General features: G+C 29.3%; 1 long non-coding RNA gene across 1 annotated transcript; it reads left to right on the forward strand.

The window, feature by feature from the left end:
• Positions 1-27380: 27380 nt before the first annotated feature.
• LOC121118064 (uncharacterized) lies at positions 27381-58265 on the forward strand. Its single transcript, XR_005864323.2, has 2 exons — positions 27381-27662; positions 57661-58265. It is a non-coding gene; the product is annotated as an uncharacterized lncRNA (long non-coding RNA).
• The last annotated feature ends 13824 nt before the right edge of the window (positions 58266-72089 follow it).

Consider the following 72089-nt stretch of genomic DNA (forward strand, 5'->3'; position numbering starts at 1 on the left):
AAAAAATTGCAATTTCCCCCATTTATTTTTTTGCCCAGAACATTTTAAATTTTGAATGAATGTAGGAAACGTTCTTATTCGTATAGTTGATTTGGTCCACGCCAGTCTCTGTTTGATTTATACCTCAACCCCTTATTTAGTCTCCTTGAGCTTCAAAAAACATTTTTGGATTTGGGATATTGAATAAGCCCCCCCCATATATGCCCTGCCCCAAAATAGCTACACACTTCTAAGCATAACCAGACTCAAAAGAGGCACTCATGCAAAATGTCAGCCTCCTGGTCCCAACGGTATGTGCACCTATCAAGGACACACAAAAACTTTATATACATATATTAGTGTATATAACAGACTAGATTAGACTGGTTCATAAATATTTTTTTTAAATACTACTTTTGATAAAATAAGAAGAAATGCATTTTTTTACTGTCAAAAACTCGTTTTTAAATGTTTAGATATAATTTTATAAATTGAGGATAAAAAAGGAGCTGGATATACGCTGAAGTAGAGTGCTACATTATCTGTAATGATGTCATTTTTGTTATGAAAAAACAATCTACGGAAAACAGAAAATGAGAACCGGTTGTTACTTCTGCTCTTCATCCTTTTGTTCATTAGTTTATCTTTTTCAATAGGTCGTCGTGGGTGTGTTAACATCTTCCTTTGAAGTAAGCATTCTCACCTATTTTGGGAATAAATTGTTATAAAAATGCGGAATTATTTATATATATATGAATTTAAATATAATTATGATATTTTCCCTGCACTAACGCTATTTTAAATGTAGAAAATTCTGCTCCTTATTGCAAGTATTCATTTTATACCCCTAAAATCATAAAAGAGGCAATCATATTAACAAGGATTGTGATTCAGTAATACCATAAGTATCGCTCCCGCTTTCTCCATATCCTCGTTCTTTCATTTCAAAATGACATCCTAAATTATCTGTCCACAAGAAATTATCACTCTAGAAGAAGACTTAAAATAAACTTTTTAAATATTGTTTTTCACATCTAATTTTTTTTTAAATTAATATGATGACTATTTTTTGGTAAAATATAAATTTAGTCTTATAAATTATAATGTTTCGAAACTTCAAATGGTCTGCGCAAGATCTAAACAATAATCAATATCCCTTCCATTTTATATTTATTCCTTGTACCAAAAATATTTTTTTTTTACTATTCCCCCCCCCCTAACATTTTGTATTTTAAGAACCAGTCTACTATATTAATATACACATGCATGAATACATATAATATTTAAATTTGATCGATTGCAGTCGCATACATAATATTTTATGGCTCTTTACTTTATAGGTAACATATGCTTTTATCCATGAATAATTTTTTATTATTATAGTGATAGGAATAATTTTAATTTATTTAATGCTGGTACGACACTGTCTATAATTTCTTCGGAATTGTTCACAATATACACCTTATTGCCTTTGAATTGAGAAGTACTGGTTCTGATTACTTTTAACTCTATGAAAACAAAAAGAACCCTATGCATTTCTGTTTTTTTTTGCTTACAAGAAGCAACATTATATGTACATACTATCAATAGATTGATAAATGCACATAATTATTTTATTTTTCAGGCTATTAATCTTAAATTACTATATTTTTATAAAATTATATGTCTTCACTTTACAATAAAACATGGTGAATATATTGGACTTCCATAGAAAAGGTGAATTTTTTGTCATTTTTTTTTTTTTTGTAATTACTTGGTATTTTCTCTAATTCTAAAAAAAATAATAAACAAAGAAGTTATTAGAATGGGTATTTACTAGAACTCAAACCACCGTCTAAAATTATCATCTCTAAATATAGTCTATAATATGTTTTGAAATCTCTAGTGACCTTGATGTCTAAAAATTGATATGTGTTATGTATCTGAATTTGTGAAAGGTTATGGTCATTTTTGTAACTTTAACATTTTGTGTGACCTTGGCAATTCCCCTTTACCTATTCAAATTTAATGACCCTTTACTTTCAATATATAATCAATCTTCTTACTTACAAAGTTTCACCAAAATCGAGCTGTTACTTTTATCACAATACTGCTTACAAATAGACCAACAAATCGAGGCGAAAACATAACATCCGTTCAACTTCTTTGGCACAAATTCCACTTGGATTAGAATTGAGGATCGAAATTCGAGTAATTCTAGTCCAAATATCGTTTTTTTTATACAAGGAGTGGGATTAAATAGTATATTTCAGAGAATAATAGAGAAAATATAACCAGAAACTCTCGTGTAAAATATATGTCTGAGTAATTTTGTAAATTGAATATTGATTCTTTGGCCATTTTACGAAATGTTTTGAGTCCTAAAAATAGCATGATTATTAATATAAATATGTGCAAATTTACATATTTAAATAGGTTTTTCCCTCTCAAATATTTTCCAGTTATATTTGAATATTGACAGGATTTTTATAAATATTTTGTGACGCCCATATCCTACATTAAGTTACATAAAATATGACCTAATAGTTAATAAAAGCGTACTGAAAAAAATTACGTGGCAATCTTACAGCTAGCTGTCATGACGTTTTATTAAATTAAATTAGTTGGCATGCTGCCGTGAGATGAAAGGAATTAGTACAAATCCCATTATTTTTTCGTTTAATTGATTAAATTCAAGTATAATAATTCAGTCAGTTTGGCAGGCTGTATAAGGCATTTATTAAATAGTTTGGGAAATTTTAGAAAATATTTATTTATATAATACAAAATTATTTTTAAAAGTTGTTCGATCTATATAACTGGTTCCCAATGTGATCCTTGTTAGCAAAATATACGTTTTGGAGATCTACGATGGTTCTAGGAGAATTGGTCGAATGTAAATTTGGTAGAACGACAGTTTGCCGAACGGACATTTTGCTAAAGACCGTTTGAAATATTCGGCCAAAAAGGATATTTAATATATTGCTGTATATATAATATTATATTTTCTTTCGAATTAAAATGATAGTACGATAAAGGGAGATCGTTCATACGCTATATAGTGTATATGTGGATTCATTTTTAGAGATGTTTTTTTCATCATTAAATATGTATATTCATAAGGGTGTACTGTAATGACAAAAATTGGGAATTTGGTAACGCTTCATATTTTTTTATTTTGCAAATTATTCCCCTAAACAAGAAAATAACCATCAAACATTAAAAAAAAATAAGGCCTTTTAATTTGAAATTCTGCAGAATGTTGGATTTTTTTTTTTTAAATGTCATTGGAATTGGAGTTATAGGATTTTTATTTTTTTAAGTATTATAGATAAAACATATATATTTTGCAACAGTATTTTCACAATATTTCTCTAATTTGTCTCAAAGTATAAGTATTTCAGTTCCAAGCATGCTGCCAATTAATAAATATTCTCTTTAGCGTTACGTCTTTCTTCTTTTAAATGCTCTCTGCTGATCCGATCTTTGAGTGCCTCCCCGAATTCTTTCAGGGATCTTACTATAGCCAACTGCCTGACACATTTTGGATAATAACGAAATGGAAATTACTGATCTTGCCTGATATTATGCTGGTTCGTCAATCCATGAATATTTTCCAGGAGGAATAATCCATCATGTCGAATGATATTAATTGATAACAGAGTAGTTATTAGCGCTCATTCTATTCGAATTGCTTTCAAGTTTGTTTATTATTTAGTTTATTTAAAGTGCTACAACGGTAAAGATTCGAACTACATCTGAATCTTACACCCCTGTGTTGTGTTTGTATCATCATCATGAATGAAAAAACATTTGTCGCTAAAATACTACTACTAATTTATATACTTTTATGATAATTATAATAATGATTTTTCCGCGAAAAAATGTCTTCTGCTTATAGCCACTCACAATTTAATATATTTTAATAGGGGGGGGGGGCTACTTATTTAGGAAGGTCAAGAAATTATACAAAATGCAAATTTCGCGTTTATCATTCTATTAATAAATTAATATTAGGCTTATTTCTTTATTCTTATTTATACATAAATATTAATACGTTTAATAAAATTATATAAATGCCTATTTTATTTGGGATATGCTTTCCTACGTGGCAGCCTTTCAAGGTAAAATTAATATGATGAAACAGAAAATTGAAAGGCGTGAATTTTCCCAGTTTTCCAACTGTTCATCGACAGAGATTCAGAAGATGACGTTTTAGTCTACGTTTAAGAATTAAATGTCCTTCATGCTTATTTTAAAATCAGGTTTGGTGATGTTTGACTATGGATGTCCCGCATCAGCCCATACAATGAAATCGAAGATATATAGATAGATATGTCAATGTGTCATGTTACCTACAATATGAACTGATTGGAATACGCTGTATCGAAGAAGTTAAGGTGCAGTCTAGAAAGGGGTATCTGTAGTTTTGGCTTCAGAAATAAATCCCTGTCGCTTATGGGCTACTCACAGCCTTTCTTTTTCTATACCTCGTGAAAAAAAGGCTTTAGCTCGATTACCATTTATTATGTATTGAGTCTCCTTGATCCAATAAATTTCCTACACCCTTTATCATTGTAATGATACAGTTTTGTACCTATATGTGTGTCATAAATTATATAATTTATAATTTTTACAATAATTACCGTAAAAGGAGTGTCAATGTTAGAATAGTGTGATATCCGATCATGTCTAGAATATACTATATTTAGTGATGCAAATCGTGTGAATTTTTTAGCTCACCCGTTTTTTTGTTTTTTCTTTTCAATTGGTAATATATAGGACTCACTTTTTGAAATAAACTAAGATGTAGTGTACTATCCTTTCAATTGTGTTGATTAATTTTCATAAGTTGACTCTTGCATGATTAAAGCAGCTGATTTTACCTATTCAAAGCTTCTTAAAAGGTATTACATAGGATTGTGATTTTTATATGAATTTATATCAATCACTGTGTATGATAAGAATTAACTGTTATCTCAATAATTATTAAAAGTTGGAAGCTTACATACATTTTTGTCAAATTTTTCCTTTCCCTTTTGTCGGTCGAGGTTGAGAGGGAATAAAAATCTAGTCGTACAGAAGAGTAAATTTTATTTCCCTTATCTGCTGTCATTGTTATATAACTTCTGAGTAATTTCTTTCTTAAATTTGTGTGTCCTCATAACCTTAGCATCGGAGTAATTCGTTCTAATGTCCTTCTTTATTATCTTCTCTCCCTCGTCAAAGCTGATTACGTAATTAAAGTTAAACTGCTCTCCTCCGAAACATTTTTCAAATTGTCAGGGTTACCATATTGATTTTTGTTGTTGTTTTCTTTAACATGCCAAAAATACACACGATCTTCATCGCCAACTATATTGATATAACTCATTCTAACAGAAATTCTCTCTTATTCTCTCGGTCTTACTGGTTCCCTATGGGCTGTGTCTAGTCACCTCGTTAGACACAACACCAATTACATAAATCATTATAAGTCAATTAATAAAAAATAACATTACAAATAATTAAACGTAGAGACTTGACATTATACATTACTAATTGGAAGGCAAATGTTGACGAATAATTCTTATAGCATCAAACTCAGCATTTCCGTTAATGATTAGTTTTTATTCTCTTGATATCGTATGTAAATATGTATTATTAATCTTACTGTTTTTAGATTATTTTTTTTTTCAATCTTGGTACTTGTTTTTTTTGATTTTTTAATAAAAATACTATCTTTTTTTAAATTACAAAAGAACTCTATCTAGTAGTTCGATTTGACGTGGAGTTCAGTTTTAAAGGAATTTATTTATCTTTCTATATTTTTACTTTCATTTTTGGTAGATTTCCTACTTCCCACACATAAAACCAAGCATTTTATGAACTCATAAAAGACTCACCGGACACTCCGGCAGGATGTAAAAAAAAACAAAATGCCCGAGAAAAAGAGGACAGTGTATAACAACTAATTGTATTTATATTTTTGTATGATTTATTTTATACTTGGAACCGTTCACACATTTTCCTTTCAAGACGTCATTATCTTTATTGTATTTTGTAACTTTTTTAGTAGGTAGCTAGTCAATTCGTCCCAACTATGGAAATATTATTCAATAATTGTTGGAAATTATTCAAAAGTCAAAATAAGCTTATTTAAAACCATTCAACGTTCTGAAAACTCATTAGGAGAAAATATTATGGAAGCTCAAACATCGACAATTGACAACAAACAACGGAACAAATGCTTGTGATAGTCAGGTAACCTCGTATCAATTTTTTTAACTTAACGACGACTACGCGATTTTTTTGATTTTTTTAAAATTTAAGCTATCTACAGCAAAAAAAAATGCCTTATTTAAAAATATTTTGAGGTACTACAGATGACATCATTAAATCATTTTTCCAAAATTTTGTTCCATTTTTCTCAATATAGGATGCGGCAAAAGAATCTGTACACTTTCAATCTAGAACTTTATCAAGATGTATTTCAGCAACCAACTGGTATAGGTATTTCAATAAAAGGCCTTGCACCCATTGTAGATGTAGTCCTCAGAAATAGTATCCCAGTTTTGGTTGATGGTGTCCTTGAGGTTGTTGATATTTGGATGATTGACAGTGCAGTCCTTGGACTCAACATGCACCCAAAAAGTGAAGTTCAATAGGTTGGTATCTGATGAGTAGGTGTTGCCACATTAACTTATCCTCCAACCACTTCTGGACCTTTTTGGACGTATTTGCAGGCGCACCATCCTGCTGGAACATCATGTTCATGTCCGAGTTTATGGTGAAGATCCTCAACTGCTTTGGAATCTCTGTTGGTTTCTTCTCAGTGTCCAAAAGTGCACGGACCGAAATTCGTTGGTCACGTTCAAATGGCATTTTCTTGGCTTCTAAGATACTTAGGAAGAAATTATTTTTATTATTATTATTCTTTTTTAATTTAACCGGAACAATTTTACAGCATTCATAAAAACCTTGATTTATGTAGAAAAAACAAAGTGTAAAGATATTTTTGCCGCACCCAGTATATATACAGATGCAGGTACATCGTCACTCTTTATGTGACCCCAAAATTTAATGTCAATGTGACATTTCCCCCCCCCCTTAATTTTGTGATAAATTTATTATATTGTAATTTAATAGCCTCAATAATTTTGACAAGAAAGGAATTACATTATTGTATGCATATATTTTTTAATTTCAATAATGTAATATGTTCTCAAGGAATCATAATAATTTTAGCACATAATCTTGAGCTATTTTTAAATTTTAACAATTACAAATTTAATTCAATTATTATTAACCTATAGACCATCTATAACTTAGAACCCTGGGCTATGTTTGGCAATTTTTCTCATATATCCATGTATGTGATACTTTCTCTTTCCATCTCATTTTTGTTCATTCAACATTAAATACTTCCTAACTAACTGTATTTTAACAAGAGTTACAATCATTATTTTATGTGATAATGTTGATTGGAAACTGGAAAAATTTGACCTGATAAGAGATTTTTTAATGATTTCTGTCTTGAAAACTAGAGCATGTTTATTAAAAGGAGGGATTTGTACTATCTTGGTTGGATTTTATCCCTTGACTTCCAACAATAATATATCTCTGAATACTTAACTCTTAAATTAACCACAAATAAATGTGTATATTTTCACGAAAAAGAATGAAAGAATGTTCTTTAATCCTGAATTTTACAATAAATTACTCGACATGGAAAAAATTACACTGAGGTTATAAATTCAGGAAATGTGTCAAAGAGCTGTAGCTAATACATCACTAATAGGTGACTACTACTCATTTCACAAAAGTACTGAAACCTATGAAAATTGAGGTCTAATAACTTACCAATGTGCCAACTAACCCTTATCTCACCCTATTGTAATTCAATCCCATTCAATACAATTTGAGTACATACCTTATGGAAATATTTATTATTGGTAAAAAGGATTTATCTTTATGTATAAGTTGAATGGTTTCAGATTGATTATGCATTAATAATAACATATTGAGATTTTATGTGTGTAGAATGTACCTTAGTCTACCCTATTTTTGGGCTAATATATATTTTTTTGCAAAAGTTTGAAGCTTCTCTAGCTATTTTTGTGGTGGTATTGATCATTTTAATCTGAAAAAAATCCGACTTTTGGGACGAAATTGGCCATTTGTAGTCATTTTATTACTATCCCAAATATGATTCTTTCTGTCAAAATTTACTCCTTTTTGTTCGAAAAATGTCACTTCAACTAGGATTAAATTTAACTCTGTTCTTTATATTAATAAAACCAAGTTTATTTGTATCTTTGAATGTTTGAAAAAAAATCCTTTTTGATGTAAGAAATAATAATGTTGTATAAAAATTAAATTTTGATGGCGTTTTGCATGTAGCATTGAGCGGGTATACAGGGTGCATTAAATATAGTGTTCCTTGATGTATAAAATATTCATACTTTTTATTTACGAAATAATAATGCACTGTATATAGTGTTCACCGATGTAAATCATATAAAAAAGGGAGCATAATGTACAAGGAGCATTGAATAATGTGGGACTTTGATGTGTATCATAATTCATATACATTTACACTACATGTTAAGAGCTGCATAAAGTATAATGATGTTATTTTATTACTGTTCTATTGAGGAGCGAAAGTTTAAGTATTGAGGGACAACGTGTGAGTGTGATCATGAAAAACAAAGAATAACTCCGAGGATTTGTTTGGGAGTTATCTTCTATATTATTGAAACAAAGTTTGTCGGTTCGGTGACGCCTAAGAAATCTGAGTAATGTTGGGTACTACTGCTAATGTTTGATACTAAATGAAACTTGATTGTCCCCAGGAGAAAAGGTATATGTGCTGAAAGGTAAAGTATTAACTCAAAAATAAGACAGTCTAATGTACATATTATGTGCTCAACATATGTTTAAAGACATTATTAATGCTTTATTTGTTAAGTTTTTATCAAAACTTATAATATGTATTTAGATTTGATGCGAAGCAGTTGCTTTAATGTGCCTTCTTATAAAATTCATATATACAAATAATAGTGATGGGACGAATCTTTAAATAAAGCAACAAAAAATTAAATAGCTTTAATAAATAGGGATCGGAATTGCAATTAAACATTATTTTCCCGTAGCCGATCCCAATTCCAGATTTTAAAAAACATATTTTCAGATTCTGAATAATTGTTCCATCCCAAATAAATAATCTTATCTTTATTTTAAATGAAAGTATCGACTATATTGTCTGTTTAATAATATTTAGTACTTTTTTATTATTAAAAAAAGATGTACATAGTAATGAATAGATATTGTTCCCTTATAAGAATCAATTAAGGATTATAAAAAATATCTTTTTTTTCTTGGAATAGACTAATCCGTAACCTAGAAGTTATTGATTTAGGCACTATAGAGGTTGTCACTTTTTTTCATCAGGTAATTTAAAATTGTGAATAAAATGAGTGATTCTCAGTGGATTTAATATCAATCTTCAGAGGAGATATATTATTTTCTTTTGAAAAGTGGATGTGGTTTCTTTTAATAGTGTTTAAAAACATATTTTTACAGGGATGTAGACCATTTAAAAAAAAAATTATAGTGTTTTGGGTATAAGATCCTGCTAAAATATAATATACCTATTTAGAGTTCGGAATTTGTCTTATTTGGTTGTTTAAAATCCGAAATCCATCTCCAAAGGATAGTAAGTATAACTGGTTCATTTTCGCAAATATTACAAAAATTTAAAAAATTTGAAGTCCAAAATGTATCGTTTTGTGGCATTTATTTTAAAAATATTGAAAATTGACGCTTGATGAAGAAATGGGGGAAGAGAGAAAAATGAAAAAAATTAATTTTTTTTTCAGAAAATGATCGATATTTCAGTTAAACATCAATTTTTATTTGGCAAATTTATATGCAAACCAATCTCCAGACAAATTTCTACAAAATTTATTCTATTTAATAATCCCATATTCCATTGAAAGTTCATTTTTTTACACTTGAAATTAACGAAATTGCAATTTTCACCGATTTCTTTTTTTGCCCATAACTTTTTTAATTTTGAACAAATTTAGAGAACGTAGTTATTCGTATAATTGTTGTTTGAAACGCCCATTTCCATCGAGTTTATAAAGTCCTTCTTCTGTATATATATATATTCTTTAACCACAATTGTCATATTTTATTATGATCGAATAGTATCTTACCATATCTATGAACTACCTGACATAATTATAAAATAGAAATCATTAGAAACTTGCTGGTAAAGTTGAATGAGAGGGTCTCATTGTCTTATAAAACATATTAAATTTTGGAAAGGAGGGTAGAGGAAGATTTAGTGAAAATTAGATAAAGAGATTCTTATGGGGTTGATAAAATTATGTAAGGATTTTTACGTCAAGGGTAGAGTCTTGTAGTGAAGTCACGTCCACTTTTTCCGTTACCTCATGTATTCAATTTCAAATGTTTTTGAGTCCGAGACGAATCTATGAAAACATTCGAAACACTCGAGTACTACAGCGTTGCTATTGGTTAAGAGCCTTTGACGCAAAAATAGGGAGCAGAAGCCTTTCTATTTAGATAGTAAAAACTAAAAATGCATTCTTTATTCATTTCTTTTTCATAAGGTCAAGGTGATAATAATTTGCTCATAGTCCCAATAAACCAATGCAGACAAGAATAATTCTAAAAACTCTAATTCGAAATTATCTGATTATCGAATGATCCTATAAGAGATAAGTTCATTGTAGATATCGCCAGCAATTAAACATAGTTTCTTGAGTTAATCTATGTAGTTCGTACAAAAAAACTTACAAGGCTCCTGAAGGTGAATATTTGAACGACTACAAACTATTTGTGTGTAGTCTTTCAATATATAATATGATCATGATATAATTTCATGATAATGGAAAAGCAATAAAATATATTTTCAGCATATTACTAGATTGAGGTCACATACTTTTTTTTTGTACCCAAAAATCTTGGTATGACATATTGAATTCTTGACTTTGCTCAGTGTAGCCTCCAAGTCGGAGACAAAGACAATGGATAGTATAAAATCAATTATCGCAACCTTTTAATAATAAGTAAATGAGTTTTCAAAAGGAAGAACATATTATTGACGTAGGGGGAGAGGGATATCGACTCAATCGATCATAATTGCTCAAATAAGTTTCCACGAAAGATTAGAGAATCATTAGAGTTTGTACTGTTTATTTCTATTCATGTATGTTTATATTAATTTTCTGTTACAGGAATTATTGGATTTGATAACATAGAAGCTCCTCTTCATGATACCAATTACCTTCATCTTGTAATTAAACTGCAATGTTCATGGTAGATACAAGAAAAAGTTGTAGTGCTTTAGTTAATTAGATGTAATCTCCTGCAGCCTCATTCCTCAGTCCACGAATAACCTCCTCCATATAATGTGACCTTCCATTTACTTTCATGATCCTCCAAAGTACTAACTGTCCGAATATCTCGAGGAAGTATGACGTGCAGGCAAACTTAAACAATGTACCCATTGTTCTTGATTAAAAATCATTCATGTTCCACCTCTCTAGTTTCTGCACTGCGGACTTCTAAGAATGGATTAACAACCCAGTCTGGTACTATTAGCACTAAAATGTTCTGATATCGTTCAGAGATATATATTTGTAACTCTTTCAGGAGAGCACAATACACTTGAAGGTGATAATCTGAGATGTTATTTTCTTTATCCAATTCATAGCAACTTGGAAACTGTTAAAGTTCATGGCCGGATAAATTTTCCACTTAGATAGGAAGGCGGAGATAATTTATATAACTTAGAAATGATTGGTATAATTTCCTTGCAACTGCAAATTAATTTTGTTAAATTTTGTGAATATATCTGACAAATATGCAATGCCCACCTTGATGATTTTTAGATGATCACAGGACCCAGTTTTAGAGTCGAAAAAAACTATAAACTTCTGTTTGTAGGAATAAACGTTAAAACTGTTCATCATTACCAATGTCAAGCTGTCGAAACAGTCTTGAATTGAAGGAATGTTTTTTATTCCTTAGATAACAGTATGAATTGATTTGTGAAGTCGAGCACTAAGATTTTTAATCTACCAGATGCTGCCTGTGGATTGAACAAATCACTACAAGTACACTAGGTACGGCTTTTCAAGAAACTGATGAACGAAGATGACGACCTATAATGGATGGTGAACCATCTATTGCACCATAAGAATGTTAGAAAATGGGTTATTTTTTCTTGGAAAAAGTTAGCAATGATTTCAAATACTGACTCTCTTTCAGTATTTATTATAATATTTCTTACAAATATCATTTCTTGAACTAAATTTTCATCTTTATCTAAACAAACATAAGCAAGAACCATATAAGTATTTCTTAGTAAAATGGACTCATCTAACTACAAGCTAAATTATGTTGCAGCAAAAATGCTACACAATTTATCTTCTATGCTTTTCCTGATGACTTATGTACATCTGTGTGAATAATCTGTCTTATCGCTAAATTGTGTAAGCTTTACTAGATCTAGCAATCAATAAATATATGTTGTATGAAGCACGCAACCCGTTACTGGATTGTTGTTAAATGACTAAAACAATATTTCCAATAGTTTTTTGTGCCTTGAACATATCTCAAAGCAGCAAACAAATAGGTTTCATGACTTTCATGGACTTTTTGTTTTATATTAAAATTAAAATAAGGGATTATTGATCTAAAAAATATCTTTATACAGTTTTATAATTACTGGACGTCTTTTAAGTAGTTGCTTTATGTTTTAGAGTAGATAATTTGGAGTTTAGTTTATGGATATTACTTTCTTGTAATCACACATTTTTAACTAAAGTATAAGTCTTTATTCTACGTAGTCTGTTTGCATTAGAGAGTGATATTATATTGAGTATATGTATGATAAAATATTAAGATGCCAATAACAAAATACAATCATAGAATCTCAATATAACGAACTTCTATCCTATCAACCGTATAATATTCAATTATGTTACCTTGTAATCACATTTTTTTAATTTATTATATCAATTTGTTTGTTTTATGTAATACTATGTAATCATCGGTTTTTTGCTCTACCACCCCTCAATGACCCATTCGTATTACCGCATAAAAACACCGCTTCTAGGGGAGCGGTATCACCCACTTTGGGAAACGTTCCTCTAGATGCTCTAGGTAATTCATAAATATGATTCTTACTACGAGTTTATTGAAGCAACAGAATGTAAACAAAGTTTGTTTACAGTATCTCAAGGAAAGGTTGCAAAGGGAAATGAATATCCAGGTGTTTATAAATTCATAACTGGTCTAGAAATAAATACTGAAAGTTATGGTTTAAGTCATTATTGCACGCTTATGGAGCAATAATTTAAAAAGTATATAGGTGGATGTATCAATACATTAAAGAATGTTTTTAGCGTCTGCATATAAATGGTTAATTTATAGAAAACTGACTTGAACTTTTGAATTAACAAAATAAATTTATAGAGATAAGTGAGGGAGTGTCTTTTCTGCAAAACTTTTTATCCCACAGACTATTGTTTAATAAAATTATTGGTATGAAAAGATGAGCCTAAAGAAATTAATACTTTGTTGAATAATATCTTCAGATAGAAACTCGACAAGAATGATTCTTAACCTTTCTTAATGCACGAGCGATGGGAAAATTAATTTTATTTTTTCAATCCCCACAATTTGTGTGATAGACGATGGGAATGCAGGAAAAAATTTACACCAAAGAATAAAAAATATTGTAAAGCATTATATCCGTGTTTTATTGAGGATTAACAGAATAGTTTCGAGATTAATTTTGTAATAAATTATTTTATGCCATAACTTTTTAGCTTTTTTGTTTATATATCCCTTTTCCAAAAAAATGTGCATAGATCAAATTCAAAGTTGTATTTTCAATGCTTGGAAAAATGTATTTTAAATTCAATGTATATCATAGAAGTGTGGGAAAATATAAAGTTACTTGACTTTCTAGCTTATTGTGTGAGACTTGAAAGTCCTGTAACGAGGACATCATATTTTACTAAGAAATATAATATTAAAATTGTAAAACAAAATTAACTACTATGTACGAACTAGCTGATTTTTGTTAAAATTGTGAGTTGAAAATACCTAACCTGATCCGATCCTCCAATTAAAAGACCACCCGCTTATTAATGAATCTAAGGCAATCTTCATTGCATATTTTCTTCATAATTAAGTGGAATTAACTGTCGTTTAGCAAATTATTCCCAACTGTTCCCCTGGACCAGAAATAAAGGAACACATAGATCGGCCTTCCCAAAATTAAGACAGTATAGGTACTGTGCACCCCACGTTATTATCCATTATCAGTAGAGTTACAGAAAATATTACCTTCCCCTATGCTAACAAAATGAAAAATTATATTGGAACTCTGATAATTTGAAGAATGTTTGGGAGAATAGAAATATAGCTGGCATTACGTTTTATTGGAGGAATAGCTGCTAAAATATAGAGCGAGATTACTCAGATGTCAATTTTCAATTCTTCTCTGAGTCTAACAAGTACATACACATATATTTCCATACAAAATCTTAATTGTTGCTGTCTGACTTTCTGACCACACTCACTAGTTACTACTCATTCTATACTTAGAGATATCTAAGTATAAAAGAATAAGGATAACAGTTTTGGAAAATAAAAAATACTGTTCCGGTTGCCAACAAGACAAAATCTCGGACGCAATTTTAGGTCATATTTTCTTCTTCCTTTTTATTATTAGACTTACAAAATTCTTACATTTACTTGCACGTAACATTTTTGAAATTGGAAATCTGAGCAATATTTTGTATTTTCTAAAGATCAATTATAAATTGGTGACCAATTGAGTTTTATATATTACTAGCGGAAATAACCGGGTGAAAGACACATTTTGCTATAATAATATAGAAGATTACTCCCGAAGAAATCCTCAGTCTTACTCTTTGTTTTTCAAGTGCACACTCACACGAAACTACTCAACACTTATATCAATTTATATGTATTCTCTCCTGAAAAATGAAAGAATAAGTGTTTGAGAAAATATATATATATGATGGTATGACGGATGAGTAATTTAGTCTTTAACTCACTAACAAAACTAAAAAATCACTGCTCCTTGTGGGCTACATACAAAACGCGAGCGAGAGTTAATTATCTTTGAAATGACAGCGTTTACATTCTAACAAATCTTAACATATACTAAGGTTAATAGAAATACAAGATTAGACCATCACGTAATCGGGCTTGCAAGAATTTTCTGGGCAAGACACACATATTTTGACAAAACACGCAACCACTCATAGTCTATGACGTTACTATTACTAGATTTTTCTGTAAGTGAAGAAAACCAAATTTTGACAACACACTCAAGAACTCATAGAATATGACATCAATATTAAAAAGTGTGGTGGAAGTCAACCATCATTTGTACACGCGTTATGGTATAACCTTGTATTTCTATTAACCTTGACATACACTGTAAAGTAAATGCATATGAATTATAATATAGATCAGAAAAAAATATGAAAAATATACGCAGTTCTCTTTATATAATGCACACGTCTGCAATATTCCATTATAACGAGCATATTGTTATTTCTTAGATCAATATATATCCCCAGTTCTGTACGAATTATCAAAAATCGAAAAGTGTCAACAATGTGTCTTTAATAAGATTAGGTACCTATTTACTTCAAATTACCAATAGAATTACTTTAGTAAAACTTTAAGTATCTGTCATACAGTGGAATAGTTTGCCATAAGTCTTAATTTAGACATCTTTAATATATATCTATAAATATTCGATTCTGGATTGTCTAGATTAATTGATATTTACGTTACTCTAAATAATTTACAATAAAGATGTCATTTAGCAATGTTTTTGCTTAGGGACAAATTTTAAGTCTGATTCGGTCATATTCTTAAGATCTAGAACGGGACCGAACGGGACGTCAAAAATGTTGGTATATTTCTTATATTCCTTGTATGGGATTAAAAGGTAAGGGAGAGATGTGCTTAAAATTTCAAGTAACCAATAAGAGGCAAGAGAAGTTTAAAATTTACAACTGACAATAAAATACAAATGATTATTTGATGAAGATACCATTTTGTAATACATCATATACCTCTAATATTATTTACAGTAACGAGTACACTGTTCAACAGCACACATGTCTCATGACAAACGCAATATACTGTGCTTAGTAGAATTTAGTTCATTACTTTCAAATATGAAGGCTTTCAGAAAAAGGAAATAAAATTTTTGATACAAATGGATATTATTAAGATTAAAAGCTTTTTAAAAAACATGATTGTAACAATAGCAACAAATTAATTGAATACTATTTCAAAGCCTAATATTAAAAGACTCTAAAACCCATTTTTAAATGTTTATAACATTTTAAGAACTCGAATTATCTTTGCTTCAAGTTGAAAATAGGTGCTTCATATTAGAAGTTCATAGTTCCAAGATGAATGAATTCCGAAGGAGTAAAAATATATTATTTCATAGCTAAAAGTCAGAACTAACATATAAAAAAAACTCGTGAAAAACAAAATGTCAATTTAAAAAAAGGCATCACAATATTTATAGGATAAAGGTTTTTTTTAAATTGATCTTCTAAGGAAAGTTTTAAATATAATTTAAAAATATATATATAATTTTTGAGATAATTACTTTCCTGTTTTTTTTCAACGCGGTTTTTATTTAAGCCATTGTAAAATATCCCCACAAAAAGATTGTAAAAAGTCATTCGCCAAAAAATGAGTATTTTTCGGTATTTTAAACTCTTTTGTTATGCCAAAGAATATGTTTATCAGATGTATCATATACAAGAAAGAACGCATGAAAAATTAAAATATTCATATTCACCAAATAAAAAAGAGTAAATAAAATAATTTTTATTCAATTTCTTAAATTTTTGTCCTGTTGGCCGTTCGGCTGATGAAAAGGGAACGTTCTTTTATGTTTTACTCAAAATTTTCCACTTTTATTTTTACCTTCTATTTAATTCAAATGGTGTTTTTCTGATTGTTTATACGCTAAAAACATAGGGGGACATAACACGAAATTCTATTTTTGGGACCTATAAATTGTTTTTTGAAAAAATGTTTTTATACAGTAATTGGAGGATTTACATTAATTTTTCAGATTTTTTTTTTAAATATGATAAAATATAGGATGTATTTTTTTTCTCGAATGAGAGCAAAATACATTGCAAGTATTGTTGTAAGGTTTTTATTGAGGATTCAGGAGGCTTATCTAGTCTAATCCCACTAGTTGGTCATTAATGAATGTAAAATTGACCCCATGTAGTGTCATTGAGGTTTTTTTCTATTTATTTTTGGATATGTTGTTGCATAATATAATAAAGTATACAACTACAAAAAAAATAATATATTGGTATTATATTAAATTTTAATGAAAACATGAATATTTTTTGTAAGATATGTGCCATGTTCTAATTTGCACTATTATTAATATATTATTTATTATGCCATATATATTAATATCTGTCTTTCTTTTGTTCTTACTAATTTATGTTTTAGTATAAAATAAAATCGATCGATGATCAAAAAAATATAAATGAAGCGATGTTATCTGTAGGTGAACACATGCAAAGCTTTCTGGTAATAAAGCTCATTGGTATATTTACTTATGTAAAAACAATCAGGATCCCACCATATCAATGCAAGGGGGATCTTTTTTTAACTCTCTAGAAAAGTAGGGTGTCAGTAGGATTATATATATATATTTGTTAGGTGGAGGGGATCCTTGATTTTTGGATTTATTTGGGGAAAAAGTTGAAAAATCCATAGTTATTCCAAAAAAAATCAAAAATCCATAGCTGTTTACAAAAAAAATTTCTAAAATTAAATTTCAAATATAATTTTTGTTTACAAAAATTTCAATTTTTAATTTTTTCCGATAAAAATTACAAAATCCAGAGACAAAAAAAAATCAAATATTAATTTTGCAGACGCCCCTGAACATTGATTACCAAGTTTTTTATAACTCAGAAGTCCTATAGAACTTTCTAATATATTACAGTCGTTGTGTAAATCCAACACATACATTTATAATATTTTTAAAAGACCAATCTAAAGCAACAGAAGTTATTAAACTATCATTAAATGTAGAAAATAAAGGAACTTGATACAGCGCTCAACAGAAACTACTCACTAGTTTAAAAGCATAAACCGTATATGTCACTAAACACCCTCTTTAATTTGGGATGAAATGCGCGGGAATGAAATTTTGTAGGGAAGGAGTTACTAGGAATGAAAAGGCAGGAAATGGATTTACTGGCATCACAGTCATAATTATATCATTGTAATTAAGTCATATGATCTATGTTAGGTGTAGAAAAAATGAACATGATACAAACAAAGGTATCCAGTTACATGTTATAAAGATAACATTTGAAAAAAACAATGATAAGCTTTTTTATAAGATGAGGGAACTGTATAAATTATACAACAAAATAAGTCAATAAGCTCCATTGCATTGATATGTGTCTATATATCTATAAATAAATGATTTATGCATGAATAAATAGTTTAAATTATCATTATTAAATCATTATGAAAAGGAGTTAAATCTGTATATTATTAGGTAAATAATTTAATCAAGTCATAGGGAAGTCAGAGGACAGTTGCTAGATGGGAAGGTTTGCAACAAGTCCCTTTTACTCGTACATGGAAAAAATATAGTCAAAAAGTATACTTAACACTTGTATATAATAACGGAGATTATGAGAGGTGAAGGATCAATAATCCTTTAATTAAAATAAACTGATTTTGAGCGGTAAAAATAATTTTTTAGATGAGCAATATTCGGTAATACAAATAGAGTCAGTTTGCCATTATTTTTGTATCAACTTATACGAGGGTTTTTATATTTCTGCTTACGAAGAAACTACTTTATTTGTGTTTCCAAATGAAATATTTGTAAACATAATATTTATCGAACCCTTCGGCTATTTCTATGGAATTTGGGCTATTTACAGTAGCTTGAAATGCTTCTCTATGGCAAAAAAAAAAATAAACTAATTATCGAAGAATGGTTGAGCACATAATTTCTTTTTCATGTGGAGGAATAAAAAAAGTCATTAGGAGGCCAATCAAGACTGTATTTGGAAAATAACACATTAATTGGATGTTTTGGATGGCCAAAAATTCCTTTGTTTGAGCCATAGTGTAAGAACTCACATGTTTTTTGTTACATCAATCCGAATGGAAAAAAGTGATTCGAAAATTGAGAATGGATCTAGATGGATAATATTTTGAAAAACAATAAAGCCCATATTGATAGCAACAATTTGTTACAGTTGTCTTTATGGAGTTGATTTTTTGTTTTATTTATCGACATATTTCTATCTCAGGAGATTTTGTTCATAGGGTTTTTTTTTTGTTGGATTGTTCTTCCCCAAAAAAAGCCATTCAAATCATATAACTCGAGTACGCACCTCCTTTAATTAGTAGGATTGTCGAATTACATAGTAATTATGTATTTTATATTAATAATTGACAAATATAAGTAAATTGGATTTATTTCATTCCAATACTACAATATCTATCATTTAAAAGAATGTTGTTATACTTGTTGAATTTGTCAATTTCATGATGTACATAGTGAAAGAGACCTATATACCTTGTGATATTTATCAAGGTAGTTTAACATATCTAACATGATTGTAGAGGCAATTTATTTTTAAGAACTTTCCATTTTATAATTTTCATACATCAACAATTTTCACTTTCAAAATAAAGAAGTTATGTTGTTTCTTGTTTGGGGGAGAGGAAATGCCTATTTGTAAACTGGCTCATTAGGGCAAGCCTAACTTTTATTTTTATATCTTAATAAATATTAATTTATTGTGTGCTTTTTTTTGTTTTGTTTTTTGTTCATCGTACGTCATTTTCATGCCTCCAAAATTTATTTCACCTTTGTATTTTATCTCCAACAAATAAGATACATCTTAAATCACGTAACCTCTTCATTTTGAAAGGGATAATTGCTTAGGTTAGAAAATTTTAATATGCAAAGTTCTTAGAAATAAAATGTCTGTTGGTCCATGGAATGGGGGGTTTTCTAAAGTTATTTACTCTAACGGTTCTTTGTTCTTAACAGATAATCAACAAAATTTTAACAATTTTGATCCGGTTCCTCAATTATGTAGAAGATGGGGTTGTTTTGTACCTTATTTTCGGTAAAAATGGTATATACCTATGTAATACAAGGGACAAGCAAGAAGGAGTGGAGGCAGGCCAATCCCAATTGTAATAACAGGCTATTGGGTAGATGTCGGTTTAGCTGGTTCCTCTTGTTTCTAGTCTGCAAAGTGTCTTCTTTTTAATTAAACTTACTCAGACCCTCCAAGGACTCCAATTTATTAATAAAGAGATCATAGTTGTCTCATGCTGACATCTGAGTTCTGTCGTAAGCATTTGCATCTCTACCAAACGTGTGTTGAATGATTTACCTTGTGGAACAGTTATAACTAGATTCCAAAATCATAAAAAAACCCTTCTTTTACTTTCAAATAGGAAATGAGACATGTGTACATACGACATTATCAAACATAACAAGTACAAAAGTATTTTTATTTGAAATACTTGTCATTTTTTGAATAATCTTTCAACTTTTTTTCTTCTTTTTTTCCATCAAACGTCAATTTTCAATTTTTAAGCAGAAATACCACAAAGCTATATATTTTGAAATTAAAATTACAAGAAAACAGAATAGTTTTTTTCAATTTCTAAAATATTTTAGTATATAATTTTGGCTATATTTGCAAAAATGAATCAATTATGGAGGGTTATTTTTTCGGCGACTTTATTTTACATAAGTTTTTTTGGTTTTTTCAAGTACGAAATCAATCTTGGTAGGCTTTGTGTTCCTCTTTACATGTCAATAAATATTATTAACTACAAATTTATTACCATACAATTTTTTGCGATTTACTTTCCAAATTTCGATTTGGGATTTTTTTTTAAAAGAAAGGATGGGCTTCTCTTTTGGACAATTTTTTTTCATTTTATATGTTGTTAGGTTATTTAAAGTATATAACAATTGTTTTATTAAATTTATAATAATACATCTCATATAGCATACAGGCGCTATATTATAAAAAATAATTTTTTATAGCATATCCTCACACTCGTCCGCACTATAGGGGTCTAAACATTCAGAAAATTGCTTTTTACCATTATCAATGGGACTTCCCGCTCCCTCCTTAGGCTAAGCAACGCCGGTTAGTCTTTTGCTACTATTGATATATTGTATAAATTATAAATCTGAGTATGTTTTGTCTGCTAGGAATTATTCATGGCAGATTGAAACTTTAACCAAACCAACTACAGCTTCAAAGGAGTAGAGCCGACTCCTTCCTTGGGTGGGGAATCTTATCAGTCCATATATAACAATCGAAACCCTGAAGGGATCCATTCACGGAGAACTTCGAATTTAAATATTTCAAATATAGGAATTATTTATTTTGAAATCGTATACAATAGCATAATTTTGTTGTGTGTTAGCTTGTACAGTCTCATAAAATATAGGAATACTCAAGAAATAAAAAATGGAACAAAAATATTTATAGATGTATATTCTTTGAATTTCTTTTTTCGATAAAAATGCAAGAATGCAAGCCTAGCGATTGAAAATGTGAAAAGTTTAATGATTTCAATACTGTAACAGCCCATGTTGCGTAATTTTGGTTTTGTAGATTTCGTTCCGGTAATTTCAGTGTCAAAGATTAGCCACGCTCTGTAAGGCCAATTGTCAAAAACGTGGCTAAAATAATGGAAATTGTGGAGTCCAACCGTCATGTAAGAACTGTTTTGATTGCTAAAGAGATAAACATTAATAGAAAATAAAATAATGATTTTCTTTTTACAACACCTAATATTTTATATACAAAGGATTATAAATATTATTGTCTTCAATGCAGTTACATGTTTAATCAATGAAATAGAAAAATCAATTAATTAAAATTATATGGAATCGCCGTAGTTTATGGACAACAAGCTCAGGATAAGCTTTTCTCTTGAATTCAGTGTGTGTACGTTCGCACCCAGGTGATTCCTAGAGAGAGAAATATACACTATGTAAATGGATTTCACCAAATACTTATACTTAATTAGTGCAACTCATCGAACCAATTAAAGGAACATTAAAAAAATTAAAATTACCGTCAAGAAATGATGACCTTTTCTCATGTGTACACTAATAAAAAATGCCAGACTATAACTAGAGCACTAAAGTACTTTGTAAATCATTCATCTGAACATTAGTAGTGTTATTCGATTGTAGGGATGGAAATGTAAATTGGGCATTTTGTAGAGCACAAAGAGAAGATGAGAGCGAGACTGGACATGGAACTTTTGAAGGAATATATAATTAGGAATACTCTTCTTAAAACTAGCTGTATGCTATTTAATAATGGGGAGATAATAATTAGATATAGTATAGAAAGCTTATAGGGTGAGATGCCTATAAAATATCGATTCATTTTTGTAATCACTTGTAGGAAGGAGCTTGTATCTAAAGATGAACACTAGACGCCTTTCAGTACTAATCTACATGTAACCTAAATTTTATCAAATTCTGAGTTGTTGGGGTAAAACCTTCAGAATTCAGAATGACCCAAATATTAATGAATAAACAAAGAAGTTTATTTATATCTTCATATCAACCTTGAGTGTCTTTTAATTCATTAAATTTAATAATAAATATTACTACTAAATTATACATTTATGAAGAGAGCACTCTTTCATTTATAAAAGCCTACGATTTACATACATTTGCTTATAAAAAAATAGAAAACCGAGAAGTTATTCCTTCTCTTAAATACGCCTTAAAAATGTGATTTTTGACCTTTCAATTACTTTTCCCCATAATTAGATCATTTAACATGAAAGTTAAACTAAGTTAATTGACAATTAACTCTTTAACGATGACGTCTTACCGATGTGAATTTCTCTTAAATTGCATTTAATTTTTGTATACCTTATTTTCTTTAAGTTTTTAAAGTACTGCATATATTCTAGCTAGCCTTTTTTTTAAATTTCAAAGACTTCACTAACATCATATGATATTTTATTTACAGTGTACTTTCAATGATATAAAGACATATTAGAAAGATTATTTTTGATTAAATCATTACAAATTAATTGTAACATATTTTGAATAATCATATGTATTATTTTAAATAATTAAACAAAACAAAAATTATGTGGAATACTGATTTTTTTCTATTTCAAAAGTTAGCTGAAACTAAAAGAAAATGGTAAGACTACTTCCAGAAATTCTAATGAAAATTCTTGAAACCCATATTTGATACTAAATAGATTTGTACTAAGCGAGTTAATTACTACCAGCATTATAAATGGAAATTGGAAGATATATATATTTATATATATTTTTTTTTTTTTTAGGGGGGCTGGTTAGATATTTTACTAATTGTTTTAAGTGGTATTTTTATTCTCTATTTCTATTTAATTTTAAAAAATTCTTTATTTTTCCTGAATGAAAGAAAAATTCCTTCACATTTAATTTTCATCAATTATTATCAACTGGAAAAACAAATAATATATTTGATTAATGAAATATATGGAAAGTCTTCTTTTGCATTGTTGGTGAGGTATACTCATCAATTAACAGTACTTATGAGTAATTCATTTCCTCTTACCAAAATTTACTATTATAAAAAAACAATTAATATAGTTTTATTAATAATTGAGACCTTTTCTTACTTAAAACGTACCTCTTAACCGTTTTTTTTAAACTTGATAAAATAGAATGAATATTCAAAGTTTCTCAACATTAAATTAAATAAGGCATTAATAAACTAAATATATATATATATTATCCACAAGGTATGAGCATGGCCCACCACAAAGCCCAGAAGTCACTGAAATCAGAAGAAAAGGACACATCAAATATTTTTTCTTATTGCCTTAAACTAGGATTTTTTTGGAATTCTTGTATCATAAATTCTCATTTTCATAGTTTAGACAATAAATTAACTATTATATCTGCGAGGAATAAATATTTTACTCTATTTTTCCTACTTTTCACTTCCCTCATAGTTACAAATTAAGCACAAATCATCGTATAAATCTTGCATTTGATAGAATTTTTATTATATAGTTTTTTTACTGTTTTTCTTTTTCTTTTTTACATCCCATTGTATTCAATAAATATTATTTTTAAACTCAGTTAATGAAGATTTCATTGAATAAAAATATCAATTATGATGGAATTTGTGACATTAAGGAAAATTAATTATACACGGAAAACTAAGGAAAAAACAAACATAAAAATTTTGAACACAAATTAACGTCAAAATTGATTATTTATCCACTAGCAAAGTAATAAAAATGAATTAATTAATTTCTAATGATTATCAACTTGATGTATATCGACACTTTTATTCTTTGAATTTTGTTTTAGTTTTTTATTGAAATAAAAAATTAAATAATTACTTGGCTGTGGATAAGTATTTACAAAAAATATTAATGATAAATATCTTTTTTTATTTTTGGTCGGAAATGTTACTTTTTCTAAAGATTGATACCTCAAAGTTAGAGAAGGGTGTTGGTTTTGTTGCTGGGAGAAAATTCGTAGAATCAATCTATTATTATTCATATCTTAAAAGTTACATCTTATTAAGAGTGATGGAAACCATATTGAGTTACAATTTTTACTGACATTATATAATACCTACCATAGTTGTTTTTTTATTAAAACCTTTAATATTGCTAAAAGAATGTCTTATAACTCCTTGAACAAAATTTAATTTGGGATTACAAATATCTGAAATTGTGTTGGATTAAAAATTTAGTTAAGTAGAGCAGTGCTACAACACTCAAAATATCTTATGAGATTTAATGATAAAAATCATAAATCCGACTCAATAAAATATTAAGTCGATTCAGTTTTTTCGAATTTAAAAATTACTTACCATTTCAGTCGAGTTGAACTGATTAACCTTTTTACTACCATTACCAATTTTCAGAATCTCACTAAGGATATTCTCTCAAATATTTTTAGATTATTAATTTGATGACTTTTTTTTTTAACTTAAAAAAAGTTGTTATACTTGCTGGAAATTGATATTTTAGCCAAGAATGCTTGGGTAACTTTGCCCATTTGCACAAGAGTTACATACTGTTGGAAGACTATATTGCTGACGGTGAAATTTTTTCCCACCCAATGAGTATGGAGTCTTCAAGGGCTTGAAAGAGTCATTAATGTTCAGCTTATAGCTCCAAGGATCCAAATGAGGGGTCACAATCCTATTTGAAGTCACGGAGCCCAAAAACATGGTTGATGCATTATTTTTTTTTTTTTATGTGGTGGTACTAATCATTTTAGTATCATTTATCTCCTCAATTTATAAAATAGGCATCACGAATGTAATTAACCTGGTCTACAACAAATATTTAAGGTATTTTAAAAGTCCTTTATAATGTTAAAGATGGGCCTGTTTCATGATGTTCTTAAGGATAGGCCTCTGCAACATTACCAAGAACTCACCACGATGTTTTGCAACAGCTGATATTAACTGCAGCGTAAGAGACTCAAAGAGCCTTAGCATTATTTTGGATAGTCTTGGTTTTGGTTGGGTTTATCTTAATGTGTTGTTTTTTTTGTTTTTTTTTTTGCTTAATAGAACGATTATTAATATAGCAAGCCTTTCTTTCAAAGTTCCCATATCAACTTCTTTTTCACGCTCAGATGACTTTTATTTTTTATTTTTGAGAAAAAACATTTATATTTTTATACAACTGATATTTCATAGAAACAATAAATATACTATACTTTTGAAGTCAGTCACTCAACATCTATAGAACTTTGAAACAATTGAGTGTGTAAATTCCAAGTTTTCACCCGATATGAAATAGATGTTTTTTATATACAATATTAGTATTAATTTTTTTTGTTCATAGATTGTAGTGACCTCACTCCCCCCTCCTAGAACCTTCCTATTTTCCCACCACTGAAGGTGGAGGGAGGGTGCTTCCTGCTTATACTTAAGATCCACTATAGTAAAGAAATTTGAATTACTTGTATATGCTATAGTGTATGTAAAGAGACTTAATTTTTGTATCTCTTTGGAGTTGTATTCTGGACAAGTCTTATGTGCAATTTTTGTTCTCTGGTGGGTTTTTCCCTTAACAATAGACAAATCAACAGCTAACAACACAATAGTTTTTATGAGGGATAACTGTTTAAAAGGAAAGATGAATGGTATACAGGGTGTTGCATTGAAATCTGAAAATTTACTAATTCGATAATTAATGAAGATTGAGGGATTGAAATTAATTCCTGTTTCGATATATTCAAGCATAATAGTTACAAAATAAACCTGAGCTCTCTAACTTACGTGCCAGTCGAAAAAATGACACTTGAACGTGATCGACAAATTTACATGCGCGCACTTCAAGTAGTTAGGTGTCTCCAGGACCACCTTCTACCCCGTCAGCAACTCCAAAACGTTAAAGAGAATGAAGAACTCTCTCGAAAAGACCGAACTGGATCCTAAGGAGTTAAAGAAATAAGGCCAGGCCAATCACTTCAAGTACATGAGAGCCCAGGAAAGATATCTCGGGTTTCACACCAGACAGTCCAGATATCTATCAAAAAAGTCGGTGGAAAGAGCCTTGTGAGAGTGGAGAGGCAGTTTTGACACCAGCAATGAAATGAACCCTTTTCTTTCATAGCATGACTCTTTTTTGGTTTTTTGAATTCTTATTGACACTTTTATAGGTCTGACGCCAACCCCTTCCACTACACCTTTTGAGTGCATATCAAGAGGAAAGTCTGCAGCGTTTGTCATCCAAACACTGAGGCCTTTAAAGCCATGCTCAGCCAGCGCTTGGACGCTATGATAGAAGACTACATCTGCACCTGGTGCTAGGCCTTCTGCCGCAGCCTGTGCCATCCTTGCCCCTAAGGGTGACTACATTAGTGATTAAGAGAGCTGAAGCACACATCTTTTTATAGTATTAACTTTGTTGAAATTCTATTGTTAATTAATAAATTATATCTTGTTGAAAATTAAAATCCTAGGTGTTCAGATATTAATGGACCATTCGGTACTTCAAGAAAGAAAAAAGATACAATATGGTTTTGAATATTTTTAAGATTTTTTTTATTTTTACAAAGAGAGAATTTACTCAATGCCTATCAACTCGAGGCCTTTATATAATACACACGCGTTTCTTTACTCCTGATTTTCCCTTCATTTTTTAAGCGTATGGGTACACTATTATTGAGAGACGGGCGCTAATAAACCACAGACAGGAAAAAGGTGGGCTCTTCTAAACCAAAGAAGGAACGAGAATTACATTCATACTTTTATTTGAAAGCATTCTTTTAGATTGAATTGTTTAGTCTCCTCTCTAACATCCTTTCAAAAAGATTGATAACCTCACTCCTACAAGTTATATTGGCATTACTTTTTTTTTTTCTAACAAACTTACCTAATTACAAAGCATCTATCAAAAACATTGCTCTCACATAATAGTCTCAATCTCGCATTCAAGAAGGTATTTTTTTTAATGTTGAAATAGAATCTAGAACTTTATTGACCCAAAGAAAAAGAAGTTATCTATAAAAAAGTTTTTCATCAGATCATCGTCATCGTACAGGATAATTAACTCTCATTTAAAAGGTAATTTACTCATTTTATTGTTTTAGGAATAGTCATTTGTTTTTAGGACCCAGTATCTACATATCTATATATACCTATTTGTGTGAGAAACAAACATAAACGAACTAAAAAAAAATGATTTTACATATTTTTTGTTTTTTTACTTCGTAAAAAAATTAAAAAGGAATGTTGAAATGCAAAATTCAGCTATTTTAAATTGAATTGAAAAAGAAAACACTAAGCACGTAGTTAATATTAGTATATACTTTCTTTTGAATCCTTTTTTAATAATTTAATGTAGTGACTAGTGCAATTAGGCTTTAAATGTGATGTTAAATCAATTTCTTAATTTTCTATATTAGGACATTTTCATAACTAATCATGGGAGTCCAGAATACATAGACTGGTAATTGTATTACTTGAGTCGTAAGGATCTGTAGGGCACTCAAATTTGAGGAAAAAATTCAAACTTTTTTAAGTTTGTTCCACGCATATAGTTTAAAAAAAAACTTTTGTTGATGGAAAAGATATATTAAATAAACAAACATTTTTGTACAAAAACTGCATTGGAGATAAAGTTATACAAATTGAAGTGGTATTTTTTTATTTATTGGTTTGATCAAGTAAGGGAAGACTGGACAGAGTTGCAACAGGTCCTTTCCTCGGGCATTAAATAAGTTACTGTTACAATACTTAGATTTCAGTTATATAATGTATTGCTAAATGGAGAGAAATAGCTCAGTGGACAACAACACACTTGGGAGAATAATTTTCTTTCGAGCTCAATGTGCATAACTTCGATAATCGCCACTCCTAGAGAAGGAGATAATATACATATGTATAGTAACTTCAGTTTCCAATTATTAACTGCAGTACTAAAATGTCCACCTATATCTAATCAATGCAACTTCATCTGACCAATAAGAATAAAAAATGCAAATGATAGTATGAAAAAGTAATTTTATTTCATCCTCAAAAAAACTTCTTTTTTTTTTAATTGTTTTACTTTAATTTTCCCAGATTTTTTATCCTGACCGAAAAAGTTCTAGTAAAAAGAAAAACGCCCCTAAATATTGGTATCCTGAGATCTCTAGTTGGTATGTTCTGTTAAACTTTGACGTGCTCATGTCAAATTAACTCCTAGTAATTGAGCAAAAAGTGTTGCATTGCTCCTCAGTCTCCCAGAATATTTCTTATTTAATCTATTTGTTAAGTTTTATTGTTATCGTGAAACCAAAGTTATTAGCAATGTTTTCTCAAATGCATGCATTACTGTGCGTGACTAAATTGATTAATTAACCAATAACATTGGTTCCTTCTTTTTTCCTTATTGCAGCAACAATTATTTTTGAACAAGTGGTTATAATGCATATATGTTTTTATCACCAAATTTTAATGGTTTTTTTAAATATTTGAATTGCTATTAAATAAGTTGTATCTTATAGTATTATATGAAGGAGTAAAGTTAATTTGTAGAACAGTATAAACTATATTTATTCCTATCCTGAGATGTTTAGCCTCCACAACAACAAAAAATGAACTTTTAGAAATATAAAACTGTATATTAGTTGTTACATATGATACCACATAAGTATAAGTATTGGTGAACAAATTGAATATTTTCTTATCATAATAATCTAAAATAGAAGTTAGAGAAAAATTTACTTAACCCTCTGATTGTTGCGTGCGATATTATACATCCTGGATTTTATAACAATACTTCTTGTTCCTTTGAGTCTGCATTTTATCATTAATACTTTTCATAGTACCCCTGAAACATTCAATCAAATTATTTGCAATTTTTAATTTATCTTGTTCATGAAAAATAAAAATAAATATTCTAAAAAATATTTTTTGAAAAAGCACTCTTTACGCTATAAAATCAGAAATTTGTTCTATAAGAGTAATTTTAATGTTTTTCACAGTTAAAACAATCAAAAAGACTACAACTTAGTCAATTAAAAAAAAAAGTTGAAATTTTTCTTACTGGTGTAATTAATTCCAAAATTTGTTAATAACTCAGAAACTATATTTGGAAGTACAATAAAAAAAAGTAAATGTGGGAAGTATATGATGAATTAAGAATATTATATAGAAAATGAAGCAAACATATGATTAACATAAGAAATTACAAGAATAAGTCAGTCTGTGGGGATAATATTCATTCCAGAGAAGTAATATATGCTAAAAATATGTAACAAATAAAGACCTTTCTAGAAAATTTCACGTCATTACAATTTCATACTTCAATATATTAACATCAATGAATCATTTTCAAAAGGATGCATTTTCTATTGAATTTAAAGTACTCTTCAAATTGCTTTTGATCACAAGTACAGTCATACAATTTACGCTTCCATTTTCTTTTGTTTCAAAAATACACATTTTGTTGATAATAGATTGACTTTATTGTATTTGTTTGATTGATACCTACACAGAAAGTTATTGTACTTAAATAACATATTTTTATGTATAAGCCTCATGCTATCCTACTTTAAGTTCATTTTTACTTTATTTGCTACATTCTTTATGTAGATGTTGACAATATTTTAAATAAAAACTTTATTCTTATGTACTAAGAATAAAATAAAAATATTTAGTTAATGTCATTTGTAGGTTTAAAATGCGTGTTTAAGAAAATTATGACCTATATTTCATACTCAAAACAAAATTAAATGTTATGTTGGATTTTTTTGAGAAAAGTAATCAATGCCTGTATGAGAGCAACAAATTTTAATATGTGTACGTTCTTATATCTCATATAATTTGCTTTATAAAAAGCTTAATCAGGAGAATTGTGTTGAAAGTTCCAAAGGAGATATCCCGACTAATCGAAGAGGTGGATCCTCAAACAAAATTCCAAATTTATCGATTCTGTAGATATCATGGTGAAGAATGATCGTCCTATACATCTTATATAACCTTTATACATCTCAAATAACTATTTTTAAATTATAAATGTTTTAAATTCTCTTCATGAAAATGTTGGTCTTTGTAACGATGTGTAAGAGAGGCGTTAATAAAACTTTCATCACAACTTTAAAATGAGAGGATGATATATACAAATAAAGGTATCCAAACGATATTCCATTATATAAATAGTCCAAACATGGCTCAACTGACTTTTATTTGTTTCTTCAAATATTTGGGTCTCTACCAGAGGTCAAGAATCATTGGTAGGATGTCATCAAGAGTCTAAAACAAATGGCCTTCAATGTGAGTATACTTATAAAGTTATTGTAAAAGAAGGTGATTTTATCAGAGTTGCATAAATACCTACGGATATATATATAAATAAAAGAAGTTGAAAATGAACGTGATACTCCCGAAAATCTGATTTTTAAAGAAGTAAAGCAGCTAAGCTGTCATGAGGTTTTATTAAATCAGCTGCAAGCAGTTGTGAGAGAAAGGAAACAAACACAAATCCTACTCTTTCTTTAACAAGGACATATATGTAGACTAAAATTACTCCTATGCTGATCCTCAATTATATTCCAATTCCAACAAGGACTTTCTGATAACTCCCGAGCAATCAGTCATTTTTACTCGCCTTTCCGTTTTTTATGATCACTCGAACTAATGATTAATTGATATTTATATTTTCGCTTCTAATAATGATAATTAAAGTATTAGCAGTGGCTCAAACCTGGTTTAATATAATTATTATTTTAAACATATTATTTTCATAAGAACACGCAGAAGAGATTACTTTTTACTTCGATAATATCTCTTCTTAGTAAAATAAAATAATGATGACAACTTTAGAAAATAAAAAGTATACTATTCAAGTTTTCACTAAAAAAGTATCTCTTACTTTCTAGCTCATCTTTTATAAAATACTAGTGAGTATATCGAAAAATTACATTTTTATTTCATGGGGCTAAAAACTTGCGTACATATTTTGTACATTTGACCCAACCTAAAATGTTTTGTATGAGACGATCAATTTTGTAGACTGATATTTTCCATGCACACAGCAACAAATACTTTTTTGGAAATAACTTTTCCGTATGCAAAACAAATTTTGATGATACATTAAGAAAATAATTTGTTTATGTTGATGTGATAAACACTTAAAAATACATATGAATATTTTTTTTATTAATCTTGCAAATAAAATAGTTTGTTTGTTTTTTTCTTAAATAAGAAAACAAAATTTTTACTTAATATAATATAATCACTAAACATATGTGACTTGATTAGACAAAGCGACACTAAAAATGTTTTCCTTTATTTTTTCTCTCCCTCTACTTTTTATCCTTTAAGATTGAATTAACATTTTTATTTCATGTTTGTATATATATTGGAAGAATTTATTTAAGATTTCATTATAAATAATCGAAAGAATACACCAAAATCAAAAAAGATAGAATTTGCAATATTTTTTGCCTACTAAGACATGTTAGATAATTAGAATTCTTATATATTAATGGGATTTAAAAGTTTGAGTTAAAGGGCAATATCGGAGAAATATGCCTAAAATGAGAGTTATTTAAGGGAAGACACATTTTAAGTTTATTGGATTGGGTATCCTTTTGTATCTGCTTGAATAAATTATTTCCTATATTTTGCTAATGATGGCTTCTACTTTAAGAGTCCTAGGAAGGTCCTTGGCTAGTATCTCATTGTTTTTGAGGTCTTAATTGGTTGATTGTTTTGTTGTTTTTTTTCCTCCCTCATTCTTATTGAAGGATCGATCTTAACGCATTCGTAGAGAATAGGTAGAGACGTTTAGAGTTCTTCGCTAGATAATGTGCCATTTAGACTTTCATCTTAATGATTCGACATTTGGTATATATTGATAAAGTGGTCATTCTTTAACAGAGCCATATTTTCTTAGAGGAAGTAAAATGATTTTTGAAAATTGTTTTTGAATCGATGTTGGATCTCGGGAGACCTATTATAATAGTTAATTAATTGTCTTAACTTAGTAAATATTATTACTAAAAAACATATTTACTATACATACATAATACGAATGTTAGGGTCTAAATAATACTAGACGTTAGATTAATAGATCTAAGTCCTTTTACTTGTCAGTTCCATTTTTACATCCACATATACTTGTTTTTTAATCATTTCAATTCAATGTCACATGTTTGTTTATATGAGAAAATATTTCATATATTTTTGATAAGATTTTTTTCGTGTCCACTCATTTGACCAAGGTTATTTTCAGCGAGTTGTCATCTTAGCTACATATATTTGAGTAGTGATTTATTTAGGCGATTTTCTTTTCAGTGAGATTAATTTCAGCCAACCTTAATCTATAATATAAATTACAAGATAAATGACGTCATTACACCTGAGTGGTGGTAAAATTATAAGAAAGAAGTCTAGAAGGAGTAACTGAGGCTTTAATTAGATTTCGTCTCAACTTTATAAGTTTCTATGAAGGAAAAAATTAAAGAAGTCATTCAAGGTCATAGCATATAATTCGATCGATGGGTCTTCATGAAGGAGAATCTTGAGCAAAGGATGTACATTCTCCTATCATTCTTCTTGTCAACGTTATGAAGCAAAAGAAATGAGCCAACCCCCCTTAAACACAATATGATAATCAATATTCATAGCCAATAAGTTAAAATTGGTTTACACATTAGGATGAAAGAATTTATTCAATAAAATAATTAGAGAAAATATGTTTTTAGAATATAATTTATATGATATATAAATATTTGCATATATTCCACGTGAATTTGCGATATTTAACAAAAAAATGCGATGAGAATGTCTTCATATTTTTAAAAAAATCAATAGTTTGTATTTGTAGTTTTAAATATACCTAATGCATTCATAGTAGCACGATTTGCAATTATATTCCTCTAGTCATGTACAAAGTTTATTGGTAAGCAGTTAACTGAGGCACATAGAGGTGAGAGATTTATGACTATAATTTGTTCTCAAACTTTTATTTTTTAATAAACAAGACTGACCTTTGATAATTGAAAAAAAAGATTTTTTTTTTTCAAATCAAAAGAAACATTTTAAAATGATCCTATAAATTAAATCCATGCTGACAAATAAATCCTACTCATAGCTCTACGTGGAGAAAATTCATTAGTAGCGTCTTCTATTGTATATTCAGTTTGTTCATAATGGTGGTACACAGAAATATTGATATTTTCTCAGGTGGTCATACTATGTAAAAAATTGAGAACCACTGTAATTGTGTAATTGAGATATAAAATAATTTTTTTTTTCTTTGTAAAACCACATTTTACAAATTAATTTACGCATAAGCAGAGTTTTCAGATTTTTCTACTTCTGAAGTTGTTTTCAAAAAACATCATTTTTGCGTTAATTGTGTCAGTTCAAGCCAAAAAAGAAGAGTATTTTGCCTTTTACTCAGAAAATATTTCCGTGTGGCCGGGGCTCTAAGACCTTGTATCTAGGTAAACTACTCATACCAATTGTCTTATATTACTCCAGTATGTTTTCTTTTTACATCCTGTTCCAGACGTTTGATGTGGGGAATTTTTCAAGAAATATCCCATTTTTTAAGCAGTAAATCAATTTTGAAAACAACTTTTAAAAAAAAGTCAATTTAATAATATACAAAGAGCAAAAATCAGTTCTTTTGTAAATTATACATTTAAAACTAATACACAAAAATTTATGAATGAACGAACATTGACACAAATTGAACTACATATCCTCTTTTTTCGTCATAATAAATGTCATATTGACCTTTATGAATAAAAGTAACTCTTCAAAGTGATACATTTGAGTGAAAGCAATAAAGTATCTGTTTTAATTAAGATAGATTTGATTTTATCCAAATAGTTAATGCAATTAGATTATAAAAGATGGCCCAGAATTAAAATTCCATAAAAAAATGGATTTCACAGTGAAAATTACGGTTTATATTAGAATATGTATTTAAATGATTAATACTGTCCCCCTATTGACAAATATCTCTTTCAATGTGATTGCCCTTGTTCTAAACAACTTGGCCAGTGCGCATAAGGTCGTTCAAAATATTTTGCCTACATAGTTTTGACAGCTGCGATCAGGGAGTCCATGCTGAGATCGGTAACTGTATTGGATTACAAGGTCAAGAGTGAAGAGGGAGGCCAAAAATGTCGTCCCAAAAGTGCTCAAAATTGTGCTTGCACCATTTCTGCACAGTGTAAAGTGTTGCCATTGTTTTGTCACAATATTATGAATTAAGAAACAAAATCTCTCTACTTAATTAAGTTAAAGTCTTTGGTACTCTGATTTCGACCACCCCTGTATATCTATTTATTTAAAACAAGAAATAGCCTTTGGGAGATGAAATTCAATTTTAGAAAAAAAAAAAAATGTATGTCTTCGAAATTTATCTACAAAATTTTAGTACTTTCTCATCCCAAATACCCCCGTAGTCACGACTCTGTCAGTTGCAATTCCCCCCAATCTCCTTTATCTACATGTGATTACCAAATTACTACCAAATGGTTACATATGACTTTTACGCTTTTGTTGTTTCTTATATAAACATACAAAATGTTCCAATAAAAAAACTACATCTCTTGAAGAACGAAATATTAAATAATATAGTCAACAAATCAAAACTCATACTTAAGTCTTTAAAAAATATGAAATACATATTCTGTGGTGTCAGATATATTTTTTGACAACTGTTTGAGCATTTGTATTTTGGTTGAAATTACTGGATATATACTTTACTTAACAATAAAATATTTGTTTGAGCTTGTAATTTTGTGTTAAAAAATTCATTGGAGCTTCAAATAACTTAAATTTTTTTTTGATAAATTTAATCTGTGTTCAAAAAATTAGGGTAGGTTTGTTATACTGGCGCCCCGATATAAAAAGAAAAACAAGTTCAAAAATGTACTAAATTTTACCTTGTCCCAATTTTATTTGTATTCTATCTTTCAGTCTTTCATCCTCCAAAAAGGGAAAGAAAATAGTTTCAGCCATATTAATCCAAGTTTAGATGTTCCACAGTTCATTTGAACTTTTAATTTCTGAATTTACTAGGAAAAAAAATTACTTAAAAATAGTAAACATAAGTCAAAATAGAACAACTTGAAAAAACGCCTTCAAAGAAAAAAAATTGAAAAAATTTACAATTTCTAGGCGACGATGAACAACCTCTAAACATTGATCAAGATGTCTGAAACATCATAATTCCCCGATTTTTTATCAAAAGGAGCATTTTTGGTCTATGTCCCTCCCCCTCACCACATTTTAAAATATATATTTAAGAACCACTTTAATCAACGTCAACATAAATATCAAGGCAAGGAGGAAATCCTAATTTATTTTTTTACTTCATTAATACAGACCTATTTAATGCAATTATAGGCTGGGTATTCAAATTTCTGGAATGAATTTCGATACTCAAAAATAGTAACTGTATTTAAAAAACTTTATTTTATTTAAGCAACGGAATTTGACCCTGATATGGTCTGTCAAATAAAATATATCAATTTCTCATTATTTTATTCTGGTTATCGATTTTGGCTTATTTAAGTGCATTTTTTGCAAACCTAAGGGGTTAATAAGAATAATTTGTTGATAGAAATTGAGGGTAACTATTCTTCGAAGAATAAAAATGTAATTCACGCTCAATTTTGAGAAAAATGATTTCAACTTTCTTTTATACTTCGATGAATGACATGTACATTATGCACTTAAACTGCACTACCACTAATGAACGTAAATATATATTTTATTTGGACATTACCTATGTCTATATATGTAATTTAATTTTTAAAAATTGCTATTGGCAAGGGGAATCAAATAAAGAGCAATGATTACGAACAAAGTTTTTGAAAAACAATTTGGGAATAAAAGTTTCTTTGATGATTGAGTTGTTCCAACATCATTCATAATAATATAAGAATTGATTCATTTATAAATAATAAGTACCTTCTAGTTTTGAGTTGTTGACCGGTACAACAATATTTAATCGAGACAGCACAAGTACCAACGTTCTCATTTACCTTTTTGAGGAGAGTTTATTTTGAAATTATATATATAATCTTTGATCAAACTATAATTTTAATTATAGTTGTATAAATTTACATACATGTTGTGTGTACTTTTCGTACCCCGTTATCCCACAGACAAAAAAACCGCTATTTCTTTAGTCATCTGTCGATTTTTACCTCATAACCTTAGGTACTTTTTTCTTGCTCTTATTGAAGACAGAATGTTTGTGACATCACATCGTGTTCCCAAATTCCACACTACGTCATCATATTAGAAATCAATAATCTTGGATGTATGTAATAGGGTTTTTCTTCCGGGATTTCAGTGGGTTTTATAGTTATAGGAATTATTAATTTTCCCTGGAAATCTCACAATTAATTATTTCATAATATAAGGTTCAAATAATGATTATCATTTGATATACATACCAAGTTGACTTATAGCGTGCGGGTTGGGTTGTGTATTTCAAAATTATTCAGCCCTAGCTCCACCGAAGATTTGCAATATCATCACTTATTATTAATGTTTTTAATTTAGATTCGGATTGGGTTATGGAATTTAAAAAACATAGACTCACAGGCTTAAAAAAACCTGCGCACTACTTGTGATAATGATATAAATGAAAAAATTGATAATATATGGACAAGACTAGCTTAACATTCATTGCCGCTCAAGTATATTTTCCCAAGATATGAGCTCCCTAGTATGAAAGCATAGATAACCAAGTTTTACAAGAATATAAACATTGCCCCGATGTGTATATTTGTCCATTTTGTTTATTAATAACATTATCAACAACTAGGTCAGTCTTCAACTAAAGAAACTCAAAGGAAAGAGACAAAAAACAGTTGGAATGAAAATTAAACAGAAAGTTGTGAACCTAAATTATGTTCAGTCATTCACACAGCCTCTATCAACAAATAGAATAACAATAAATGGGATGGGTCTTTTTTAGACCGCAAGGAGAATAAAACTGTCATATTTTTCTACAAAAAACCATGTCCAACAAAGGCGATATACAAAAGATGTGGATAGCACAGTAGAAAGTTTAAAACCCTTCGGAATTCAAAAATATATTTTTTTCTTTTTTGACATGCTTGTTGCCTCTTTTCTTAGAGTTTGTTTATATTCAATCATAACTGTTCACAATTCCAAGTCAAGTCTCGAATCTACAAGCTCTCAACTCTGATTCTGACAGCATCAAAGGGATTTAAATGAGAGCTGTTTTGAAAAAATAAATTGTACTCTTTCTTAAAGAGTACTTTTAGAAATATTTAAAACATTAATTTATAGGAGTTCTTATTCATTTCTTTTGATGAGTGGTCATCTTTCTCTTCGGTGTCAGAAAAAAAAATGTTACTGAGTGAATTAAATGATGTTATTACGGTTTTTTTTACGTCGGTGTGAGAAATTTTTCTGAACAATTCTAAACTTCGGAGGACTTGACGAAAGTGTTTTTTTTTCGGTTTTTTTGTTTGTTTGTTTTTTTCATTAAAATTGGTCCTCTAACAACCTATTTAAAAATTTCTTCATAAAAAGGGAAATTGCATATGATTGTTTAGATTTTAGAAAAGAAGGGTAGTGGAAAAAATGGCAAGATTCTTTTAAACTGATATAATATCTATCACCAATATAATATATAATAAGAGAAAGGAAAAATAAACAAAAACGACAGTGGTTCCAATGGAAGGAGCGCTAATCACTTAATTCTCCGTGACTAATTACAATATCATTAGACATGATGGACTATTCAAATTGGACAAGAGTCTTGGATTGACGGACAAACATTTGCAAAATACTAGGCAAGAGCAGCGATTTCCACTTCTTTATGACCCAAGATGTGTCAGAAGAAGATGTGGTTGGCTGTGGAGCGACAAACCACTAAGAGGATTTGGCCAGGTAGTCAAAGGTCGAGTCGTTGGAGAGTACGAGGAAAACTGTAAAGCTCAGTACAGTTGGACCAATCTGAAATTGTAATAGAACGATGGTCTTCGTCTCTTCATAACCCTTCTTTCTTGTCCAAAGAGAACAAAACGCAAGTTCCATCCTTCACATTGGTTGTTAGTTCTCGGGCAGCCAGTGATAGTGGCACGATGGACGTTCCAGAGTGCGGGAGGAAATTAATCGCTTTGCTCGTTACCCCGCTCCGAATGATGTCAGAGGTGTATTGCGGCACATTCCTCCCCCATTCTGGAACGTACATCGTCCCCCTACCACTGACTGCCCGAAGACAAACAACCAGTGTAACCAACTCGAGATATTTTCTTCTTTTTTTTTTTGGGTGAAAAGTGATGAAAAACGACACTCTTTTCTTTAGATCTTTTTAAGTTATTCATCGTTCTATGAATATCATAGAAAATTATTTCATATTTAATTTTTTTTAAATGCCCTATTCAAAAAATATGCATCTTTAAAGATTTTTGTTTGAGTTTTTATTTCTTCAGTGATCTTATATTTTATGGGGTTTTACATGCAAACACATAACAAAATTATCTTATGGTATACGATTTCAATGACCCCGTAATAAATAATCCTATATTTGAAATATTTAAATTCCATGCTCTTCTGAAACATCCCTTCATAGTTTCAAGAGTTGGCTCTAAATATACAGACCTAAATTAACCAAATTAGATGATTACATGAGTGCCGAATAATTTTTTTTAGAGTTTGAATGACATAATTAGAATTTTGAGACCATAAAACATAGTGTCCTGGAGAATTGACCAGAAAACTTCCTGAATCGATCCGGAACTTGCCTCTTCATCTATATTATCCAAAAATACAAACGCTTTTTGTTTGAATAAAAATTTTACCGGCCTCGTTCTGATTCAAATCACAAGCTAATTGAAATTGTTTTCCAATTTTATAGACCTAAAAAGCACTTTCAGTCCCCCAAACAGGTTTTGGGAAACAAAGTTTTATCAACAAACTTCAAACACGTTTTATTAATCAATTTACCCCTTCATTTAATTCAAAAAAACTTGCTCATCTTCTGATTCATACAGTTAAATCTACTACCTTAGAGTTTCTTCGTAAAGAAAGAAAAAGATAAATGTCGTTTCAAAAAGATATTGAAGAAATACTAGGAAAAGCTCCTTATTTGTACGTACTATTACTTCCGATATCAAATATACTTATTCTCAGAAATTGCTGAATTGGAATTTAAAGCAAAAATAGACACTAAAAAATTCGCCTGTAAAAGATTAAAAAACCTTCTCCCTAAACAACGTTTTTCTACATCTATCATCAAGAAAATTATCAATAAAGGCAATATTATTACAGACTCTTGGGAGATATTGAATCTTTCTCAGTTGTGCTTCTAAAAAAACTGTTGGTGGTGAACGAGTTAATTTTCCTCGGCCAAAATTAGGAAAAAACTAAATTTTTACTATTTTTAATTATCTATTTTCTATTTATTCTTCGATTCACAAATGGAAGAAATTTAATCTCTAAAACAAAATTGACTTCTTAAATTACCAAATTGTTCCTGCTACTCTTTATAAGACAACGTCTAATCTATGGTTAGCCTAAAAGGTCATCGAAGAAGAAAATTGATGGCTAAATAAGCTTTTGCACCGAAGCTACATATATTCCTTAAAAAGACCCTAAAGTCAGTTAGGAGGTGGGTTGTCTTTGCTCTCTAGACTTATTTAGAAAATTTATCGAAAGATTCTAATTGACCTTTCAAGAAACTCGGAGTCTGAGTGGCGTGCATTTATTGCGTCCCATCCTGCCTACTATTGGTTAATGCTAGATAATGATATTATTAATGACAAAATTGATGAATTATCTCATTCTTGGGCAGCTGTCCAGAGTATCATTTGGAAAGGGGTGCCAGTCTTTTTATCCTCTTCTCTTATGAACATAGTGCGTCAGAATAGTAATAAGAAGTTTTTCCCTAAAAATCTCATATACCCCAAAAAGTTGGAATGGAAAGTGTTATCCAAGAATATAATGACGTTTCATGATCTGGAACATAATTATTTCTTCTATAACGGAAAGTTTTTCTCGTCAATGGAAAGAGTTGCAATCATCCATTTCACTCCAATTCCGTGGAACTTAAGAAGGAATTTTGTGATGGATATTTAAATTGTTTGAATCTACCTATAACATGGAAGAAGAGGATCAAGAGTTTCATATCTAAAATCAGGGATGGAAAGCAATTTTCGGCTCAATTTCAGATATCCTCGATTTGTTTATTTTTGGATACTCCCTCTAAGGACTAAAGTTAAATTTTCAACAGAGTTATGCATGCGTTTGCAAGTTGCCCGGCACTCCAAATTTTGAGAGATTTTATCACATTAAGCATAGCTGGAATTACAGAAAAATTTGTAACGCCTATAATTTTATTTGGCCTCTCCTTAAAAATCCAAAGTGCTCCTACAAAAGCAATAGCTATGAAGATGGCCTTATCAAGCTTTAAAAGCATGATTGCAGAAAGTTGAGAGTAGTGGAACCTATCAGAGTCGAAGAAATTAGAGCTATTCTGATGGCAGTAGTCCGATATTCCGCCTTTATCACTAGGATTCGAAGGGTGCATCAGTCTTCATGGAACTATTCTGGGGACATATTACTCTACTAGAGCTCATTGTCTGATAAAAACTTAAAATTCTTGCTCCATTTTATACGCAATTATAAGAAATTTAAAAACTATTCCGGATCTTCAGAATAACTATTGTTAATCCTTTTATTCAAGTATTATGTAACCATAGTTCATTCTTTATTACGAAATTTTTAGCTATTTTGTGGCTTGGTTTTGTTTATTTATCTATTGTCCAATTTTATTAAAGGAACGTTTTGTATAAAAAAGAATTGATTACTAACGTCATTTATAGCAATTTTTCAATATGTTTGACTTTGATTCAGGGAATAAATTTCATAATAGAATGTTTATTTATATATATATTTTTATATGTAACTTCTCTGAATGAATAAAGTCTTTAAAAATACGTCATTAAACTAAATTTCGACGCAGTCTATGAAAAAATGCCCCATATAAGGACATTTAAGGAAATAAAATGATTTTTTTAAAAATGTACTTATGTATTAGCCAAATTATAAATTAAGATAGACACTTTATTATTTTTGGGGGAAAAATGAAGTCCATAACATATCTTTTTATAAAAATGTCACGCCATTTCAGAGTGGAAAAAATTTAGACATCAATCGGATAATTGGAAAAAATATTCAACCAAATGAAAAATCTTACCCCAAGCCCTGATCATCAATATTAAACTTAATCATTAGCAATAAAAAGATAAAAGGGGTTAATTAATGGATGTTAGTGAGTGCCTTAATTATTAAAACTTTGAGTTTGACTAAAAGTATTTAATGAATCTTCTATGCCGGACTTGATTATAATCAACTACAAGTAATCTATTTGATTTTTTTTTTCTTGAAGTAGAAATGTATCAAGTTTAAATGAAGATATTTTTAAAATATTTTGCACAAAAAAAGGATATATAATTCAATCAAAATATAAATAGATAAATAATAAAGTTTTTATAAATTTTTCTATCAACTTCATACTTATTCTTTCCTCCATAAAATTAAATTCGAATTGGTATTGTAGCTGAACTAAATCTTTTGTGATTTGTAAATTAAATTCGTATTCTTTACAATTAAAATAATATCCTTTCTTCGTAAAATAAATTGAAACCCCAAGGTATTATTTTTTAACAAAAAAAACATGAATTAAACTGCATTTTCTCAAGATTGAATGCTTGCATATATAATAAAAGCACATATTTGAAATTAACACAAAAAATTGCATATTATAAATATTTTTTAATTTGGGTTACTGATTGTTTTCTTACTCAAAAGTTGTATCCAACCAATAAATAGAGTTAAAATAGTCCCAAAAATGAAAACTTTTAAAGACCAAATTTGATACTAAAAAACAATTACAAATTCGTGATTAACAAGTCAATTACTATTGTAATTAAATATGGAATTCAAAATCTTTTTTAAGGGTTAATTTGTTATATTATAAATGAATATTTAAGCTTCCTCCTCTATCCAAATAAAATCCTGCAAAAGCTATTCCTACTTGCTATCTCAAGTTCTCAAAAAAAAAAAAAAAAAAATACTGCTAATTATTATAATTGATTTGTAATTCCTAATTGGATAATTATTTTTATAGAAAAGGGCATATAATACTCATAGTGAAGGTCATCAAATTACAGTCTCTTCTGAATCATTATCATAACCCATCATTAGCAATCACTAAATTAACTAATAGTTTCGTTTCGAAGTCCCCTCTCTTATTATATTACATAATATATAGATTAGTAATGTATCGAATACTTACGTTTGCATTTGCAAGCACGGACTATCATGGATATAGAAATACCATAAAACCCCATTAAGGTGTCAACGCTTACTAAGAACATTGGTTTGTGGTCAATATTTACAAAGTCTGGAATTAGCTATTTATTGAAAGAATCTAATGATGATCTTTCTCTTAGACGGATTCAACAACGACCGACTTTTGCAAGGCCGGATTTAGACCACTGCAGTCGCAGTTGTCCCAAACTTCCCTTTAGTGTGATTGAAAAATTAGAAATTCAAGAAACAAAAGAGGGTAAAAAGTTTTAAAAATGTCTTTCTAAGAAATTGAAAAATTAATAGGAATTTTCTTAGTTTTTGACTATTCGTCATTAAACGAAATTAACCGGGAACTTATAACGTCGTAACATTTATAATGCCTTAAACTTGGCTTAGCTCAACTGAAAAATCTGAGTATGATCATTATTTATTGATTTAAAATCCTTAAAAAATTTAAAAAGCATTGTTTTGTGTCGCAAGTTACGATTGTTGCATTAGCAGACATTTCAATTTTGTTTGGAATTTCCCCTTAAAAGCCTTCAGTATGACCAAACAAATCTATCTAGAACCACAAAACCGTCATTTTGATACTCCATAAAAGTGTAGGATTCTAGTATTAATCGAACTCAAAATAACTGACTTCACCGTTGTAAAAAAAATAAATCAAACTCGCCCAACTATATATATATATATTTTTTTTTTTTTTTTTTTTTTTAATATTTGACTTTAATAACTTAAATAATCAAAACTATTTGAATCTATTAGCGTTCCAAACACGGATTAGGAGAACAGAAACAAAAAACATCAATAGCTGACAACAAAATACATTGTATATTTTTGTTTTATTGAGGTAACACTGTGATCAGTAAAAACAAACGTCTTAACAAATTTGATAGTGAAGTGTAAAAATGGGAAAAAGTATCCAACGAAAATATATTTGGGAAACTTAATAACTGCTCAAACATGAAGTGCAATAATAATTGCATTATTATTTCACTTTATTTAACCAAATTGTAAGCCATCAAAATAACAGTTTTAGTGATACAACAATGTTTCTATGTAAACAAATGATTTAGTGTTGTTTTGTTATTTGTTGCGAATTGTATTGATTAAAGGATGCATTTTTGATTGGTATAATAATTATTGACTTCCAAAGCAGTTATTGGAATATTAAATTCTATAAATGCAAATGTTTATTGCTATTGACTTCCAAAGCAGTTATTGGAATATTAAATTCTATAAATGCAAATGTTTATTGCTATTGACTTACATACATACATGTGAATGTTAAATTATAAATATTATTTGCTCTTCACAAAGGTATTAATGATTATAATAGTTATTTTGTAGATGTACCAAGAGGAGTGGACTAATGCAAATAAAACATCATTTCGGTAAAATACATACTATTAGAGATTTAATCGTGTGTATATCGTAGCTGGTCCCTTTTTTTTTCTTTTTTCTTTTTTGGAATGAATAATCCTAAGAATGAATCTTTTGTCATAATTATTTAACTCTTGAGTGGTAAACTTCATTCAATTATATTCAAAACCTGATTGAACATTCTTGTGCCCGTAAAAGACGGACAGTAGTCTTGAGGATTTGTTGCAGAGTTTTAATAGTAAGTCTTTGTTGGAGTCAGAGTAAGATTGGGATTGCCATCAGAGTAATTCTTGCCAATGCCTTTGCTTATATCCTTCTTCTCCTCCCTCCTTGTCACAGCTGATTGTAGCTGATCTGATGAAATGTCATGAGAACGAAGCTGCTCTCCGCTAAAATATTCTTCAAATTCTCAGTGTTACCATGTTGTTTTCGGTTTCTTTCTTTAACATTCCTAAAATACATATGATTTTCATTAAAACATATTATTTCCAATGATACAATATATGATTGATATTTTGTAGAGAAAAACTACAGTTTAAGAAATTGAAAAAACGGTTTGTATTTTTATTATTTTTAGAAATTATACTCCTTCTTTGTTAGAAAACATATCCCTCAAAAACAGTAATACATTTTCTCCGAAAACTCTAAACCATACGGTGAAACTATGATCTCATGATCAAATTTTATGTGGATTCAGTTGACTACGTATTTACTTTTTTGTTTGCAATAACGACGAGAATATTTCCCCCATTGAAACCTCGAATTTTAATATGAAAAAAAAGGAGAAAAAATTAACAAAACTTTTTGTGAAATGTTGGTCCTAAACTATTTACGAATATGCGATGACGTATTGATACCCTTATAAATTCATAAATACATATAATTGTCTACTTTAAATAAAAAAGAATCAACTGGGGACTGCAGTAGAGGAGAAAATACCAAATAATTTTTTTATCCAAAAAAGCGAATTGTGTCACGGCACGCTGTTAGACAAAAATTATCTGAGTAATAAGTCTTATTCCCACCTTCTATAAAATATATATCCCTATTTACAGGATCCTTTAGGAACAATGGGCTTAAAAACTATCAATTATCTGAGATATATATTAATGATGGTCTAACAGTAATTGGGAAGAATTGGCTAACTACTCAAACTAATTTTGGCCCTATTTTCTTTTCCTTTTTGGAGGATAAAATACTGAGAGATATGAAACAGATCACATTGTGTAGATTATTGTAAACTAGTTCATGGTATCAATGCTTTTTTCAAAGTTTTATAAATGAATTTATTTTTTATACAATTACTTATTATCAGTGTATCGAATTCAGTTTTGATCGATAGTACTCTAAAGTGACAATTGAACCTTTAAGAAGTTGTCACACGGTTGTTTTTTTCTTTTGTTGTTTTTTACAACGGCCTACCATTTATGAGATCCACGCGTAAGATCTGCAATACAAATGGGCTTTGAGTTAGTAGGTGCATTATAGGCTAACCAAGGGCAAAATAGACTTTACTACAAGACAAGAACACCGATCTGGAAAGGCAGGCTCTTTTCAGTCCATATTTGTGTTTATAGATGTTTTCATTAACATCACAGACTGCATAATAAACCGAAAGTAACGCTTATACTTTATAAAATTTTGTTTGAAAATAGCTAATCTCTGATGGTAAACTTCCAGAATAATGATGTGACGTCGAAACACATTATCTTGGAAGCTGAATCATCCTCTCCAGAAGAGCACACAGGTAGTGAGAATCATTTCCAGACAAAGTAATATTTCATTTTTTATTCAAGAAGTATATCAATATCTCATTCGGTATTTTGTACTTAAGTAATTTATCTTTAAAAAATCAAAAAAGACGTTTCTTATTGGTTTTCTTGAGAAATATTTTCTTTTTCAAATTATTATTAAAATACAACATAAAAGTGTTCTTTCATTAGGTTGAACAAACATAGAGAAATTGTATAGGCCGTGAATTTAATATACATACATTTGTAAAAGAAAGTAAACACGTGAATTTTATGACCTTCTACAGAGTTTTACAACCCAAAGTCATTTAATTCCGACTTATGTATGTCTATATCCTCACATAAATATATAATTTAGATATTATGCAATGGAGATTGAATATTCATTCTTCTTTCGAATAATAATTTTTTCAAAAAGTTGAGTCCATTTATTTTTTGTTTGACGTGACCCAAAATATTTGTTCTCAATGCATTTCCTTTATTAAAAACCAAAGTGATCGCCCACTTTGTTGCCTTTATTGTATCATACAACCTTTTATACGAAAAAAAAACTGAAAAAAGGCTTAAAATCTGTTGGTAGTTAGACAATTTCCCCAAATATAGAATCACACTCTGTAACAAAATTCCGGTCTTGCATTGTCCACCGGCTAAACCCCATATTTATTATTGAAATTTAAGCCATAGAAACACGATAATGGTGTTAAAATTTTCAATTTGTGTAAGTTCGGCTTTTAAAGCCTTTTTTTTAAATCACGATTTTATAGTATAATTTAGATTCAAATGAAATAACTATATAGATGAAAGTTTAAGGTAATATGAATAGATCAAAAACATTACAGAACTTGAAAGATAAAATATTTATTAAGTTATCTTGAATACAATTCCTAAAAATTGGTGTAATAATGCAAAAGTCAAATAAAATGAAAAATTGTACTTTTCTCGGGCTTAACAAAGAACCCACTAGTTTTCAAAATTGGCTTTATTCATTAATATAATCTCATCATGAGTAAGAAAATCATTCCATCGCCGCTCTAACATTTCAAAGTCATTTTTTTAAAACGCTTTATCTTTTGCCTTCAAAATAGTCTCAATTGCAGCGATAACATCCTTATTGGTGCAAAATTTCTTACGGACAAGCATTTTTTTATGTCTGCAAACAGCCAGTAGTACTCACTATGAGCCAAATATGGAGAGTAAGGTCAAGCAATTCAAAGATTGTAGTTTTGCAACTGCTTTGATTGAATTGTGACACAGTACGCTATCCTGGTGAAACAACACTTTTTTTTTTCTTCTCGGTACCTTTTCTTGTGATTTTGTCCTTCAAACGCTCTAAAAATGCTCAATGCACTGTTGATGATATTTCTCTTCCCAAGGTAATCTATGAATATTATGCATTGTGCATTCCAAAATACAGAGCCCATAACCTTTCGAGGTGATTGTTGTGCTTTCAGGCGCTTTGAACAAGGTTCACCACTTGCTGTCCACTCAGATGATGATCGTTTTGATTCCAGAGTGAAGTGATAGATCCTTATTTCTTCATAGCCACATACCAACGCAAGAATACCGGTTTGTTAAGATTAAACTTGGTCAAATATTGCTCAGAATCATCAGTACGTTTTTGTTTATGATCAATAGTGAGTACACACTTTGGACAGAGCTTTTCCATGAACAAATATTAAGACAATATAAATGCTAAACGCTATTTGATTTTTCTGTTGTTACCACCTCATTTGGACTTCCACTGCGTTCTGATTCATTGGAGTCTCTACGACCTCGTTTGTTGTTTCTGGTGGAGTGGAGATCCCATAACGCTTTTCAAGCAAGTCATTTCCCATTAAAAAATGAAAACACAAAACCGTTCTTCATCAATTGTTTTGTAAATAACCATTTAGTAGGCTCACACCTAGCACAATAATTCACAAACTAAATGACAAATTGTCATGAAATTTTAATAGCTGTCTTTTGAAGGTGTGGTCTAACTGAAAATAAGATTAATTAAAAAATATCGCCATCTATGTGTTAAGCCCGGGACTTTTCAGCCTATGTACTAGACATATGAAAAAAACCTGTAAAAAATAATTACAGATTCGAATACTTTTTTACTCACCCACAAGTAATTATCCGCAGGGTATTCGTTTTTACGTATAAAATACAGCTATTTTTTACATTTCTAGGTCCGGGTATTACCTAGACCTATCCTTAATAGATTAATATTATGGATTTTATTAATTTTTTTCAACAGTAATATATAATTAAATAATGGAAAAAGATTTGTTCAATGAAATTTTTACATATACATATTTATGGATTGATAATCCTAAGTATGTTTTAGGATGCGAGTTTTGGCAACCTAAACAAGGTTTTATTTTTTTTTATCAGCCTATTATTATCATACCTTCATTATTGAGGAGATGGTTTACTTTAAAATGACTGCAGCAAAAAGGTTGCAGACAAAATGATTGTGGGAATTTGATTCCATGGTAATATCATCGTGTACATTTTGATTGAGAGACTAAATGATTGTGTGTAATATGATTGTGAAGCAAAATCATCGTGAGCAAGATAATTGTGAATAATATCATGGCCAGTCAATATATCGTGTGTAATTTGATTCCAATTTTTATTAAATTCCGTCAATAAAACACTTGAATGATGAATTGAACGGCTGTGCTTCAAAGCAGTTTATATTCAACTGCCGCTGCTTCCATGAGCAGGAAGGACCCCATCGATTAACCTATAAGACACCTTTGACCACTTTGGGAGCACAATCATGCCGGGAATGCAGCTCGATTGCTCGTCAATGGAATTGTTAATTTGGCTATAGATAAGTCTACAAATTGACAAGCATATACCCACTCTATGGCCACTGATGTATTTGTGGGAGTACCTTTAGTCGTTGCTGGAAAGCTCCCCTATTTTTAATTCTGAAAAGATGCATTCGTAATGCTCAACGAATCGAAATCAAGCCCCTCCAAGTCCATAGAAATTCCAGAACTATATACTTTAACGCATTCAGGTGAACAATTTCTTCTCAACGAAGATACAGATGGTCCTGCAAGAAACATTCTTTTTTTCGACACTTAAAAATCTCCAACTTTTGGATCAGTCTTCGACTTGGTATGCCGATAAATTTGTGCATTATTTATCCACCAACTTTATACCATCCATGATTTCGTGAATGGCGACGTGATAGCTTTACTTCAATGGCTGCAAAATATGAAATAAGTTACATAAGACTTTTAAATAAACTGAAGGAGTGGGAGCCAAAATCTTAAAAGAATGACTGATTTTGAATATGCAGCCATCAATTCCTTCGCTAACGTTTTCCCAATTCTTATCAAAAGTAATGTTTTTGTTTTTTTCATTTTTCACAATTCAAATCGATAAAGTCAAGAAGAATCGTTGCCAGTTTTAGGCTATCTTGAAGATACCTGGATTGGAAAACCGACAGGTAACATTACAAGAAGGCCCCTACACTTCCGGCATGCCGTTTGGAATTACTATGATGCAGCTAGGGAGGGGCGTTCCAAAACGAACAACTCTTGCGAAGGAGGGCAGTGCTCCTTTAACGAGCTCGTAGGAACCTCTCACTCCACTATTCGGAAGTTTTTAGACATCCTCAAAAAAGAAAAGGGAAAAAATAATCACTGAATGTGCAGTATGTAGTGGGAGGAGAAATTCCTACAAGAAAGAAAAAAATATAAAGATACCACTCTCAGGATCCAAAGAATTGTTAATGATTTCAAAGGTCAAGATTTAAGTTTTTAGAAATACCCCAATCGTTTTGTCTCACAAATGACAGAATGAATTAAGAGAGTGCCAATATTGAGAAATATCTCTTTTATATTATAATAATATATGCCAAGTTCAAGGTCCCATGAATATGTACCCTTTAAAAAGCGAAAGATAAGTCATTCACACCTACTAAATATTCAAATAATTACTAATTTAAATTTTAACATGTATGTATTAAGTACTATGAGTATATAGTTAAACTGATCTATAGAATAAAAACATTTCTTTATTATTTCTTTTTTATCTTAAAAAATAATTTAATTAATCTGTTTGATTGTTTTATAATTTTTACTACTGCATTGAGAATAAACTCCTTTTGGATGCCTCAATCAACAAGCTATTTTTGGACTGTCTTCAATTTCAGTATTATATTTAACCCTTAGGCATTCTATCAAAATTTGTATTTCAAAAAAAGTTGCTCTGATAAAAAAAAACAATAGCTCCCATAGACCATATACTGTACAATATTTATTGTATTATTGAACTATCTTTCTTTCTCGGTTTTGCCATGAATCTTTGCTTAAAAATCCAATAAAAAATATTTATTAAGGCCTAGTTTATCAATAGAAGCAATTGATCTTTCAGTCAAGGGGTTTAATGCCATCAGATTAACATTTTATTATAAAATTTGATTCTACAAAATTTTCAAAGTTCAGAAAAATTATATTTGATGATGTGGTGTGCAGTATTCCAAGGACTTGCCTACCAAGAATCAGATACATCTATACAACTGCTTTAAAGCTTAAGTTTATGTACGAGTAGATTGTATAGTAAGAGATAAAAATCTACAAAGTAAAAATGAATGAATATAAATAGTAAAATTCATAGTTTTAGTTGGTTATTGCATTGCAAAAATTAGTAACATAACACTACTTGTTAAAAAATCTCATGTGGATTCATTCCAAGAAGATTCCTTTCATATGAAGAATATAATCATTTTTTCAAATAATCTTCTTGAATAAATTTGTTGTCATTTTCTAAGCAATTTACTTAGTTTACCTTTTATTTAATCAACACAGCCTTATTGGATCATACGTTATAATTCCACATGTATTCGTATGTATAAGTTTGCTTCAAGCTAGATTTATCCACCTTGATAAATTGTCTTTTTTGATCATAAAAGTACGATATATGTACGTATTTAAATATACGACGACCTTAAACCAAAGATAAAGCACTTACTTATTCATAGAAACAACTAAAGAAAAATAATATATGCAGTTGAAAATCTTAATTTACTTTCCTCTTGTACATAAATATGTGCATATATTTGCAATTATATCGCAAACAATGGCGCTATTAAATTTATCTCCTATCTAGAATAACCTCATTATTATATAGTGGTCGAATTACCAAAATATAGAAGGACATTTTCAAATGGATGAATGAAACTCCAAAAATATTGAAGCCTTCAATCCTAACTCAGTTATTTCCCTGGGGTATTTAACCATTCAAACATTACAAAGGATATTTTACCAATATAAAACTTTTTTCCCTTAGTAGTTGTTACACTTATATATATAAGCATCAAGGAACAAATTGATCCATTATATTTTAAAGCGGAGATTTCAAAATCTAAAGTATTAGTTGGAGAAAAGAAAATTACATTCTGTCGAATTTTGAAAATATATTACCTAATTTACAAATTAAAGAAATATGATCAAACAAGACATATTTTATTTTACATACCTTCAATTTATCATTTTCATCGATAATTACCTCTGTAATTTGTAAATAACTCTGGAATTAATTATGTACCACCTCAGACAAATTAGATACAAGAAGTATGCATGGCTCAGTTCCATTTGGCGCTTGCATGCACCGATGGTTTTTTTATGATGCAGTTGTCTGATAATGAATACTATCTCTAACTAGAATGCCTGTCATTTTGCCAAGGGTTCCGTGGTGAGTTTGATACCAAACAATCATAAGCTAAAACTTGAGCCTTTTAGTTTATTCAAGTACGAGTAAGGACTAGATTTAAAACTCAAGTGCATATTAAACAAATTATTTTAAGGTCCTCCAAACTTTATGTTAAAATTGTTTTTATCACATTTTTATTAGAATCACAAGTGTATTTTCCGATTTACTGACTTTAAGCCCTAAATTATTTGATTAAATATTTAATGAAACAATTTTTGCTCCTCTATATTTAGTCTTTGGAAATGGAAATGACTTATAAATTGTTATTTAAATATAGGGTAATACAATCAAAAAGTGTATTTTTAGAAATAATTTCGGCTATTTCGGAAGTTTTATTCCATGTGTTGTTTTTTTGTTTTTTTTTAACCTGAAGAATGCCAATAATTGTTTGTTTGATGTTCTTATTTATCTTTGTAAAATTAAAACTTAATTGAAAAGTCAAATATGGCTTCATTCCTCCGTTTTTATCTTATTTCATTATGAGGGTTTTTATGTGACTAACGTTTCTTTCAATGGAAACCCTTAGGCTTAGTATATTTATTAATTTTTTTGTTTAAGTGGGATTTAAAAAAAATCAAAATTCAATGAACGACATCAATTGTTGAAAATGAAGAAATTCTTTGTATTATAAGCGTTTCTTGTTCATAGGAAGTAAAATGTTACAAAGTCATTTTAATTCTTGCAATATAATTCCATTTTTTGGAATCAGATCGTAGCATTTTCTTTTTTTCTACAAAAAAACATTTAACAGTGTTCACAAAATCTCTTTATTTATTTAAAAATAAAATGAAAATCATCATATAAAAACTTCTTTATATAAATTATTCATTGCTCCAACATATTTTGACGTGGAGGAGTTGTGTAAGAATTAACTTTAACTATGTCAGGCTAGCAAAGTAATTGATTTCCAAAATACTTATAAAAATGTACTTAATTGATTTTTTTAATACCTACATATAGACTACTATTTTGTACTCTCTTAAGTATTAGCCTTATCTGCAGAGGTGGGATTCTAGTTGACAATAGAAGAGTGTTTAATTTTTGAAGGTACATAAAAAGTAATGACAAGTGCATAACGGAGAGTTGTAAAGGTAAAGGTTTGCCTATATGTATGTATGAATGTCTGAATATTTGAAAAGGAGTCACAGGGTGTATGGTACACCATGGTATATATCATGAACATATTTGGATCTAAAAACATACAAAAATAGTAGTATTAATGAAATATTGCATGTGTCCACATATAGCATCGGACGTGTATATAGTGCTCCCTGATGTACATCTTATAAATATCTCTGATGAAAGAAATAATAATGTAATCGTATTAATGAAATCAGTCTTGTGAACGGAACGCTGAATAGAACGGATTTTTTTTAACGCTAAAAATCAGATTTTAGGGGTCTGTTCCAAAATAAATTACAAGAAATTCAAGAAATCAAAGGTTACATATTTTTTTTATTTTTTGCATATAATTTAAAGGGCTGATAAAGCAAAGACGAGCACTTGGGAGACCTATTTTGTAGAAGTGGCACAGGGGAGGGGGGGAGCTCAGTGGGCACTTTTTGAAGGCTCTAATTGAACATGAAAGTTTCTAGTACTCTACCTTAACTCGAATATATGTTTTGACCAGTTCAATAATTCTAAATCATAGGACCAAGGCTCATCATTTTTCCGTGAATGTAAGCAAATGGTCCACTAAAAATAATCAATGCTACTCTAGTGTGTTACGAGGGCCGCAGTGTAGTCATACTAAAACACATTGTTTCCGTCTGAACTTCACCCGGGGCAAGACCACCTCCTTGAGGACGTCCTGGTACTCCATGTCCCCGATTCTCAGCCCTTTCGGGAACTTATATGGAGCCATCCTCTTCCTGTCTGATACCACGATTCCCGAATCATCACGGAATCTCGGAACTTAGTCTGGTAGACCTAACGGAACCTCATCGACAGTGTATGTGAGGTAGTGGTCGTTCCTGGAGTTTTTCGACTAGTCCACCACGGTACAGTTTTTCTTGTCTTGTTGCTGTACTGGGCGCGAATAAAATCAGCTATACTTTGCTTTTTGGCCTCTATCTTGACAATGAATTAACCTATTTTAGACAGTTTTAGCACATTTTCACCGTATAATTATGTTAAAATATATTGAAACCTAGTTCTCATATTAGGCTTCCAACACACTACTAAAGTGGAAGTCGTGATTTACTGTCGAACAGTGTATATGGTACTACCTTATGATTGGGACGTGGAACGGAACGGAACTAATGGCTTAACAAAGAAAAAAAATGAACGGAACACCCAAATAGCAGAACGCTTACAAGCCTCAATGAAGTAGACATGTACATTAGACCTATTCAAATTTGACTTGATTTGACAAACCTTTGCAAACTGATATTTCTCCCTTTTTCCAAGGTATATACCAATATTATGGAATTTGGTCCGTGGCTCTCTAACTCCCCCCCGCATGAGCCAAGAAGATTTGTTGTGTATTTGATCGTATATTGACTCAAAAATAAAGGATATCATGCTTTCGTTTCACTATAACTTCGCAATGGTTCATGATATAGTTTTGAAAGATGTACCAAATGAAAGATAATGAAATTTGCAATAACTTCAATTTAAACAAAAATAGATTTTTTCTCTAATTTAACTATTCTTAATATTTTGATAAAACATTTTCGGTGGTATTCTACCACTTGCAATAAGCAGCTTCTCTCCTCCGAGTCAGTAGTTATATCGGACTGGCAATGTCACTCATGAGTTTGAATCATCTACAAGCTACCACATTATTGACTATTCCTTTTGTCATTGTCTCAGTAATTCAAAAATACGAAATAATCAAGAATACAAATTTCGATATGTTGTTAGCTTTTTATAATTTTAATAAACTAATATTTATTACATAGTATTGAATCCTGCCCCCATTTTACATGCATTTTCTTTGTCTTTGGCTACATCGTTTTGGTCATTGAAATTTATAAAGAACCAAATTTTTTGTATTATATTCAAATTATTGCAAATTTAATTATTTTTCATTAGGTACCACTTTCAACACTATATCATCAACCATTGCGAAGCTAAAGTGAAAAGAAGATATGATATCCGGTATTTAGAAGCTAATATACACTCAAATCAGCAATACATCTTTAAGGTTCATACAGTAGGCATAGCCACAGACTAAATTTTATAATACTAGTACATTTAGTTATGTATAGACCTTAGAGAATGCTGAAAATATAAGTTTGCATAACAAAAAAGGTTAAATTTGAATCGTCTAATGTACAAAGTTACCTAACTCTTTCTGTTTGTCTTGTTATTTGTCTATTATGCATTCATGAGCATTGTCAGTATATGTTAAGATTTGAATTAGATATAAACACCGGTGTATTAAAATGAAGTATGCAAATTTTGGTTATTAAGCTCTCTAAACACAAAAAGTACTCAAAAGTCGCCAAACATATTAAATTTTATTTTGCAAAATCTTATTATTATTCTTTCATTCTTGGGGATAGAACAAATATGAATTAGTATAAGTATTGAGTATTGAGTAGCTACGTGTGAGTGTGGGTAGTTATCTTTTATATTATTAAACCAAAGTTGTTGTTTTTAAGGTGATGCCTAATTATTACGGGGCAGGGTACTATCGCAAGTAATTTATAATTAGATTATTTTTTTCAATAGGAAGGATGATTAATATATTTTTGGCTACGAATTATAAGGGCTATATATTATTTTTTTAAATTAATCTAAAAAAGGAGTTAGCTATTGGAAAATTTAAAAAATATCCCCGATCTCAGCTCAAATCCTAGTTCTGACCCTCCTTTTAGGATTTGTAGGTCAGAGTAGAATTGGAGATTGATATTGGAGTAATTCTTGACTATGTCCATGGAAGGGACGGAGTGGAATTGGTGTATATTTACATTTTCCTACTCTGTTTGAGGCTAAATCTAACAAAACAAAGTTTATCTCCTCCCAAACATTCTTCAATTGTCAGTGTTAACATGTCATCTTTCGTTGTTTTCAATGGTTTTTTTTTAAACATACCAGTAATGTTTAGAATTTATAACTCCAGTTATCACCCATACCTTCCTCTCATAGATCTAAAAATTTACTATGCAATTACCTATCATTTATGCTAAATCTGCAATGTAGGTTATTTAAACTCAAATCTCAATAAGCTGAGATTAAGATTCTAAAAATATTATTATTGGTCATTAAATAAATTTTTGAACCCTCAGAAAAGAACCTAAACACCCAGCCAGATAATATAAGTAAAAAACCTTCTATTTAAATGATAAATTTCTATAAAATGATTGGATTGACATTACATATAAGATTTTCTTTCAAATCACAAATAATTTCAAATGAACCAAGTTAAATCAAGATATCCCTAGAGATTCTGCGAAAAATTGATTAAGTTCTTTGTCTAAAAGTAAAAAATAAAAAATATTATCTTAGAAAGGTGAAAAATTAAAGTTTTAAAAACTTTCTTTAAAAAATTTCTTTTTATCTTTTTGAATTGAATTGTCTATTATTATTTTTTTAAATATTTTTCCATTTGCATCAACATAATAAATAAACCATTTGAACTCAAATTATATATTTTTGGAACTAAAAATATTAACGGTTGTACTTTAAAAAATGTAAAACAGATGTAAATTTGTTGATTGTTTGCAGTCTTTTTTTTTTTCCCCACAATTAGGTATGTATATACCTGTATATTCTTTAATAATAGCCTTTATCATTGGAAACTCTCAACTAGGATATTAGAAAAGTAGTTGACATCTACTACAAGGTTATTGAAATCAAAAAGAGAATATATTCCCGTAGATTTTAATGATAGGAGAAGGGGAAAATATGGTTTTAGAACCATACTCTCCCATCTTGAGGGTTGCACAAAAATCAATTGAATATTTTGTTTATTAAAAATAACCATAAATTAACGATTTTATCAATAGGTTGGTTCTTAAATTAATCTTGACATACAAATTCAAACTATATAAAGTAACATCAGTCGTTTTTGTTTGGCATGAATTAATTTTTGAAAACTTGTTCTAGAGAAGGTCTCAAAATTCAAGCTAATTTTGTTTATACTCTACAAAATCTAAAAAATGATTAAGTCATAATCCCAAAAGAGTGGCAAAATATCTAAATAGAGTTGGTTGTTATAGTATTTACATCCGAAAAGATTTTATTCTGGGGAGCAAGGGCGTTGAAACTATTTTCCGGTCCACATTAATTGGTAAATTTCAATTTTGTTTTTTTTAAAAATACATTTTGAATCCTAGTGGGTTTTTTAGTTTGTGTCAACACAAAAGTATTCTAAAATGATATTTCTCAAAATTGAATGTGGATTAGATTTTTATTCTTCGGTGAATTATCGTCCATTTCTATTTACACATTATTTTTATTAACCCTTTTGGAGGTGCCCTAAATTGCATTTAAAGTATCAAAATTGATCATCACAATAAAATAATGATAAATTGATATATTTTAGGGTTCTATACTCTTCCCATAAACTTGAATAGAAAGTCCATATTTGACTCAAATATGTCTATGAAATATTAGCTTGTAGTTGGGTATATATGAAGTAAGAAATAAATTGTATTATTTCATTTTCTTGATTTTTTTTTGGGATTATTTTTATATTGACGCACCAAAAATAAAATGTAGGGCCTATATAGTTATTTCAAATGACTGTTTTTATAAAATACACTTTTTTTATTATTATTAAATAGGAAGGGGTACTTGAACATAAGTTGTAACGCCCCTACTTGTGGGGGGGTTTGTCTTAGAACCTGATAATTACATTATATTAATGGTTGTATTTTATAAGTATAGTATAAATTTTATAAAACGGAATGTAAATTTGTCTTCTTTTTTTTGTGGTTGTTTTTCAGGACCTCATTCTTCAGCATTAAATAGTCTACTGACACTTCAAATCAATATTTGTTTATTTTTTGAAGCCTCTTCGTTTTTTATAAGCAAAATGCGAAAGTTTGAGCTCATTCCAAGTTCCTTCATATGTTTCTTCGTGTTATTTCTTCTTTTGGAGTCCTCAACCTCATCCTCAGGACTGGATAAAAGGGCAACATTACTACGAAGAGATATTCTTGGGAATTGGTACACTTTGATGAGAAACAACATCATTGAAGAAAATAATGAGAATGAGAAGGACATGGTTAATGAGGATGAAGAGCCTTATGAGGTCGTCTCGAACGGAAGGATGATAGGCCAGAGATCTAATCAGGAAAGAAGGGACGAAGGAGAAGAAGAGATAGTGGAGGGCAACATGTTCCAAAAGAAACAAGATTCAATTTCGAGTTCTTTTCGAATTCCAAACAAAGTAAGTTATAATTTAACACTAATTTTGTTCACCTTTCATAATATGCCATGAATTACTTAATAAATAGGTCGTTAAATATTTATATACTTAATTATATTGTGGACTTTATTTCACAAAAATATACATCAAATATACATAACATCACGAAAAAATATAAAATTAAGAGGAAATGGGGAAATAAATAAACATTTTAGTTTAAAATTATTTCCCTCAATTATAGCCGCCCCCCCCCCAACCTATTTGTGTTCCTAGATTGCTATATATTTACGTATAATATGTATACGTCTAGATAATTAAAACTAATTCTGATTAATGTTGAGTTTGATGTACATTAATGAAGTGAACTCATAATGTGTAATTAAAAATGATTAAGATAAGTTCAATGTCATATTGTTGAATATGATGATGACAGAACACATTGATAAAGTCCCCTTCTAAACTCTGTCCCCATCTCTTTGATAGGGACAATAAACTTTCCTTAATAAATTTGTAAATAGTGAATGAATTAAATGTACATAACGTGTCCTTATAAGAAATTTTGATACAATGGACTCACTTTTTAAAAAGTTATTCACAAAATTTTACTATCCTTCACTTTTTGCGGAGGAGTATTTGTATTGAGACTCGACCTTCGACCCACTTTTTTTCAAGTACGGTCTTAAGTGATATTTAATAGGGTGATATGTACCAATATTTCGGTCCATACCGCGATTTGATACCGTAAACCAAAATTTAAGCATTTTTAAAAAGTGAACCGATTCTTTCGCTACCAATTTTCTCCTATATCCTGATTTATGAGTTACACAAATAGTATTTATATAACACCTTTCACTTCATATGAGGTCATTGTACCGATGCTCAAAATTTTAAAACACAAAGGACCTCATCAATATTTATTTTTAGAATTGAAATTTCTATAAAAGATCAAATAAGTTTAGTCCACTAAAAATCATAACTGTCACAGATCGATAAAAGATTTTTAGACCGAAACTCTACAGTAAGGCTTATGTGATTGCATTTACAGCTGTGCCTCGTTTAGTCCGAGTTTCACTTTAATTGTGCAGTTTTTATTTAATGAACTTTTTTAGTAATTAAATTCAACATTTACAAACATACGAAGATACAAAACTGTCTTCAACGGTATGGTAATTCCGTTGAACCAATTAGTCAGAATAAATTACTCTAGTGAAAGAATGGACATGAATATCATACGAAGTTTCATCCTATCTCTCTCCTCTGTGATTGGCTTAAAGGTTTCACCCAATTTTATACATATTTAATACAGAAAAAAATCAATTCCTGCGCAAAGGTTGTATCAATTCTTACTATATGAATTAAAATTGGTCCCGTTGTACGCCTAATTTAGTTCTTCCTTGTTATTGATTCTTGAAAAACGTTCCAAATTTTAAGGCTTTTATTGTAGAAAGAAATGTAAATACATTCTCCGATCATTGTGGTTGTGAATTTAAATCTTTTTTTATCGGTATTTTTTTTTTTTGTATTAAAATAGCATCATCAATCTTCTATGTTATATTAAAATGTTGCTGAAATGAACCTCGTTCAAAAAAAAGTATGCTCAAATGAATATCGCTAAGATTACGGGAGCAAAAATGAATGCACTCTATATTTAATGTAATGTGTTAGAATATGTATGTATTTTTTATTTATGATTGAATTAATCTAAAACATTTACTCCATTTATTTTATTAGTAATTAAAACATATTATATATATACTTAATAACTCAACCCCTTCATATTCCATGGAGAGTAGTATAGGATCAAATGGGTCTATATTTGCACTTCTGAGACTTGCCTAATAAAATTTGACAAATTTTTCAAATGTATCATCTTTCTTTAATAATATTAGTGCTATCAATTCCATGTAGGCAGCATTCATTTAAATATAAATGAAATCCTGAAAATTTAGATTAAAGAAAAAAATAGTCAAATAGACCAGACCGTATATCATACTTTTTCGTAAATAACTAAAATAGTTATAGTTTAATTACATCTAAAGATTCTTATCGTATTTTGATACTAATGTTAATTATGTTTAAGGTTATACTTTTATGCAGAAGTTCACTAGAAAAAAAGGAATTACTGTCATTTGTATTATATGATAAAAATGACAGTAATTTCCTAGTCCGAAGAAATAGGTAAGTCTGGGGTGGGAGAGAGTGTATATAGTTGGGGATATCACGGGAGCCCAAAATTGAGCTATCACGTATTCTGACCCCTCAAAATTTGTGAATGGTAAATAAAAATCCGTTTTACAAAAAAAAACTTGGAGAATAAAATTTAGCCCCCCCCCCCTCTTTTTGTCCGGAAAGGTTTCTGTATGAAGTAAAATAAAATTATCAAATAAACTTTTTTTTCTTATTTATGAAAAGCTTTATATGCTTAAAAAAATGATATTGCACGATATGTGGTTTTTGCTAAAGTTAAATCCTTTACTTCTACAGAGAAATAAACGTTGCACGCCCCTGGATCTAGTGCGATAATAGACGAAAAAGATAACAATTACTTATGAAAAGGAGAACATTCTGGCAATTTCTTATTTTTTTATTCTATATAAGTTAGTACATAATAATGTGGATAATTATCCTTATCTTTGCTGAATGCTATTTTGAAACATATTATATATAAATATATCAAACTGGGTACTGACACTTAGTTTTAAATTTCCTTAGTTTATCTTTTGATTTTAAAGTTGAAAAAATGTATCTGTGTGTTTGGTTATATCCGTAAACCTTAGATGAAATCTCTGAAACTAGTTTCACTGCCATTTCTACAGATTGGGAATGGCATGGATATTTCTCTAATTTTCAAGGCTCATTCTTTGCTTTCATAAGTTATTTTTCTGACCAATATTGTAAGATTATTGGAACTGAAATTACGTTCGCAGACCAATCAATCATATTCATGAAATGATTTGATTCATAGTTTATTTTATTAAGTAATGTAATTTAAGAAATGCCCAAGGCTATCTTTACGACATGGTTTTGGCAATTCGGTCTGGGAAAATTCCTCCTGCTTCTCACTTACCTCTTAAATCACCAAGAATCTTCCACGAGGCTAGACGGCTTACCAAAGCTAATCACATTCTATTATATATGGAATAAAAACCTAACAAAAACCTCTTAAAATTCGGAGCATTTATCTTAAATGTTCTAATGTGGTTTGCAAATTAAATGTCAACCGAATTGCTAGGATTGTTCAAACCACTTTCAGCTTACAATTTCACTATCAAAAGGGTATTGATCAAGGATCTGGCCCCTATTCAACAAAAAATTGGCAATTCATAATTCCTAATAAAATAAACTATGAATCAAATCATTTCATGAATATGATTGATTGGTCTAAGATAGTAATTTCAGTTCCTCTAATCTTACAATATTGGTCGGATAAGGACATACATTTTGCATCCATATCTTCTTCCTTTTTGTACCCCTTATTATCCTTAAATAAGGATTTCAAAATTATTATATATTTATGTCCTAATTTTTAAATTTTCTACAAAATTCTATGAATTGAAGTTTAATAATAATAAGAGAAAGAAATCATTTATGCGTGCGTAAGGAATTCAGTGACCCCAACTTTAGTGTTGCAAGTTTTTTCCGTGTAAAAGATCAGGGGACTTGGTTGTAGAAATTATTTTATTAACGTTGGTAAATAGGCAATAATTTCAACGACCTTTTAATTTAAACCTAAAAACATAAATAAATAAATTATTACCATCATTATTTCTGATTTACAAGCCACTATAAAGGATGGCATGTTAACAAAAGTATACCTAAAGCTGTAGTGATACAGAATGGACCTAAAATAATGTAAAACATTGAGCTATGAATCAACCAAATCAACTTATCTGATAAAAATATCATAGAACGTATTTATGGATGATTTCATTCATATTTTTATAAAACGAAAGTTACAACAGTATTACATATTTATGTTGTGGGGAAAATTATTACTGAATTTATATTTGTAAAATCTTTTACTTCCTATTAATTATCTAATTTAATAAGGAAGACTTATGTGTTAATAATAAGTTTAATAAAAAATATGAAAGAACAGAATCGGGGTTCTCAATTTTATTTGATCCTTCCATTTACCTCTTTCAACATTTGGTAGAAAAGTAGGCACTCTATCTTCTGGTCGTGCCATCTCGAACTTAATTTAAAGCAAGTTTAAATTTAAGACATGAAAATATTTAAGAAATGAAATTTTAGATCTGCAACTCAATCCAACTCTGAGTTCTGAGCTTTTTTTATTATAAATTTGATCAAAAATCATCTTGAGGACCTTTGTGTTTTAAATTTTATCTCATAAACCATTCATCTGATCTATTCATGTAATACCTCATTTCATAGCTATTGAGTTATCTGACAAAATATTTTCATAAACTATTTTTTATTCTGTAAAAAACAAGCATGGTTGACTTTGACTATATTTTTTGACAATAAATATCCAAACATCATATCTTCTGATTTTGATAAAACTTTTATCAAGACAACATCAAATAAATATCTCAGTCTATAAAAAAATACTAAAGGATTAGGCATATAAGCTTTGGAGATTTGAGATGTTTAATGTGTTCACATTTATAAAATTATGTAACAGAATTTAATATTTAATGGTTGTTAGAGGTGTGATACTGATAAAGTTAAACAAATCTGGTAATTTTAGAACAATTTAAGTGCATTATTCAGTCTCATATATGGTTATTACAAGATTTTATTTTTACCAAAAACAATGGTTTAAAACCCATAAATAACTAAACTAATATACCACTATAATAACTAAACAATTCAGTAGTATAATTTGAAGATGGGCGATTTTGTATCAGCATTACTTTTCTAGAAGCCATTATATGTATAAAAAAGTTATTTTAACAAATTAAACCTATCATAATCGTCAAAAAAGTTTCTTGAAATTATTTTGTGGTGATATTTTATTTATGAGCATGAAAAAACAGAGATTATGTGAGACTCATATTTTTTTTTTGTTTTGTTTCACCACATCATGTAACTTACTTCAGAACCAAATATAAACTTTTCGACAATACTAAAAGCTTAGCACATCGCATAAAACATAAAATTTTAGTCTTAGAAAGAACAACAATAAAAATAAGAAAATAATCAAAATAATAAAAAAAGAAAAAATTAAACAGAAGACAAATCTGAGACTTATCTTCTTTACTTTCTGCCTCTATCCATTCTGAATATGATTCATTGTAGAGGTCAAGGCCTTCAAGAAGCCTAATCTAAATTTGGATGCTCTACAAACCTCCATAATTAGAGAATAGGGCAGCGTACCCATGGAGTTTCTCAATACCTGCTGCTATACCTTCTTTCCAACAGACAAAAGGCTCTAATTTCTGCAAAAGGATATCATTTTTAATAATAATATAATATCGTTTTGATCTTGAGTAGTCCTCGCACAAAATTTTATGTTTCTAAATATGTACAGTTATATACAAGTATTCATTTTACGGTATTTAAGTTCACTCTGTAAAAGAGACTCATCATAAGTTATTTTCAAGCAGCTCTTTCTCACCCATCCATCAAAATCAACTCTATCTATTAATAAGCATATCTAAGTTGTCACGCGATGTTGAAATGTTTCTTTGAACATAAATCATTGAATTTCTACGTGGTTGTTGATTTTCATCTCTTTTTCTCTAGAACAGTTTAGTGTGGTATGATTTTGTTACTATATATATAACGAACTGTATTCATGAAATAAGTCCCTTAAAGTGCAAAAGGAAATTCTCAATTTGAAAAATAATAATCGTGGATATTCATGCATCATTAAATTTGATGAGAATAAATCCTTGATGCGTAAATGAATAATTTATTTTTCCATTCGTTTCCTTTGGATATTGGACTCATTTCAAGGACCAATACTCAGGGGTAATAGCTATGAATAAATTGTTGTTGAAGGAAAGGTCAAAAAGCAATCAATCAATCAATATTATTCTATTTTTTTTCATGAATAAACAATCACTGAAATTGTTGATAAATTGGGAAAATCTTTTCTTAAAAAACCAAGTTAAATTTTAATCATGTGCTTCATTAAATTAGATTTATACTACATGCTCAACAATAAAATCGTATTAACTTGTCTTCGTTGGTTCCCTGGTACATGAAACTATAGAAAGTTTGTATTGGAATCGTTACTTACAGCGCCATTGCTTTCATTAAAAAACCATAATTATTAACTCCCCCCCCCCATAATCAGCTTTTTATGATGAACAAAGGTGAAGTTTATTTTTCTTCTTTTTTTTTTTCATTAATTCACGTGATTTTTTTCGTGTATGTATGATTTAAAGCAGTGACTTTATGTATTATAATAAACTCAAAAAGGGTATTAAATAGGATTTCGATTTTTATATTAATTTATATAAATAAAGTAACTTTGGTGTAGAATTTGTGTCATTTCATTCTCCATCATTGATATCATTATCAGTTCAATGAATATAATAATTAATTAATATTCTCTATATAATAACTAACAGATGGTAACAATATGGTTTCTTTCAAAAAGAGTAGGTTAAGAGTAGAAATAAAGACCGACTTTCCCCTCCTTCCCCTCTCAAGTAAGTACAAATACCAATTTTGATACCAGAATTGGCACAAATATATATATTTATGGAAAAACGTAGCTCAATGGACAATGCGCTCGGGATAAGTTATTCCCTTGAACTTAATGTCCATAATTCACGAATTGGTCGTTCCTAGAGAAGGAAATATATTTAATTTATAGGTGCTTCCTAGGTCAGATGAACTAATTGTAATACTATAATGTTTACTTATAGTTAATCAATGCAACTCCATCTGACCAATTAAAGGAACATTAAAAAATTTAATAGTTATACAGTCCTATTCCAAAACCAATTAAGAGAGATTAAAGCTTGTGGTTTTAATTTTTACTCTTTGGTAAATCACTCTGCTTGAAGACGGGATATTACAATTTGAGTTACTCATTACACAGTTCGAAGCAATATGCAACTTTTGGCATTAGTTTGAGAACATAGTTGATGGTACTTTAACCGAAATATCAAGTATAATGTTGGCTAAGTATTAATCGTTCATAAATAATGGTAGAAAATAATCGTATTTATTCGTATAATTGAAATAAAATTTCATTAAACGACAAATTTATTTAAGTTATGATTTATTCAACGAGTGGATATAGGTAGGGATATACCTCCTAGTATACAAGTGAGGCTATCAATATTACAACAGGGTTGGCAAATTTGAAAAAAGCCACTGAAGTGGAAGGACCAAGCGGTGAATCTAGAAATATAACAATGAAAACTAAAGGGATAGAGAACTTGGAATTCAATCGGAGGAGGAAGATGAAAATAAAAGCTTTTAATAATTTACCAAGAGTAGATAAAGAAAAACGAAAAAAATGGATAAGTAACTTTGCCAAAGTCTTAGGCTCATATCCAGAACCAAATCCTGAGGATCCAGATGCTGAGAATAAATTTTCAAAATATAAGTAAATTTGGAAAACTTCTAATTATATAATCAAAGTTAAGACAGACCCTTTTGTAGTAATATGTAATAAAATTAGTATAATAAGAAAACAAGAATAAACAAACACTGCAATGATTCGAATGGAGAATTATGTCAGTTATATTTATTGCACATACTAGAAAAGACTCATTGATTGAGGAACAAACATAATATGAGGCAAGAACATAATAATATCATTATTCCAACAGAAGACAACCATTTAATACATTTTATATTAAAAAATATTATATTTTTTTATTTAGAAAATTCAAAGAAAACATAAATTTCAAGTGAAAATAAATAATATCGACGTATAACCCTTATTTATTTATATATTAAGGGGAAAATTACTTGAGGTCAAATGGCTTTAAGGCAAAATGTCCAGAGGTAAAATAGTTTAAGGCAAAAATACCATAAAAATAAATTGAAAATTAATCATGTTCTTTATTTTTTGTTTAAGATTGTTTTTGTGTTAACTCACTACGTTTGAAGATGCTACTTCTTCAAATCTAAAATGTTTGAAATATATATACACGTAAATTCAAGAATATCCATATATACATAAATAAATATCATTGTATCACATGAGACATTTTTAATTTTTCATTCAAATGAATCTCATTCATCCCTCATATATCCATTCAAACCCACATACATTCACTGAAAAAGAAGAAAGATATTTTTGTTAATATTGAATACAAACCATGCAAACATATTCTAGTTTCCTAACTAAATATTTACATATTCATTACTTATGATGTTTACATCTTGAAACAGGTGTACTTATATTCTCTAGTGTACAACACAAATTACTAGTGTTGGATTCAATTACTAATCGAACTCGAAAAATATTCAACATAACAAAGAAGACTCTTCTTTCTTTTTTTTTTTTTTTTTTTGTAAATTAGTCGAACTCCTCCAAAATATCTTTTGAAAAACTCGACATAGTTAGAACTCCAACATAGTAAAATCAAAGTATTTATATAAGTCTCGACTAATCAAGTATCTATTTATAATTTTTGATATCAAAAAATATTTTATTTTTCCTCCATAATACAAATTTATAAATAACTATTCAAAATAAAGAATACTGATGTTACCAAATTTACAAATATTTTATTTATTTAATTATTTATAACAAAGGATAGGAATGGAAACTTAGCCCACAAATTATAACAATTATACAAGTTATAACTAGTTCTAAGGCCACCACACTCTTACAGTTTTACAACTTACAGTTTTAACATTGTTATGTTTATAATGTTACGTTTCTTTTAAGAATCAATATTTAGAATTGCCCTGTTTCTATCGATCAAATGATCCACTTAAGTTGGGGAACAATAAAGAAAAAATAGCATTTCCTAACCTATTTAAGTTAGTCATTGGGTATTAATCAATACCCGCAATTTCAGTTCCTAGTGAGAGGGTCTTCTCGTCTACGGGGTAATAGTTTCTAAGAAAAGAAAGAGGATTAATTGCACTGACACAGATATGCTCATGATAACCTCGATTAATATAGTATGAAAGTGTAAAGAATTCAATAATTATACGAACTAATGTATGCATCAACTTTTTGAAATAACTTCCTTTATGTGTGACTAAATGTGAGCCAGTTGTATTAAATGAAAATACATGCATATATATGTATATCCAAGAAATAAGCAACCTGACTTCTCTTATCTATGTTATTTCTTGATAACAATCTCGAACCTAATTTTAGACACTCGAGTATCATTATTTTACTCAAACTTGACTCAACTTCAATCATCGAAATCTCGAACTCGAGAATTTTAACTCGAATTTAACTCTACAAATTACTCGTTTGAAAGGAATTGTATACACAACCACAGCCATATGTACTTTTTAGTGCTGAAAGGGATCAGATCGCCATTTTAGATAAAGATGCATAAAAAGCTATTATCAAAATATGGGTCTATTGAGTATTTGATGATTCTTGGCTTTTTATACAGCAAAGGTATTATTTAACGCCATAATACGTTAGACAAAATTAAATTTAGGAACCAAAAATATAAAAGTTATATACTATATTTCTGATTTTATTATTACTTATTACGTTGTTATTAAATACATCCAATAAACAAAAGTGTAAATAGTCGCATCCTGTACGGATGTATTTTTCCGGAAGTTTCACCCACCGTTCATATACCAAATTAGGATAGGAATTAACCTTAACTTTACACTTTAGATAACCCATATGAAATAATCAAGGGAGATCGGGACTCGAAGGTCCCCATATCGAGTTTTCCCAAAACTGAATTCTTTCTTTGTGCCATTATTGAGTTTTTTGACGAGTATGAATTGAAAATAATTTTATTCTTATCTGATGAATGTTCCTTAAGTCATGGAAGAACGACAGGTTAAACTTGTGTTACATATCCTATTTTTTCTCGTCGCTAGAGACAATGTAAAGCTTCCACGTACAAATTTCCAACAATTTCTGGAACCCAATTATTTTGACATGTATAGCCTCTGTGAGTTTCTGACCAAAACGTAGATTAAAAGGTTTCATTCTGTAGTCCTTTTGGGCCAAACAATGTATAGATGACTGCAAAATTTCAGTTTCTGACACAATTTTAGACATCGATCATTTTTAATTCCGATAAAATTTTAATGGAACCTTTTTGATGTTCCTCCGAGTCCTTTTTAGCTGGGCTATTGTAAATTTGTTATGGCCTCTTCCCTTCTTTGCAAAAAGCTTCCATAAATTATGCATGGAGACTGAATGTCGGTATTTTTTTTCGCCCTTTAATTTATCTTTTGTCGGAATTGATCTGGGATTGAATTAAAGTCAATCAGATTCTAGATTGATAGATTTAGTGCTAAAAAATTTCCAACAAATTATTGAACTTTTAAAACTTATGAATAACTCTGTATGTCTCCATAAATTACCTCTAAATATTTTACTGCAAGAAATTATCCTCTAGTGATTTTAGAATTAAAAATTAAGGTAACATTTAAAAGAAGCTCTTAAGTGTTTTAGTTACAATGAATCCCTAAATTATTGTCCCCTCTTTCTGCAGTTGGGTTAAATTCACAAAAATGAGGTCCAATCCATCTGAAAAAATTCAGCAGCCTATTTTCTGAATTAGTATTTCAAAAAAAAATAATCACAATATTTATTTGTTTTAATAATAAGGATATAAATTTTGAACTCCTTTGATAACTTTCTGAATTTTCTTTCCAGAAAATACTTATTTTAAATCTGATAAATTTAATTTATAAAAATAAATAATTATATTCATACTCAAAATTTCCTACATAGTATGAATATAATGGAAAGTGTATTATAATATTTTTGAAAAAACAATTAGAAATTTATGTTGGATTTTTTAAAACTTTCTAACTTATTATGGAAGTACCTGCATATTTGATTGAAATAGTTATTCAGTAACAATTTTATAAATATGTTTATTTTTAATGTATATATATATATATAATATTGGCAGGGTGAGGTAGATAAGTGCTTTAAAACATTTTTGGGTACTTGAAACCCTTAAAAAGCGACACTACTCTGATAACAGCACCGACAAAAACGAAAGAACAACCTTTCCAAGTCTCAAAAAAGAAACAAACTATTTTAAAATTATGTCTAGCTTTATATTCATTTGATATACTATAACCTACTCATATTTTTTTTAATTTGTATCGTAATAACTCTTGGACAATCTTGGTCTTAGTATATGGCTTCCCATCAGTGACTTCATTCATCAATGGGATGACCACGTCCTTGAAGACCTCCTTGGTCACCTTCTGTCCCTTTTGGAAGAAGTGGAGGCCAAAATTTGTCCTTCTGTACTGATGACCATCATGACCATAACCGAAACCTTTGTTTTCATGACTGGTTGGACCTCATCAGGGTCCAAACAGATCCATCTATTGTTTCTACGGTTATGGTTGGCGTCAATGGTGAAATTTTCTCATCCGAAAAAAAAACATACGTAACCACCTTTGCACTTCATTTGGTTAATAAGAATTTTACCTTTGCTGATTATGTCTACCTGATTCTGCTCTTTTAGCAGATTCTTTGAGGCTCTGACCCTCTATAAATAACCCAGATCAATCCTGATGGTCCCTTTGCTCATGTTACGGTTCTTGGCCAGCTTAGAAATTGGTGTGTCTTGATGAGTGTCAATTGATCGTTTCAAGCCAGCTATGAATCTTTTAGTCCAGATTTTATCAGATCTTGTTGAATGAGCTGCTCTTTCACTCCTCATCAAAGGCCTTAATCACGTCAAAAACTGCTGGTTTTGGATATTTGAAGAAGGAAATTACCTCTTGAGCAGAGAGTCCCGCGCGGCGAGCTTCGATGATGTTAATACTCATGACTTTTTCCATGCCTGAACGACGAGATACTCAAAAACCTTGTTATTAAATTCGATAGCTAACACATTTGGCTTGCTGCAAGTATTATAATTTTTATTAGGTTACCTATACAAGTCTCATAATTAGCCATAAAAGTTATTCCGGATTTTCCTTGTCCACCCTGTATTTATATATTGAAATGAATCAATAAACCGATCTGTTTCATAAAGCCAAGAACCAAGTAAAAAAACCGCGAATCCATATTTTCGGAGGATTTTCTGTAATACTTCCTTAAGTATTAAATATAAACAAACTATCATTATACTTAACTTGGATTAGTTGTCGACATATATGTACACATATGTATGTATTTTTTAAGCTGTTCAGAAAAAAATAGAATATGTATGGTAATAAAGATAATTGTAATTTAAGACAGTGAAAAAATATAGTATATCTCAGTAAGTTGTAGTCTTGTTTTTTTTTCTCAATGTTTCTCCCTAACACAAACAGCTTACACATTTATGTATGTATGTACAATGTACATACAATCCATTAAAATGTCCCATTTTTAGTTTATTAGTAGACATGAATATTATCTCAACAAACTATGAACATGGTATTTTTAGTTGTCTTTCTATCTCATAAACTGTGAAAAACTAACTGTTGGTTTTTGTTCGTTTACTCAAGGCAAAAAAATACTCTATACATGGAACGCACATTCTTTTTTTCTTTCCATTTTTTTCAATCATGGGCTGTTTTTTAGATTAGTAGATTACTTCTGAAAATGAAATGAAAGAGGGAATTGAATTAACCCTGTGTTATTATACCCCCGGGTTTTATATCAATACTTCTTGTTGCTTAGAATATGAATCAGTATGCTCCTGAAACATTAAATCTTATTCAATTTTTATCTTGATAATGCATTTTTTTACAGGTCTTTATTTTACAATATATAGTATAAATAAATACTCATAATAAATTGAGTAAAAATATAAATTAACATTGTAATTTAAAATTAGTTAATGATAATCCATTGTTTAGGATTTATTTACATATTTACCAATTTTTAATTGAGGTTTTAGTTGATTTAATTAACTATTAGAAGTCGTTCCTTTGCTTTTCCTTTTTATTAATAGGGTTATTTTTTTCCTTTTTTCAATGTGAGAAATGGTAATATTATAGCTTTAATTATATAATAAATAATAATTTACATGCAAGCTCATCAAAATTTATTTGTACTAAAATAATGAATATTTCATAGAATTTCTTATCAACAATAAACAATGAATATTTATACTGTTAGAATAACAAATTATTGAAACTCCAAACTCTTGTTCTTAAGATTATTTTAAAAATAAGAATTAATTTTTTCTTGATGATTCATATTCATGAAAGTATTTCAAGGCTTCTGTTTACCTTGTTCACTATCCGTGTCATAAAAATGTTCACTAATGGAGGGTTAAAACAATCATGCAATTAATATATTTAGGAATCAATGATCTATTTACTCCATTGAGATTTTTCGTAAAAGTGTCTTCAAGTTATGATATTATTGTTCACAAATCAAAGAAAAGAAAATTATAATATCAGAAAATCAAAGGTTTCTGAAGTAACCTCAACATCCATAAAAGCATATATTTGATCAACAAATTATTTCCTTCAAAAAATATATTGGTTGGAAATATTTTTTTTTTTTAAATGTGGAAAAAATATAATTTTAAGAAGCTTACAAAATATTCAAAACACATTTTTTCAATATTCAGTAAAAAATATGAAATATAGTTTGAATATATATATTTTTTTAAATGAACCTATTATCAAGGGTTATTTTTTCAACCACATTATGCTCCATAACTTTTGTGTTTTTACAAGTTCGAAAAAAATCTTGGTAGGTTTGTGATTATCTTTACAATTTCAATAAATACTATTCTTTGCTTCTTCTTTTTTGCAAAATTAGTGAAAATATTCATGACAGCTACGCTGCACTCTTCCCAAACATTCTTCAAAACTGTTTTGGATTAACACGTTAATTTTTGGTTTCATTAATTTTTACTTGCTGCCAGGTCATATTTTATGCAACAAAAGGCAGGATACCAACATTCAACCATACTGAATCCATCATTATTTTTTAGG

The sequence above is a fragment of the Lepeophtheirus salmonis genome, chromosome 5, assembly GCF_016086655.4.
Source record: "Lepeophtheirus salmonis chromosome 5, UVic_Lsal_1.4, whole genome shotgun sequence".
Classification (NCBI taxonomy): Eukaryota; Metazoa; Arthropoda; class Copepoda; order Siphonostomatoida; family Caligidae; genus Lepeophtheirus; species Lepeophtheirus salmonis.